Source organism: Myripristis murdjan, chromosome 11, assembly GCF_902150065.1.
Source record: "Myripristis murdjan chromosome 11, fMyrMur1.1, whole genome shotgun sequence".
Taxonomy (NCBI): Eukaryota; Metazoa; Chordata; class Actinopteri; order Holocentriformes; family Holocentridae; genus Myripristis; species Myripristis murdjan.
This window is the reverse complement of record NC_043990.1, coordinates 7,219,534-7,290,750: the sequence shown is the minus strand read 5'-3', so window position 1 is coordinate 7,290,750 and position 71,217 is coordinate 7,219,534. Positions and strand designations below refer to the sequence as shown.

At 41.0% G+C, this 71,217-nt stretch overlaps 6 protein-coding genes across 7 annotated transcripts in view; all 6 read left to right on the top strand.

Annotated features, from left to right (window-relative positions):
• The window catches only part of LOC115368105 (class I histocompatibility antigen, F10 alpha chain-like), a 26,776-nt gene extending 20,200 nt beyond the window's left edge, over positions 1-6,576 (top strand). Inside the window, exon 5 of the mRNA XM_030064098.1 lies at positions 6,043-6,576. Coding sequence (XP_029919958.1) covers positions 6,043-6,065 — 23 coding nt within the window. The 3' untranslated portion in view covers positions 6,066-6,576. The remainder of the gene's footprint in view (positions 1-6,042) is intronic.
• The window catches only part of LOC115368084 (uncharacterized), a 447,723-nt gene extending 433,806 nt beyond the window's left edge, over positions 1-13,917 (top strand). The window contains exons 12-18 of the mRNA XM_030064065.1: positions 1,969-2,298; positions 3,865-4,016; positions 10,480-10,594; positions 10,821-11,099; positions 12,286-12,615; positions 13,501-13,602; positions 13,732-13,917. Of these exons, the coding sequence (XP_029919925.1) occupies positions 1,969-2,298; positions 3,865-4,016; positions 10,480-10,594; positions 10,821-11,099; positions 12,286-12,615; positions 13,501-13,602; positions 13,732-13,745 (1,322 nt within the window). The 3' untranslated portion in view covers positions 13,746-13,917. The remainder of the gene's footprint in view (positions 1-1,968; positions 2,299-3,864; positions 4,017-10,479; positions 10,595-10,820; positions 11,100-12,285; positions 12,616-13,500; positions 13,603-13,731) is intronic.
• A 4,028-nt stretch (positions 13,918-17,945) lies between these two features.
• On the top strand, positions 17,946-30,720 carry LOC115367981 (class I histocompatibility antigen, F10 alpha chain-like). Its single transcript, XM_030063922.1, has 7 exons — positions 17,946-17,994; positions 21,428-21,694; positions 22,553-22,831; positions 23,165-23,467; positions 23,828-23,935; positions 29,945-30,027; positions 30,670-30,720. Exons 1-7 carry the CDS (start codon positions 17,946-17,948, stop codon positions 30,718-30,720), a joined length of 1,140 nt encoding a protein of 379 aa, XP_029919782.1.
• A 4,875-nt stretch (positions 30,721-35,595) lies between these two features.
• Positions 35,596-42,042, top strand: LOC115368103 (class I histocompatibility antigen, F10 alpha chain-like). Of its 2 annotated transcripts, none has more exons than XM_030064096.1 (6): positions 35,596-35,835; positions 37,557-37,823; positions 39,128-39,406; positions 39,809-40,111; positions 41,062-41,163; positions 41,293-42,042. In XM_030064096.1, exons 1-6 carry the CDS (start codon positions 35,787-35,789, stop codon positions 41,304-41,306), a joined length of 1,014 nt encoding a protein of 337 aa, XP_029919956.1. In that variant the 5' UTR covers positions 35,596-35,786; the 3' UTR covers positions 41,307-42,042. The 2 variants fall into 2 exon arrangements, with proteins under 2 accessions (XP_029919956.1, XP_029919955.1); XM_030064095.1 differs by having other exon boundaries at positions 39,809-40,138.
• Positions 42,043-46,169: 4,127 nt separating this feature from the next.
• Positions 46,170-52,897, top strand: LOC115367980 (class I histocompatibility antigen, F10 alpha chain-like). The gene is made up of 6 exons (XM_030063921.1): positions 46,170-46,218; positions 49,800-50,066; positions 50,828-51,106; positions 51,433-51,762; positions 52,635-52,750; positions 52,865-52,897. Exons 1-6 carry the CDS (start codon positions 46,170-46,172, stop codon positions 52,895-52,897), a joined length of 1,074 nt encoding a protein of 357 aa, XP_029919781.1.
• Positions 52,898-60,123: 7,226 nt separating this feature from the next.
• On the top strand, positions 60,124-64,637 carry LOC115367979 (HLA class I histocompatibility antigen, B-58 alpha chain-like). Its single transcript, XM_030063920.1, has 6 exons — positions 60,124-60,379; positions 62,739-63,017; positions 63,349-63,651; positions 64,007-64,123; positions 64,393-64,410; positions 64,564-64,637. Exons 1-6 carry the CDS (start codon positions 60,124-60,126, stop codon positions 64,635-64,637), a joined length of 1,047 nt encoding a protein of 348 aa, XP_029919780.1.
• The last annotated feature ends 6,580 nt before the right edge of the window (positions 64,638-71,217 follow it).

Sequence of the window (71,217 nt, the reverse complement as noted above, 5' to 3'; positions counted from 1 at the left end):
GTATGTGATGGTCACAACTATGTTCATATGCCTCTTTTGTTATTACAGTTTTTCTCAATTGCTTAGACACAATTCCTGGAGCAACTCACCATTTTCTCAAATCTTCACACACAATTCTAAAAACTCACACCCAACGGTACAAACCTCCAACTTCTGGGTCCCAATTAGTTTTTACCCTCAGACAACACACACAAGCTGTCAAAACACAGACTACATGAGTGTTTGTTACACACTGGAGGGATTAATTCAAAACACTACCACCAAAATGTCCACTATAGGTTTTATTCACAGTATTTCCATATTCAGCACATATACAGGTTCATCAGCATCAGCATCGGCAACAGCATTAGCATGATCTTGTCTCAGGTCAGGGTCAGGCCATAGTATTTCGTCAACATCACACATTATGTCTGCTCTTGCCAGGCATCGTGGGAAATATCCCCTTGTGGACCCAGTATGGCATGGCGGTGGAGGATGCCACGATTGCTAATAGCTGCACACATGGTGATGCTGCCTCCCCACTGCAAAAACCCAAAATCTTACCAAGATTATTTGTCTTATTTCAAGTCAAAAATGTCTTATTTCTAGTCAAAATATCTCATTACACTTAAAATAAGACATGATCACCTCAGAAGTAAATTGTTTTTAGACAATTTTCACTTGTTTCAAGTGAAAATTCACTTGAAACAAGTGAAAATTTGCTTGTTTCATTGGCAAAATTTGACAGTGGAAAAAGTGAAAATTCACTTGAAATAAGTGAAAATTAGCTAGAAACAAGAAACAAATTTTGCCAATGAAACAAGCAAATATTTACTTGTTTCAAGCAAATTTTCACTTGAAACAAGAGACAGCTGTCTAAAAACAAGTTACTTCTGAGGTGATCATGTCTTATTTTAAGTGTAATGAGATATTTTGACTAGTAATAAGACATTTTTGACTTGAAATAAGACAAATAATCTTGGTAAGATTTTGAGTTTTTGCAGTGCCCTCTGGCCTGGAACTTGTGTGATTGCTCGGTGTCCAATGATGTTGCGGCCCCTTTTGCGCCTTTTTGTCAGATTGAAGCCTGCTTCATCGATAAAGATGTACTCATGAGGGTCAGCCATGGCATCCATCTCAAAGCTTCTCTACAGGAGTCAAAAACACACATTTTACTTCAAACACAGTACTGTGTGCATTGGAATGAAAGATGGGCCTTTACTCTACATACTGTAACATTTCAGTTTTGTATAGCAATTACCTGCACATATTGGAATCGTTGCTCCTTAACCCTGTCAGAATTCCTCTTCATCCTCTTCCTCTTCCTCTTTGTTATCCACCAACCTCGGCATGGTTGTGATCCACTGTTCCAAAGCACATGAACATGCCTCCAGGCCTATTTATTGACCCACAATTGTGATTGGTGTGTTAACAATTTTTAGGCTGAGTGTTTGCACTTGGAGAAAGGTGTGGTCTCTGAGTTTAGGTCATGATAACTTGAGTTAATTATATTGAGAGCATGTGTTTGCTGAATGAACACATAATGCAGTGAATGATTTATCTGGCCACTTTTGTGTAAGGTTTTGCAGAAAGAGTTTTGAATATTGAAACATGTGTGGAAACAGGTGAATTGTGTTTATGGTTATTGGAAATGTGTGTGTGCTTCCGGGAATGACAAAAAGGTTTGGGTTTTTGTGCTACAGGAACCAGTTTTTGCGTTTTAGCAATCGAGAAAAACTGTAATATGCAGTATCATTACATTGGATATGAAACAACATATAGAGACACACTGTACACAAAACTGTAGTGTCGTTGCTGTTTTTTTAGGTTACACACATCTGTTTTGACCGTTTCTCAACTATTTCTCTCTTTCTTTGTTTCCTTACCTCTCTTCCTCCTGCCTGCTTCTCTCTCTTTGTCTCTCCTGTTTATTTTCCCTTTCTCCTCCCTGTTTAATCTCTCTCTCTCTCCCTCTCCCTCTCTCTCCAGAGCTTCCCTCTGTGTCTCTCCTCCAGAAGACTCCCTCCTCTCCAGTGACCTGCCACGCTTCAGGTTTCTACCCCAACAAAATCATGTTGTTCTGGACGAGAGACGGAGAGGAGCTTTATGAGGACGTGGAGCACGGAGAGATCCTCCACAACCACGATGGAACCTTCCAGAAGAGCATTGACCTGCACGTTTCATCAGTCAAACCTGAAGACTGGGGGAGGTACAGCTGTGTGTTTCAGCTCTCTGGTGTCATGGAGGACATCGTCACCAAACTGGACCCAGACGTGATCAAGACCAACTGGGGCAAGACTGAGATCAAACGTTATGGAGGTGGGAAAGACATGTTTAGGTTATTTGTTCAACAGTGAATGTGACGTTTTAATCATTAATTTATCTAGCTCCCTGTCTCTGTTTTCTCATGCATTTGGATCAGTCTAAAATCCAACACAAGCTAGCCTGCCCTCGATCATGAAAACGCGCCACATAAAATTGTCTTTGTTGTCTCAAAACTGAGATGAAGTTGCATAATAGTTTATGTTCTGAACTGCAAGTTCAAGTTCAAGTTTAACACTACACACACAATCTTCACAGACAAATTTACATAGAAACACACACACTCTCCCCTTCTGTTACACACACCTCTCTCTTACCCATGCACACACATTCTTTTTTCACACATACACACGTCACAAGTCTGTGTGTGTGTTCGGAGCAGGGTCTCTTCAGGGTTTCTTCTTTTGCTCCGGTGGTTTGATCCAAGTTATTGACTTTCAAGGTCATTCACACATTGTCCTCCACTCAGTCTCTCACTCACTCACTCTCCAAACCGCTTATCCTCACCCTCACAAGGGTAAAAGGGGTTGCTGGAGCCTATCCCAGCGTTTATTAGGCGGAAGGCAGGGGGAACACCCGGGACAGGTCGACAGTCCATCGCCGGGCAGACAGACAAACAATGACATTTACACACACGGGGCAATTTTACATTCCGGTACATTGCTGAACAGCCAAGACCTTGGCCTATAATGATATACCTTCAGATTTTGTAATTTAGCGCACTTTTTTTTTTTTTTTCAAAATTAAAACCTGTTTTATCCAAATTCCCAAGAATCAGTCAGACAAACAAACACACACACACACACACACACTAACTTCCTCCACATTAGCATATACACACCTCCTGCTTTGTTATTATGTGAAGCATGTGGTTTGTTTCTGTTGCCATGGTTTGTTGCAGTAAAAGCAGAGAGAGCACAGATTCATAGACTATTGAACTGAATTTTTTTTTTGACTGACAGTTTTATTGATCACTAAGATGGCAATGACTGAGAATGAAGTTGGTTCGATTTAAAAAAAAAAATAACGTCGTAAAGCTACATTTTGTCGTTGTATTGTAGCTCCGCTTGCTACATTTCTCTTTTGGGCAGCTTCAGTGTAGTGAAGCTTCATTTAATGTCGAGTAACTGGTAGCTTAGCTCACTACATTTTCCAGGTAGCTTGTCCAACACTGACTGGCACATATTCTCATATCACATCAGTTACAAGTTGTTTAGTTAATCAAGTACAATTGCTTGTCAGTTGTTTTTTGTTTTTCATTAATAAACAGTATTAACGCATCTGCACTTCAGTATGGATTTGTACGAACGCGTCACCGTTACAAGCCCACTTAGCCTCTCAGCAGCTTTTTTCAGTGGTGATAGTTGCTACAGACATACATTTATTGTAGATATTATTATTGGTTGTGGATATTGTTGTTGTTATCACGGATTGCTTGTTTTTGCCCTGCAGTCTTAGAAAAGAAACTGAAATTATCAGTCGTGTTAAGGACTTGATTACATTTCACCATTATAAATGTTCATCTTAAACCTGAGTTTTTGTTCGTCCCTCTTTGTCCCACAGGGCGTCACTCTCTGAAGTATTTTGACACGGCTTCATCTGGAGTCCCAAACTTCCCAGAGTTTGTTGTTGTTGGTTTGGTTGATGATGTTCAGATTGTTCACTATGACAGCAACACACAGAGAGCAGAAGGCAAACAGGACTGGATGGAGAAGGTCACAGCTGATGATCCTCAGTACCTGGAGAGGAACACTCAGATAGCTGTGGGTAACCAGCAGGTCTTCAAAGACAGCATTGACATCGCAAAGGCACGCTTCAACCAAACTGGAGGTTTGTTTACATTTCTCTTTCTGCTGATAAAATGTTTTTTCATTGCAAATTGTTGTAAAGTTACAGACATGTAGCTTCACACACTTCATCTAGATTTATTTATTTATTATTATTTTTATAATTTGTTTATTTTAAATCTAGATTTATTATGTGTGTGTGGCTCTCACTCTGGTTTACTGCAGACTCTGTCTCTGTCTCTCTCTCTCAGGTGTTCACATTGTCCAGAGGATGTACGGCTGTGAATGGGACGATGAGACTGGAGACACTAATGGTTTTTATCAGTTTGGTTATGATGGAGAAGATTTTATAGTTTTTGACCTGAGGACAAAGACATGGATCGCTCCAACACCACAGGCTGTCATCACCAAACACAAGTGGGATAATGACAGAGCTTTGGTGGCACAAAAACAGAACTACCTGTCCAACATTTGTATTGATTGGCTGAAGAAGTATGTGGACTATGGGAGGAGCACTCTGCTGAGAACAGGTAGACTCACCTGACCTGATGTATGTGATGGTCACAACTATGTTCATATGCCTCTTCTGTTTTTAATATGCAGTATCATTACAGTGGATATGAAACAACATATAGAGATGCACTGTACATAAAACTGTAGTGTTGTTGCTGTTTTTTTTTTTAGGTTACACACATCTGTTTTGACCTTTTGATCGTTTCTCAACTATTTCTCTCTCTTTCTTTGTCTCCTTACCTCTTTTCCTCCTGCCTGCTTCTCTCTCTTTGGCTCTCCTGTTTATTTTCCCTTTCTCCTCCCTATTTAACTCCTTCTCTTCCTTTCTGTCATTTTCTCTCTTCCTTTATTTGTCGCCCCTTCCTACTCTCTCTCTCTCTCTCTCTCTCCCTCTCTCTCTCTCTTTCTCTCTCTCTCTCTCTCTCTCTCCCTCTCTCTCCAGAGCTTCCCTCTGTGTCTCTCCTCCAGAAGACTCCCTCCTCTCCAGTGACCTGCCACGCTTCAGGTTTCTACCCCAACAAAATCATGTTGTTCTGGACGAGAGACGGAGAGGAGGTTCATGAGGACGTGGACCACGGAGAGATCCTCCACAACCACGATGGAACCTTCCAGAAGAGCGTTGACCTGCACATTTCATCAGTCAAAGCTGAAGACTGGGGGAGGTACAGCTGTGTGTTTCAGCTCTCTGGTGTCGAGGAGGACATCGTCACCAAACTGGACCCAGACGTGATCAAGACCAACTGGGGTAAGACTGAGATCAAACGTTATGGAGGTGGGAAAGACATGTTTAGGTTATTTGTTCAACTTGATTTGCAGTGAATGTGAAATTTTAATCATTAATTTATCTAGCTCCCTGACCAGTAGCAGAACAAGTCAAGGCCGGGCCGGGATGCAAGTTGTATGATCGGACCCCCACCGCCGCCCTCCCGCCCTAAAAAAAAAAATAAATAAATAAAAAAATGGCACAGTTCTGTGCGCACTATAGCCTACTGTTTCCTTATTGTGCTTGGCTACATAATAAATTAAAGCTTTAATTTACATTTCAATTTAACTTTTATTGTAAGTTACATGCTTTACAACAATGTCCAAGCATTATGTAAATTTTTCGCACAAATTCAAAGCATTCAGTGTTCAGCTCACGGAGAGCAACAGTGAGCTACAGTGGTGCTCTGAAGCTGAAGTGGCTTCCAAAATGTCATTGTAGCTCTCCGTGGTGCTGAACACAAAATGCTTTGAATTTGTGTGAAGATTTGACTTTGCATATGACTATATGCATAGATAATAACCTGAACATGAACAAAACTAACAAATGTTTAGAAAGCTTTACAGGTGTGCAGTCAAACTATTTCTGGACTTCCTCCTCCACTAGTAGCTGTTTATAAAGAGAAATGACAAGCTGATGTAGTTGAACTAAACTGTCTGTGTGCTCCTGACTTTGCAGCTCCGACCAACTCGCCAAACTGAAATTCAGAAACTGAATCCGGAAGCCTGATCGCCAAACGGACCACCGTGCACACAGTGAGTCGTTTACTGGTCCAAGAAAGAAATACTGATGAGGTTAAGTGTCTGCAACTTTATTATTTTTTTATTATTTTCCAGTTATGTAAATATATGTGTAGCATTTTTCCAGTTTTACTGATTGTATTCTTTTTCTTATATCCCAAAACAAAACAAATCATTTTTTTGTTTGTTTTTTCCTTCTTTCATATTTGTTTTGATCTATTATTTTGACTTTTCAGCATATAAGTTGCTGGAGTTGTCAGGTTGTTGACAGTATTTCCTCTGTATTCATTTAGCAGCGGTATAGCCACCACAGTGAGGAAATCACCGTTGCAAGACAAATGATAAATTTAAATAGTTTGTAATTCACTTTGACTAATGTCTTACCATAAAAAGTGTATTCCAGATGGTTTAGAAGTATTGATTGTGTTGTGATTAAAATAAACATTTTTAGCCCTAGAACCTCAACCTGCATTCATCATCTGTTCATTTACATTTTGTAGAGGCGCTGTCAGTGTTGCCCTGTCATGTACGAAATGGGAATAAATGGATCACAAATTATTTATTATTTATATCATAACGCAAAAAAGGTTGGGAAGATATGCAGTATGAGGGGTCATCAAATCAGGATGTGCCTACTTCTTCGTCAAACTCCCACAGCAACGGCATCAAGGAAGATGACCCACAACAACAGGGCTGCCCATTACTGGACTGGATCACACCATCTATGAGTAATGCTGCAAATGTGATCGTTGCACACTGTTTGAATAATATTTAACTAAGTGAGCCTTTTACAGCATACCCAGATACAGTATTTAATGATATCTGATGTGTTAATCTAGTGTCTTTGATGGAGATTCCCTTAAAAAATGGGAAATATTGTAATTTCACTATAATTTCTTTGACTAGAAGTCAGCCCAGGTGGGAGAATGTAAGAGTGACTATTTTGTTGATAGTTTCACACTCTTCACTGTTAATCCAATCTACAGTATGGACAGTTAATGGAATCATGAAATCTTATCAGTTGGGGATCCCTGAGACTACACATCATCAAATACGGGTCCATGCCTTGATGTGTATCAGTTTGGGGATCCTTGACCCCAAAAAGGTTAAGAACCAGCGCTCTGCATCATGTCACACCCTGAGCCATCAGTCACACACTGAAGACTGTTAGAGATGGACCAATACATCATCTGTCCAGAGGTGGCGCTGTGACACTGCTGCTTCCTCTGTGATGTTACATCCATGGTTGCCTAGCTGAGCCTGACTTCTGACCTTCCTGTGGATGCAGGAAGTGAAAAGAGAATTTCCCTGCAGAGATTAATCAGATTATTATCACATTCCTATTAGATTAATACTGTGTGCTCCTCCCTCCCTGTGACAGGAGCTGCTGCAGTTTGAGTCGTGGCCCAAAATAACACCCCGATTTTGGAAAACCTGTTAAAACAAAGATAAACAATTCTGCCCATTTTTATGTCAGAAAGGAGAGACTGTTCTGCCAAAAAGCACTTGCCCAAATGGACTGGAAACATGGAAGATTTTATTTTCTACTGTTACTTTTCATTTATCTGACACCAGGAAACTTTGATTGGTTGTTAAAGTTGAGTTATTACAAGTCTATATTCACTGAAGAAGATTGTTTTTTTATTGTTAGAAATCAGAGCCTGAGGTCCGGAGCTGAAGGCCTTACTGACGCTGTAACAGATACGCACCGTGTGCTGATGGTGAGGCGCTCAAAGTGAAAGCCAGGCCGGTCCAGAGCAGGACTGATGCTGATGCTCTGAATATTCATGAACACTGTCAACACAAACTGAGAAATGTGACATCAGCACATTTGTGATAAATGAGCTCAGCTTCCAGTTTCAACTAAATCAAAGGAGAAGTCAAAAGATTTCACCTTTGAAATTGATCAAACCTGGAATGAACAATCAATAACTAATCAGTCACTAAAATCACAATAACACAATTTAAAACATGTGCTCTTTTAAAACAACGTCCACATTTCTCCCTGGTGTACATATATTTTTTTTAATCTACATTCTTTAACTTATAAGTCAGTTCTTCTGTCTTCCCTCTGGTTTTCTTCTTTTCCCTCTTTCTGTTTTTGCTGTTAATGTTTGATGTAGAAATAAATGATTGTTGTGCTGTCTTTCTCTATGTAAGCGGCTCTGCGTCACTCAAATATTAGAGCTTCACTCTCTCTTTCTACCAGAGTTAAGTTTACCTTCACTTAACAACCGGAATTCTTCAAATCAACCTGATAACCAATGACGTCGCAGCCTTTTCTGATTTTCTATTGGCCAGTCGGGTTCTTGTTCCGCCCAGTCGTGACGTGAGGCTCATTAGACAGACTGCGTCCTCTGATCGAGACACAAGAGGCCCGAGAGGGTCTTATTTCTTTGTCAAATCAAGATGAAGGAGTTTATTTTATTGCTGCTCTTCTGTCATGTTGCATCTTCAGGTAAGATCACATATAAAATCTCTCCTTTTATCATGAAGCTGTTTTCGTTTCTATGTAGCCGGATGTTGCATTAAGTTGCTTTAGTAGATCTTCACATCTGACTTTTATAAGACCTGTGTCGGACAAACCACGCATAAGTAGATTAACCCATTCATGCCCATTTTTTTTTTTTTCAAAGGTTTCATGCATATAATTATGTCAGTTGAGTCACTAACAATCATGTTATGGATGTATTTTTTTCATTTTGTACTCTGCTTGGAAGAAAATAGCATTTTAATGACTGGCAACTATAGTTGCCAGTGGTCACATACCTTGTATCAAGGTCTAAACCAGTAAATCAATGGCTGGTAAGCTGCCATTGTATCTCTTCAGTTTGGCTTGAGCAGTTGATCTAAATCTGTACATGGATATGAATTATTGGCCCAGACAGGTAGTGATGGGGTCACCCAATGATCAGGGTTGCCGGTTTGAATCCTGGTTCCTCTAAGCTACATCTTGAACAATGGTCAAATCAAATCATGAAATAAATAAATAAATAAATAATATATACTGTATATATTTTGCAGAAATTTTGTTTATTGATAAACAATCTTTATGCTGGAGCTACATGTAAGCACAAATTTGTTTTAGCACAAAATTGAAGATTAAAATATCAATTCAAAGGTTTAAAACATTAAATAACACTTTGTCAATCCAAAACTGACAAAAAATGTGGGAACAAGTTGGATACATCAAAGCACCAATTGCAGCAAATGTAAGCCAATTACAAAAATTTCATAAACGGTCATTAACATTTTTTAAAAGTCCATAACAAGTTTAAAAAGCACTTATAAAGTTAGAAATGATAAAGTGCATGTGAAATAGATAAACATTGTATAAAACATAAACATTATGAATTGTAGTTCATGTCAAAACAGTATGGACATTTCATTTTTCAAACATGACCCAAAACCTCTAAAAACTGATTTTCCTCTTATGTCATCCATGGATATCTTACGCACTGTGATATTTCTTGAAGCACTCCACATGCAGTGCCACACCACATTTTTTCACAAGCAAATAGAGTACGCCCATCTAGCAAGATGAGGTGTGTGAATGTGTCAAAATCTAGGGACATGTGGCTTTTGAACACTTATGTCCTTATATAGTTAGAAAAGGTAATCTAAGAGGATTAAAATGAGCCGTTGTACATCATTATATAATATAACAGCAACATACATATTTTAATATAACTATCTATATGATATAATTGTGAACAAAAAAGCCACTTCCATATATTAGATTTATTGCCAGTGAAATGTAAAATACTCTGAGGTGGTTCAGATTTTAGGCTAATATAAAGTGTAAAAGCTGATTGTTACTTTTAGATTTAGATGCAAATAAATCATATAGGTCATAAATTCCAGGGAGAAAAATACTCTGAAAACGTAATACACTTTTTGCATTGGGATAAAATAACCCTTCATGTATTTCATATTTAAATCTGAGAGTGTGTTAAAAATGACTGTGCTTTTAATAAAATTATTTGAAATCGTCCACAATCTGTCGATCTATGATAAAAAAAAATACACAAATATGTTGTTATTGTTGTTGTTTGTCTTTAACATGAATATCAATATCAGTTTTGATGTTTTTTGCCTGTAGTTGTGGAACAGAAACGATATTTTCTGTTGTTCAGGCAGTTGGTTGTGTTTTATGATGACAAATGTTTCTGATTGATAAATTGATAAATGTGAGTGACAGTTGTTCTGTGTTTGTCCCACAGTGCTTCACTCCCTGAAGTATTTCCGCACGGGATCGTCTGGAGTCCCAAACTTCCCAGAGTTTGTGACTGTCGGTTTGGTTGATGATGTTCCAATAAGTCGCTATGACAGCAACACACAGAGAGTGGTGCCCAAACAGGACTGGATGGAGAAGGTCACAGGTGATGAAGCTGGTTACTGGGACAGACAAACTCAGATAGCTCAGAGTCACCAGCAGATCCACAAAGTCAACATTGGCATCGCGAAGAAACGCTTCAACCAAACTGGAGGTTTGTTTACGTTTCTCTTTCTGCTGATGAAATGTTTTTTCATCACAAATTGTTGTAAAGTTACAGACATTTAGTTTCACACACACACACACACACACACACACACACACACACACACACAATCATCTCAGACAAATTTACATAGAAACACGCACTCTTTTTCACACACACGAAGCGCAGCTGCTCATCCGGTCTGCAAAACTAGAGCCCTCTGTCTCTCTCTCAGGTGTCCACACCTACCAGTGGATGTCCGGCTGTGAATGGGACAATGAGACCGGACACACTGATGGTTTTAGTCAGTATGGTTATGATGGAGAAGATTTTATAGCTTTTGACCTGAAGACAAAGACATGGATCGCTCCAACACCACAGGCTGTCATCTCCAAACACAAGTGGGACGGAGATGCAGATCAAAATGAGTATTTGTACAACTACTACACCCAGGGGTGCATTGACTGGCTGAAGAAGTATTTGGACTATGGGAGAAGCACTCTGCTGAGAACAGGTAGACTCACCTGACCTGATGTATGTGATGGTCACAGCTATGTTCATATGCCTCTTCTGTTTTTAACATGCAGTATCATCACAGTGAATATCAAACAACATATAGAGACACACTGCATGAAACTGTAGTGTCGTTGCTGTTTTATTAGGTTACGCACATCTGTTTTGATCTTTCTATCTCTCTGTTTTTCAACTATTTATCTGTCTTTCTTTTTTTCCTTACCTCTCTTCCTCCTGCCTGCTTCTCTCTCTTTGTCTCTCCTGTTTATTTTTTCCCTTTCTCCTCCCTATTTAACTCTTTGGGCTCTAGTTTCACAGACTGGGCGCAGTTGCGCTTCGCCACGCAATTTTGGCACACTGTGCACTGTGGTGCAAGTACTCCGCCGTTCCTCCTACCGGCGGAAGGGAGGAGAGAAGACATGGAGTGGGTATGACACAGCCGATTCATTTTAAATAAATAAATGAGCCCCTGTCCTCACCTTTAAAATGCGCCGCGCGAAGGCATAATGAATGTTTACACAATTGACATGGAGGTCTACTGCCGCAGGCGGAGCAGAGCCGGTGTAGTGGAAGTTTGGCTGACTGGCGCGCAGTGTGCACACGTCACCAAAACCTCACAGGCAGGTTTCTGGAATGCCAGGCACATTAACAATGCAATAAATACCCACAAAAAACACTATTCAATGCTACTATCTCAATCAGCACATACATATATCTCCATATTGACTGTCCCGTCACAACTGATGTCAGATCAAAGGAGATTGGCACCGTTTGTGCTGATTGTGAGGTTTTGGTGACGTGTGCGCACTGCCCACTGGTCAGCCAAACTTCCACTACGTCGGCCCCGCTGCACCTTGCGCTGAAAGTAGACCTGGTTTCAGGTGGTGAGCTTTGAGCACACCTTGGCGAAGCCTTTTGGCACAAAACTGTCACTGCGCTAAGCTGAATCTGTCGACACCTCCCCCTGCTGCAACACCACTCCCATCTCAGCGCACCTACGTCTGCCAAAATACCAAACTGTGCGCCCCTCGGGTTGCGCTGCTCGAAACTAGCTCTGCAGGGGGTTCGCCTCACTGCGCCACCCTACGCTGTGCCGGGAAACTAGAGCCCCAAATCTTCATTTTTGTCATTTTCCCTTTCTTTCTCCCTCTTTCTCTCTCCTTCTTTCTCTCACTCCCCCCCTCCAGAGCTTCCCTCAGTGTCTCTCCTCCAGAAGACTCCCTCCTCTCCAGTGACCTGCCACGCTTCAGGTTTCTACCCCAACAAAATCATGTTGTTCTGGAGGAGAGACGGAGAGGAGCCTCATGAGGATGTGGACCACGGAGAGATCCTCCTCAACCACGATGGAACCTTCCAGAAGAGCGTTGACCTGCACGTTTCATCAGTCAAACCTGAAGACTGGGGGAGGTACAGCTGTGTGTTTCAGCTCTCTGGTGTCGAGGAGGACATCGTCACCAAACTGGATCCAGAAGTGATCAAGACCAACTGGGGCAAGACTGAGATCAAACGTGATGGAGGTGGGAAAGACACGTTTAGGTTATTTGTTCAACCTGATTTGCAATGAATGTGTTTTGTTTTTTCTCTGCTGGTCTGTTTCCGTTTTTATTGTAATGTTTTTGTTTGTGCTGTCCAGCTGGGGTTTTATTTTATTTATCTTGATATTTTATTTTTTGTGAAGTTTTAATCATTAATTTATCTAGTTCCCTGTCTCTGTTTTCTCACGCATTGAGATCAGTCTAAAATCCAACCACAAGCTAAACTGCCCTTGATCACAAAAACTTGTTACATAAAATTGCCTTTGTTGTGTCAAAACTGAGATCAACTTATAGAATAGTTTATGTTCTGAACTGCAAGTTTAAGAAAACACTAAGTCAAGTGAAGTCACTGTTAAACCAGTGCATACATCTCATTCTGATTCACTGATCACATAATTTGACCTTCAAACGTCTGAAGAAACATCTTAAAACATTTTATCTAAAGTTAATGCCCTCAAAAATATACAAAGACAATCTGGCAGAGGATACAAGGACACACAGGGAATAAATAGGGCAAGACTAATTACAACAAAGCACAGGTGTGTGGGAAATACTAGCGGGAAACCAAAAGGAAATAACTACACAACATACACAAGGGCAATCCTACAAAATAAAACAGGAATTGCACACAAACACATAACCCAGACAAGACAGAATATCACAACAGGTTCCTCAGCATCAAAGGCAAAGTAATAAAGGTCAGCTGTACTGAACACAGGACTATGTTAATAAATATTTGGAAATATTTGATAACTAGATGAATGGATGTAATGGGTGGATGCACAGAATCCTGCTCTAACTGACTTTATACAGGCTCTGATTTCTTTAGCTGACTCATTGATTCACTTGTTTATTTTGGCTCAACAGAGAAGCCCAGTGACCTGACCATCCCCATCGTTGCTGCTGTGGCTGTTATTGCTGTGCTCCTCATTGCTGGCATCGGATTCGCAGTGTACAAGAAGAAACCAGGTGAGGAACTCAAAAGTATTTCCCCATGGCATTTTTTGGCATTTACATTCTAAACTTTTGTTACGGCTATTGTTGTGTTCAGTTTTTTCAGAGTGTGTGCTCTGTCCTTTTGCCCTATCTTTGTTTTAGCAAGTGTGCTGTGAGCGACGCAGGATTGGCTGAGGCTCTCCAGTCCCTGGATTGGCTGATCGTTCAGGAGAAGAGCTATATAATGCCCAAGATGGAGACAGTCAGGGCAGCAGCAGGCTCTCCTTGCCAGCCATCTCTTTGTTCTTTGCTCCAGTGTTGTGAAAGTGGTCTATGTATAGAGCAGTAGGAGTGAACTGCCATTTTGGTTAAACCTTTTGTCTCCTGTTTGCTAAGTAGGGAGGTATGTGTTTGTTTTTTGGTTTCTTTGTTAGAATTAGAGTTTGTTGCTTTACAGGTAGAATTGTTTTGCTTGTTATATTGGCCTTGGTTCACCCTGAAGCTACAAGTGTTTTATTTTGTATATTAGTCTCTCATTTTTGTAAATAAACATTGTTCACTGAAGTTGTCCTCCTGGCTACTTGGGACTTGAGGACTTGGGACTTGGGACTTGAGGAAGATGGGGCCTTATCCATGTTGTGTCTCAGCACCCCTAGACTGGGCATAACACTTTGAATTCATGGTCTTACCTGGATTGGAACAAGAGTAGAACAAAGCTAAAATATTTACTCACAAAAACAAGCAACCAGCACTAAGGACTGTAAGGCCAAGAGCCTCAGCAGCAGGACAACCATTATCGTGTAAGAGAGAAGGGCAAGGGAAAATAATAAGAGCCAAACAGAAAGTTTAGAGTAACCGAGTAAGAGAGGAGGAAAAAATTTGTAGGGCTAAATATATTGTGGCATTTGTAAATGTGATAAGTGGAATAATTAGCCTCTCTTCTTTTTTCAGCCTAACCCTCAGCTTAACCCTAACCCTCCACCTTGTAAGAAGAACTCACTTTTACTTGATACTCAGCAGATTTGACTTTGACTTTGTACACTACTATATGTATAGATGATAACTTGAACATTAACAAAACTAATAAATGCTTTGAAAGCTTTATAGATGTGCAGTTAAACTATTTCTGGACTTCCTCCTCCACTGGTAGTTTATAAAAATCAATGACAGGCTGATGTAGTTGAACTAAACTAAACTGTGTTTCTGACTTTGCAGCTCAGAACAGCTCCGAAACTGAAATTCAGAAACTGAATCCAGAAGCCTGATGGCCAAACAGACCACCATGCACACAGTGAGTCGTATACCGGTAGAAGTAAGAAATACTGATGAGACGAAAAGTTTTTTTTTTTTTTAGTTTTCTCAATTCACTGATGAAGTCACTTCATGTTCACTTTGTAGCTGTAAAATGAATCTTCATCCAAAACTAATGAAGATGAGATTGACACCGTTTGTGCCGATTGTGAGGTTTTGGTGACGTGTGCACCGGTCAGACAAACTTCCACTACGCCGGCTGTGCTCTGCCTTGTACTGAAAGTAGACCTGCGGCTCTATTTTCCCGGCGCAGCACAGGGTGGTGCAGGGAGGCAAACCCCGCGCAGAGACAGATTAGTGGGATAAAAATGTGAATATCATAGAAGGTTTACACACTTTCAGTGGAGGATTTGAGTTTTCAGACTGTGACTTAAATGTTTTCTGCAGAACATTAGTCACAGATTTCTGTCTCTCTGACAACATTATTTTTGTATATTTTGAAAAGTTTATATTTTATAGTAAAATACATATATAAAATACATATATAGTAGTTTATAGTGGATACATTAATATTAAATGTATCTGGTTACCTTTTCATTTTTTGACAGTAACCTGACTGAGGTAGAGGATGTTTGTATCAGATATTAAGTTTGGCATAACACTGGTGACATACAACACAGATCAGTCTAATGGGAATCTGTGGAAATAGATGAGCTGAATAAGATTATTTCTAGTTTATTGTCACTGAACTGCAGAGAGTTGTGACTTGATAATCTCCCTGGTTTTTCGCTATTCTTTGGTTTTCCTTCTTAGCCACCCATGCTGCTCACGCTGTTTCCTGTCATGAGCGACCATTTCTGTGCTTTTCTGCAAAAGAATCACTCATTTTTCATGGTGGGTAGGCCTCAGCGAGAGGAGTCATGGTGATAATGTCACACACACAGTGGCTCAGTGAATCTGGCTTAGAAGTATACAACACTGAGAGAGCTCATTTTTAAAAATGTAGTAATTTTTTTTGTTGTTGTTGTTTTTTTCCAAGTGCTGCAAGGACTCTGAATCTTTTGTGAGACAAAGAGAATCATTATCACAGCATGCGCTCATACCCTGTGACTGCAACTAGTCCACAAACCTGTGATTTTTTGTTTGTTTTTTTAATTTATATAACAATGCTACGGGGAAAACCTGATAAACTCTTTAAACCAATTAACTGTGGAAAAGTTATTCAATCCCTCTGCACCCAAAATGTCCTACAAGGATTAGGTCTAGTCTTTCAAGGTATTTGATAAGAACTGTCATGTGAGAATAGTTAAAGACATGAGACATGTTTACATATGCATTTTAAACTGTTTATATTTACATACAATAGTACAGGTGTGCAAGTGTATGAACAGTATGAGGGGTCATCAAATCGGGTTGTGCCTACTTCTTTGTCAAACTCCCACAGCGACGACATCAAAGAAGATGACCCACAACAACAGGGCTGCCCATTATTGGACTGGATCACACCATCTATGAGTAATGCTGCAAATGTGATTGTTGCACACCATTTGAATAATATTTAATTAAGTGAGCCTTTTACAGCTTACCCAGATAAAGTATTTAATGACATCTGATGTGTTAATATAGTGTCTTTGATGGAGATTCCCTAAAAAAATGGGAAAATATCATTATTTCACTATAATTTCATTAACTAGAAGACAGCTCAGGTGGGAGAATGTAAGAGTGACTATTTTGTTGATAGTTTCACACTCTTCACTGTTAATCCAATCTACAGTATGGACAGTTAATGGAATCATGAAATCTTATCAGATGGGGATCCCTGAGACTACACCTCATCAAATACGGGACCACGCCTTGATGTGTATCAGTTTGGGGATCCTTGACCCCAAAAAGGTTAAGAACCACCGCTCTGCATCATGTCACACCCTGAGCCATCAGTCACACACTGAAGACTGTTAGAGATGGACCAATACATCATCTGTCCAGAGGTGGCGCTGTGACACTGCTGCTTCCTCTGTGATGTCACATCCACGGTTGCTTAGCTGAGCCTGACCTCTGACCTTGCTGTGGATGCAGGAAGTGAAAAGAGAATTTCCCTGCAGAGATTAATCAGATTATTATCACATTCCTATCAGATTAATACTGTATGCTCCTCCCTCCCTGTGACAGGAGCTGCTGCAGTTTGAGTCGTGGCCCAAAATAACACCCCAGTTTTGGAAAACCTGTTAAAACAAAGATAAACAATTCTGCCAATTTTTATTTCAGCTTCTGCTAACAAGCACTTGCCCAAATGGACTGGAAACATGGAAGATTTTATTTTCTACTGTTACTTTTCATTTATCTGATACCAGGAAACTTTGATTGGTGGTTAAAGTTGAGTTATTACAAGTCTATATTCACTGAAGAAGATTGTTTTTTATTGTTTGAAATCAGAGCCTGTGGGCCGGAGCTGAAGGCCTTACTGACGCTGTAACAGATGCGCACCGTGTGCTGATGGTGAGGCGCTCAAAGTGAAAGCCAGGCCGGTCCAGAGCAGGACTGATGCTGATGCTCTGAATATTCATGAACACTGTCAACACAAACTGAGAAATGTGACATCAGCAAATTTGTTATAAATGATCTCAGCTCCCAGTTTCAACTAAATCAAAGGAGCAGTCAAATATTTCACCTTTGAAATGGACCAAACCTGGAATGAACAACCAATAACTAATCAGTCATTCTAATCCCTGACACATTTTAAAGATCTGCTCTAAAAAACCCACATCTCTCTCTGGTGCACATTGTTTTGTTTTTTAAATCTGGCATTTCTCTATATGATCAGTCTTGGGATGATGAGTCACTTCTTCTGTTGTCACGCTGGTTTTAGTAGCTCTGTGTGAATCAAATAGAGCTACAGTCTCTCTTTCTAACAGTTTATTTTTACACAACAACCTAAATTGTTCAACTCAACCTAGTAACCAATAACATCAGCCTTTTCTGAATTTCTATTGGCCAGAAATGGGTTCTTGTACAGCCCATTTGTGACTGCTTCCTCTGAGCAAGACATAAACGCAGACCGGAGGGAAAGTTTGATCAGCCAGACGATTTATTAAATATTCTGAACTTTATTTCTTAAACAGAACAAGATGAAGGGGTTAATTTTATTGCTCCCTTTCTGTCATGTTGCATCTCCAGGTAAGATCAGCAAATAAAAGCAAGAAATAAAACAAATAAGACAAAACATGGGACAGAAATGCAGCAAATAAAATAAATTTGAAGACTGTCACACTCTTGAGTCACATCACACTTACTGTAATATTTTACTTTACCAGTCATGTGAGTGTGGGGGAACCCCGGAATGCGCTGGGCAAGGATCTATATGTGTTAGCAGCAGCCTGCCTGGTCAAACGGAGAGAAATGATAGCACTTCAGAGATTAGTCAAAGGATTTTCGAAGGAGTGTGTACAGTTTCTAAGGGTAGAAAAATGGAAATAAATAAATGAACAGTGCAAGTACAATCAAGCAATAAACGTGATATACTATCAAGATGAATTACTGTAAAATAATACAAAGAGTAAATGAAATGGCATTAAGTAGAAGATTCTCACATACTTATCTCCAAATGTTATAGTTAACTAGTAGAAATAATGAGATCATAAGAAACTAAGACAGAAAAAGGTGGTGTGAGAACATCTCTGAATTTATAGACAGATGTCCATATGGGATTTATATGTCGGTGAGCATATGAGCATATGAGGCTGCCCACTCACACCTGCCAGCTCCGAATGTTGACTGGCTGCTGAGAAGGCCCCTTATTCTAAATCTGTGGGTGAATCTTGAATATGGGTTTCCCTAAATTTGTGCAACAAATCTACAAATAGTAAGGATTCACACCGGGAGTCTATTTAGGAGTCAGACGCTATATCTGGCAGTTCAACCAGTTTAGGTACCGGATGGGTGTACATTTTGCTCTGCACCCTCATATCAGCAGACCTGACTTTGCCATCTGTAGCAGTGGTGACACGTTCAGTGGTTCCACTTGTTGATCAAGTATGTGGCAGCTGTGGATCAGCCACCATTGCAACTTCCCTGACAGTCACTGAGGTGAAGTGAAGGCAAATAATCCTTAATAAAGCGGGACCAGAACTGGTTCGCCAGTGTCTGGCTGTGGCAGCAGTGAAGCCATCGCAACATATTGGTGGGTGGGTGGGGGTTGGGTGTGATGGCATATGGGTTCACCATGCTAAAGAATACATACCCAACAGGTTTTGACTCAACCTCTATCAGCACAGTCAGAAGAGCCTCTTCGGACACAACATGATTCTTCAGCAGTACCTGGAGAGCTGACTTCACAGAGCGGCTCTGCCTCTCCATTGCCCCACCAAAGTCAGGTGCCTGTAGGGGACTGAAGCAGAGAGCTATGCTGTAATCCCTCAGTAGGCCCTGCAGCTCTTGCTCCAAAGCACTTAGCGCCTTGGTGAGGTCTCTTTCACCACTTTTGAAATTAGTCCCACAGTCTGAAACAAGTTCAGTGGGCTTCCCCTACGTGCAATGAAGCTCTGCATAGCAAGTACAAAGGAGTCACTTTCTAAACTGTTAAGTAAATCAAGGTGTACACAGTCAAGCACTTAAATATGATTCCCCACTTCTTTTCTTGCTGGTGACCAACACGAGTAGAGAAGGGTCCAGAACAGCCCATGCCCGTTGAATAGAAGGGGGGGCGATGCAGGAGAAGGCAAATGGGTGGAAGGTCTGCCATTTTGGGGATGGTAGGTGCTCCCCACCAACACTGACATTCCACGCACTTTAATGTTGCTGTACAGCTTGTCTGCCTCAGATCATCCAAGACATTTGGCTTAGCTCTGCAAACACCCGCTTTGGTCCAGGAAGCAGGAGCTTCGGGTCAAAATCTTTGATCAAAAGGTGGGTAATTGGGTGAGCAGGGGCAAGAACCACTGGGTGGAGGTAATCATGGCTTCAGTCTTCAGCACATCACAACCTGTCCCCCACTCTGATGAGGCCTGCGGTGTGGTCATACTCATGGGACAATGCACAAATCATGCTGGAATAGGACACAGGCTTATATGCTTGCAACAGTTTACTGTCCTTGGATAAGCAGTCCTGTTGCACTCTGGATAAGTGCCAGCTTTATGTCTGTCTGAGCTGAGGCAGGTGAATTGTTAGCTGGCTATGTGGTATGGTCAGTTCCCTCTGCAGTGTCTGGCACAGCTGTGCACCTGACAGAGCTGCACTGAGCTCCAGACAAGGCATGATGGCTGTTGTTTAGGAACCACTCCTGACCCTGTCTGCAAGAAAGAGACGAGGTGTGGCCATTCTGGTTTGTGACGTTCAAGTAAGCCACCGCCCCATTAGCCTTCTCTGATGCACAACAGAAGATTTGCAAATCCACAGGGACGACAATGAATCCACATCTTTAGGAGGTTGGCCTCTGTGTGTGTACAAGTATGGATCATACAGAAAGCACTGAGCCAGCCTTTCTGCAGCAGTTGATATTTGTAGTGCTCAGGGGAGCTTGATAACCCCCATCGAGTGGAGCTATGTGGGTAGGTGGCACAGGAAGTGTTTCTTGAGCTACATGTTTGGGAGGAACAGCAGGAGCTTGTGCTGCTTTCCATGGTTCTGCCTGTTGGCTTAGTGATTGTGGAGCTGGGGAGGGTTGATGAATATTATGGTGTGACTGCTGGCTGTGTCTGACAGAAACCATCGGCTGGAATGCAGACGATGTGCTTTTCACTGATATTCCCATAGCTGGTGGAGCTGATAGGGCTCAGTCCAACTGAGGGGACACCCTCGAAGGTGTCGGCGGGGCAGCTGATGCTGATTGCTGCTGAAGACCTGGCTGAGAGGCAAACTACTGCCAAAAGATGAACTGTTGCTGAGAGGAAGCAGTGAGGAGGCTGTGGTGAGAAGCACCTTCCCCCTGCTGCCTGCTCAAACTTGGGACTGACTAAGCAGGCGAGGCTGCCCAAACTCCCTCTGTAGTTTCTGTCTGTAGTCAGAGAATGATATCTTGACAGCTTTCCACTTAATTATATGATAACATTATTAAAAAAAAAAATAGTAATATATGTCGCAATCACCTCCAAATATTAGATCAAATGCACAGTTAGATTTATTACCAATAAAATGTAATACATATATTTTAAACAATATTGTAAATAGTTCAGATTTCATAATGAGTGTGAACATACAATTGTTATTTGCTTATTTATAGCAAATTATAAATTACTGAATTTGAAGAGTTTCACTTGAAATGCTCAGGTTTTCAATATTTATGTTTTATTACTGAAGAAGATGATATTGCTTTGAGGGCAGAACCAAAGGTGTTTTTGTTTGTTTGTTTTTGAAATAAAAAGTCATGAATTTTAGGTAGCAAAATATTTGAAAAAATATATGTTTTTCAGCATATTGGGATTAAAGATGTCATTTCATAGCAAAGTATAAGTCATTATAAGTGTGCAGGAGGAACTACAATCCTTTTACAAAATAATTGAAAGTTGTCAATTGGTTTATCTATGCACAAAAAACAAATGCTTCAAATTGGTGTTATATTTCAGGATTACAAATGTTTGTCTTAAAAAAATCATAAAACTGATTTGTCCTACAGTGCTTCATTCCATGAAGTATTTCTACACAGCATCATCTCAGGTCGCAAACTTCCCAGAGTTTGTGGCTGTTGGTTTAGTTGACGGTGCTCAGATTGTTTACTATGACAGCAACACACAGAGAGCACAACCCAAACAGGACTGGATGGTCAACGTGACAGCTGAAGATCCTCAGTTCTGGGAGAGGGAAACTGAAGCCTTGTTGGGCTCCCAGAAGGCCTACATAACCAACATTGAGACTGCAAAGCAGCGCTTCAACCAAACTGGAGGTTTGTTAATGTTTCTCTTTATGCTGCTAAAACAGACTATTAAAACAGTCCATGCAACACTCCATCAACACTTCTTTATTCTCACATTGTCAGCTGCTTGATACTGAAGTTTTAGTCCCTCACAGATTTGAATGAAACACAGTCAGGTGGTCTTGGATGCAGTGTGTGCAGGCCATAATAAATATATGGTAGAAACAAAGATTAGATAATATTAGCTCTGTATTGACTGCTGTGTGTCAATCCCTGAATGAATATATAACAGAGTTATGAATTTGATGATAATTACTCTTAGTTTGTTCCACTAGGCAGAAGAAAAAGCCAACATATGCATGTGTAAAAGCTGTTGGTTGTATGGAATTATTGATGGATGGTGTGCTGGTTTCAGCTGCTCACATGAAGCTGCTGCCTTCAACAGTGTAGATAAAGTGTGTGCTGGTGTGTGTGTGTGTGTCAGTGTGTCTCTGTGGTAAAGAGAGGATAGTGACTGTGTTAGGATGTCTGTGTGTTGGTGTGTGTGTGTGTGTCAGTGTGTCTCTGAAAGAGTGGATAGTGACTGTGTTAGGATGTCCGTGTGTTGGACAACAGTCTCTGCCTCTCTGTCTCTCTCTCAGCTGTCCACACTGTCCACATTATGTTTGGCTGTGAGTGGCGTCCGTCCAGCCAATAACAGCAGCAGGTGTAGATCTTCAATTTTGGTGTGTGTGGGTCAGTGTGTCTCTGTGGTGAAGATGTGATATCAGCCACTGATAGATGTGTGTGTGTGTGTGTGTGTGTGTGTGTGTGTGTGTGTGTGTGTGTGTGTGCGTGTGTGGATCTCACTCTGGTTTACTGCAGACTCTGTCTCTGTCTCTCTCTCAGGTGTTCACATTGTCCAGAAAATGTACGGGTGTGAATGGGACGATGAGACTGGAGACGTGAATGGATTTGATCAGCATGGTTATGATGGAGAAGACTTTATAGTGCTGGACCTGAAGACAATGACATGGATTGCTCCAATACCACAGGCTGTCTTCACCAAACACAAGTTTGATGTGAAAAGAGCTGAGTTGGAAATGTATAAGAACTACCTCACCCAGATTTGCGTTGATTGGCTGAAGAAGTATTTGGACTATGGGAGGAGCACTCTGCTGAGAAAAGGTAGACTCACATGACCTGATGTGTGTGATGGTCACAACTGTTCATATGCCTCTTGTGTTGCTAATGTACAGTAATATTACAGTGAATATGAACAAAGCTATATAGACCCACTGTACATAAAACTGTAATGCAAGCTTGTTTATTCAGCTTGTTTCTACTGGTTTCTGTCTCTGTTTCTCCCAAATCCATTTCTCTGCCTCTGTCTTTCTCTCTGCCTTCCCCCCAAACTCCAACTCCTTTCCTCTCTTCTTCTTCCTCAACTTTCTCTCTCTCTTCTCTGTCTGTCTGTCTGTGTGTCTGTCTGTGTGTCTGTCTCTCTCTCTCTCTCTCCAGAGCTTCCCTCGGTGTCTCTCCTCCAGAAGACTCCCTCCTCTCCAGTGACCTGCCACGCTTCAGGTTTCTACCCCAACAAAATCATGTTGTTCTGGACGAGAGACGGAGAAGAGTTTTATGAGGATGTGGACCACGGAGAGATCCTCCACAACCACGATGGAACCTTCCAGAAGAGCGTTGACCTGCACGTTTCATCAGTCAAACCTGAAGACTGGGGGAGGTACAGCTGTGTGTTTCAGCTCTCTGGTGTCGCGGAGGACATCGTCACCAAATTGGACCCAAAAATGATCAAGACCAACTGGGGTAAGACTGAGATCAGAAGACCTGAGGAAGGTGGTAAAGACACGTCTAGTCTACTTGACTTGTAGTTCAGGAGTTTTATTTTGGTTGTTCTGTGCTGGATTATTTTTCTCTTTATCATTTTGTTGTCATTTCGTTTAATTCAGTCATCCAGGGCAATTCAGATTTTATTAGTCATGTTGATGTTTTTACTTTCTCCAGCTTTTAAAATAATTTACATATAGCATCTATTATAAGGTTATGTCCCAGGTTATGTTTTCTCATGCACTGCAGTTTGTATTGACTGTATATGTTCCATATATGTTCCTTCATGGTGGCATAGTTTAGTTTAGCTCGAGGTTTAGCTCGATAGTTCAGCTCCAGATTCTCCCTCAGAGTTTCCCACTGGTGTTGTTGTTGGAGCTGTTGTCGGCCTGCTGGTCCTGGTGACGATCTGCATCACTGGAGTCTTCATTTGGAGAAAAAGAAACAATGGTAAGAGAAGAGTTTCTTTCTTTAACAGAATTCAGTTTTTAATTTTTAACACACCTGCCTGTGACACTTTGAGTACTGTTTGTGTTCTGTAACCTAATATTTTGTGTGTGGTGCTTCTGGTCATGCAAACTGCATGAAATGTAAATCTTCAGAATACATTTGTCATATCTAGTAATAGTGATGCACATAATAGAGAATGTTCTTCTGTTTAAATATAAATTTTAAATTGTTCATAATTATCTAATATTGTAATTTCTTGTTTGTATTTCAGGGTTTGAAAAAGCGAACAGTAAGTATTCTGGCCTAGTGACCTAGTTTTTTTAATCAGAAGGACAGACACGCATAATCACTCAGCAGTAATTGTTCATGACCAGTTCTGTTCCTCACTTTGTTACTGATCATTTCATTTTAAATCATCTGACTTTGTGTTGTGTTTGTAGCTTCAGACAGTTCAGCTTCATCTGTCAAAGCTGCACCTCTTCCCCTGACCTCTTCCACTGATTCCCCCTGTCTTGACAGAGAGAATTAGTGAAGATAAAACGGATGGTGGATTCCAGGAAGTCATCAAGGCATCAAAATATATTTTTCTTTCTTAGAGAACATGTGCACTATTTCAATCAAAAATGGATATTAACAAAACTTATTTTACTGAAAGAAAAAAAAAAAATACTTAAGAAAGTTTGAGTTCAGGTCAAATTGATCATAACTGCTTTGTTCCACTGATCCAAAAAAAGGAAATATTTTATGTTCATTCATCATATACACTGAATTCCTGCATTTTGGCTCCATCGTGTACAAACTTACTATCAAATGCAGATTTTCTTAAATTGGCACATGACTCTACATGTGAAACAACAGGAATAACATCAGCAGAGTAGGGCTGGGCAATATTGACAAAATCAAATATCACTTTTTTTCCCTTCAAATTCTTCAATATTGATATTCTGACCTTATTGTTGGGGTGAATATTGTTGCTTTCTCAATATACTCACACAATGATATTTTTGATAAACCATCATTAGCAATATGGATATGATGACCAGACATTTAGAGGGAAACGGCTACAACATTAGCTACAACATGCTGAGAGCCGCACCATCTTTGTGTTGTGAATTCATTATCAGTATTCTAATATTCATAATCAGCTAGTTTATTAATCACACAAATTGAATTTGACATTGGTTGCTGGTGTGGCTCAGCGCTCTGCTGTGTCATTGTACAGCCCAGGGCCGCCCCTGGCCAAATTGGGGCCTGAAGCGGTATTTTATTTGGAGCCCCCCACAGGGCTGGCCCAATCATATCACGAGCCTGTGGCTCGGTGCACCGGTGTGCAGTGCAATGTGGGTCGAACATTATCTCATAGGATCTACTGAGATGAAGAGAAAACGCAAAGGTGGCGCAGAGAAATTGCGAGAAAAAAAGAAACTTGCTCTTCAAGCAAATGCTGCCAAATGTGCGAAAATTACAGACATGTTTGCCACGGCAGGGCCATCATCATTCTGTGGGCATTGTGCGCATACCGTGGGCGACACGCGCACTATGCCCACGGGCAAAATGAGGCCCCCCATGTATCGTGAGGCCCTACGCAGCTGCGTGTTCTGCGTGTAGGGAGGGGCGGCCCTGGTACAGACGTTCAAATCTTTCTGTAATGGCTTTTTGAGTGTGTGTTAGAACAGGCAATAATTTTTTTTTTACGTTTTTTTATGTGGTGAAGTGGGTTTTGTTGTTCAGTGAGCAACACTCATCAGATACTGTGAGTAGATGTTAAAATGAGTAAAGATGAATTTGATATTAAATCCAGTTTTGTAAACTATATTTCCTTGCACAGCGTTACACTTTCCTCTTGGTTTTCTGGAGCTGCTTTTATCTTTTATTTGACTGCTTCATTCTCTGGCTCTTATTTGGTCTCATTCATTTGGGATTTTATTTGGTTCACCACATTCCAATTTGAAGTGTGTGTGTGTGTGTGGTTTTGTATGACATCCCCTTTGCTAGAGCACTATGTATAAAATATGGGTTTGATGATTTAATAAAATGTTTATAAAAACTAAGAGTTGTTTATTTTTGCATCATAGTTTTAGAATCTAAAAAAATCTGTTTCACTTATTCATATAAACAACAATTTCACAAATAATGTCTTTATAGATAGATGATTATGATGATTTCTCTGGTGTACAATATCAACGTTTCTCCACCATCTTTAAAGTAACACCAAAATTTCCCTACCACCTTTTGTCCTTCATGTTTTGACCAGAAGAGAAAAATGCAAGTTTAAACTGGACTGTTAAATGTTAAAGTGTTGTAAATACTGGCCGACACATAATGTTTGGACACACACACACACACACACACACACACACACAAACACACACAGATACAAACTGTGATCTCTGTTGTGGTGCCAGTAAAGCACACTGAATTAAACTTGGCATTAGACTAATGCCCCTTTTCCACCAGAAAAAACCTGGTGCTAGTTCGGAGCTGGTGCTAGAGCCGGTGCTTAACTGGTGCCAACGAAGAACCAGTTTGCTTTTCCACCGGTCAAGAGCAAAGTGGAGCCAATTCAGAGCCACGTCATGACGTCTTCGGAAAACGTGATGACGGGTGCGCGAGACGCTCGCTCAGAATCACAATAACCATCATGAATGAATGAATGAATGATACTTTATTAATCCTTTGCAGGAAATTACATTGTCACGGCAGCTTCATCACTTCAACACACATAAAACTGCACACTCATACTATCCAGTGGCTGCAGCGTCTCTGTCTCTGTCCGCCCGTCCTGTCCTGAAGCCGGTGAAACTGATCAGTGAGTCGGGGGTGATGTTCGTGAGCCGCGTCTCAGTCAAGCATATAATGCTGCTTTCCCGATACAGTTTCTGGCCCCGGGTGGAGCAGGATCTAGATTTATTAGCGATGCAAATACTGCTTGTGTCTTTACAAGCCTACATTTCAATACAGAGGCGAAAAACACAATTATTGCCGGCTACCTGTCGGATTCGCGATCGGAACGAATGACAGCGATGTTTAGTTATAAAACGGGTGCTTCTCATCCTTAAATGTAATTTGCTGAGCCGCGTTCCATGCCGTTGTAAAATCAGTATAACCCGCGGCTTCTCGGGGATTATTGTTTATGTTTATAGCGTTCGCAGTTCCTGTTTTGTTTTGTAACCCTGCCCACCAATGACGCGGTGGGCCGCGTCATCGGTTCTTTCTCTGGCTCCTGTTTAGCCCCTGCTCGGAGTCGGTGCTTGCCTAGCACCAGTTTGGAACCAGTTTGGCACCAGTTTGGCCCCAGCTCGGGCGGTGGAAAACCAAAAAACTGGTGCTAAGTCAGGCACCGGCTCCGAACCAGCCCTGGTGGAAAAGGGGTATAAGAGTCTACAGGCAAAAAGAAAGTAAATTAACCTTTTCAAAGTTTTAAAACGTTTTGTGATATAACTTGAAATTCACTGAGGGTTTAGTATTCATAATTTATTTTTTGTTAATTTTTGCTTTGATTCTTGATAAAGCTGACATACAAATGAATTTCATGCTCCAGAGCACCTTCACTGATTCTCTTGTTTTCCAGAGGTGTACTTAAGTAGATTTTTCAGGTATCTGTACTTTACTTGAGTATTTAATTTTCTGCCGACTTTTTACTTTTACTCCCTACATTTGAACACAAATATCTGTACTTTTTACTCCTTACATTGTCAAAAGAGGCTTTTTACCTCTCTCTCCCCCTCTCTCTCTTTTTGGTGGGGGCGGGCGGGCTCTTTACCACCAAGAAAAAAATTACAACACCTGCACCGGCACCAGCACCGTACGAGAACAAAAGGCAGAGAAAAATTCCAGGCTACAGCAGCACGCTGACATAGATTGTGTAACAAAGCGAAGAGTTGCCACTCCGATCTATTTTCACTGGCTAACAGCAGCACACTGGCTTAGTTTGTCTATTCAGAGAAGAGGTATCACTTTGGCTTATTTTTCAATCTATGTTATCACATGCATATTACTGCTCATTCATTGGTAGTTGAATTGTTAGGTCTGTTTGATAAGTAATTTACATTTTTTAAAACAAATAATAATGTAACATCTACTACTTCAAGATAATTTATTATGTTCTACAACTCATAAACATACACTAACACTACATACCAAGTGTTTGAGCAGCATATCTCCTCTGTGCTACAAAAGATCTGCGGTAAAAATTATTAACATTAATGCTGAAGCCCTCCCCCACAGTTTCAAAAAATCCTGGAGGAAACCCTGCACAGAGAGGGAAAGGGAGGGAGAGAGGGTGCAGGGTATGAGAGCAGTTAAGAAAAAGAAAACCATAAAGAGAAATCTGGAGACATGGAGGAAGACAGTGGCCAGGGAAGATAACGTCAGCCAACGATGGAACAGAGTCGGAGAAGCAAGAAAAAATCTGTTAAAAGTCATATACGTTAAGTATATTAAGTATTGAGAGTACCAAAGCTGTTATCAAGGTACTCATTCAAGACCTCTGGTCAGTTCAGTCTTGATTACTGTGTGAAACTGGGCTTGCAGCAAAACTAGACTGTTGCATGATTTTTATTTTCTTTGTACCAGCACTTTGCAAGTTCCTGTTTTGTATGCTCTGAACTTTTTTTTTCGTCTTGCCGAGCTATCAAAAAAGGTACATTAATGGTAAAAAATTCATTTTTACTTTTATTTTTGTACTTAAGTACATTTCAGAGCCTGTACTTTCTTACTTTTACTTGAGTAAAGAAGTTGAATTGGTACTTCTACTTTTGCCAGAGTATTTTCTCACACAAGTATCTTTACTTCTACTTAAGTACAGAATGTCAGTACTTTCAGAGGTGCAACTTTCTGGAGGTGCAGAATAAGAGGCTGGACTGAACTTTACAAGTCATCATGAGGATATGAAACAAAACTGAGGATAAACAAAGTCTGCCAGTTCTTCAGGCTAAAGTGTGTGTGTTTGTGTGTGTGTGTGTGTGTGTGTGTGTGTGTGTGTGTGTATGTGTGTGTGTATGTGTGTATGTGTGCGCATGCGTGTGTGCGTAAATTAGCATTAAAACAAACATATAGTGACACCCTGCCAGCTACAGCTAGCAGACATGTACAGCCTGATGGTGTTTTCATCAGACTGTAACATCTGTCAGAGCAACAAAGTTTTATAGGACAAAAATAACAACAACAACAACAACAACAACAAGACACTAGAACAAGGAGATGGGTCAGCTGATTGGCATGTTGAGGAGGAGAAGGAAAGAGGTCAGAAAGCGGTGTAGGAGGTTAACTTTTTACAACTTACCCAGATACAGTATGAACAGCATCAACCTGAGCTGCTCTTGTATCTGACTTCATCTCCTACATCATGTCACACACTGAGGCATCAGCCTGCCCTGTAAGAGACATGAACTGAACTGTTTTGTGTCTCCACATGGACTGTCTATGGTGTCATGAACCTGCTCAAAACCTGGGAAACTATGATGAGAATTTAAAATCACATTTTTTTTAATAAGCTGATGTGTCCCCATCACACCACAGCCTGAGCTCTTGTGTAGCCCAACAGGAAGTCACATGACATCCTTATCAGGGGGTTTCTCCATAGACATAATATACGTAGACGCCTCATGACGTGCTGGAACGTGAGCAGCGTCGCTGCCATATTGGATGGGTCTCTTCACTCTAGGCTAGCACCAGAGTCAACCAGAGTCAATGGAGAGCTAGCAAAAATGCCGGTATTTTGTGCAGCTTATGATTGCAATAACCGGCACAGGATTTAAACCAGATCACGTGGGATTACCTTTCAGAAGTAAGACTGAACAATAATTTTGGTTATTTTACCATTTATAATATTATATCACCGTTACTTACGTGTAACGTTATTACAGCAGGAACTGGTACTCTCTCTCTCTCTCTCTCTCTCTCTCTCTCTTTGACTCTTGCTGTTTTGTTTTGTTTTTTCTTTTTCTTTTCAAAGGTTTCCCAGTAATACAGGCTTGAGGAGGCAGTGGGAAGTTGCTATAAGACGGGAGGGTTTTGTTGCGACCGAGTCGTCAAAGCTCTGTAGTGAGCACTTCAAGCCTGATGATTTTGACAGGACGGGTCAGATTGTCAGTGAGGTCCTCTGTGTGTGTGTGTGTGAGAGAAAGAGAGAGAAATAAATTCAAATGAACAATCAAACTTGTTTCTTTTTTAAATTATAAAATGAATTCATTTATACATTTATCTATATGCCATACCATATGTTTTTGTTATAATACAAAGTCTTTCAGCATGAAAGTACGTATTTTTAATGTGTGACAGCATCCTGTATCATAACTGAAACTCTGCTGTTTGTAACAAACCAAACCCTGGGAAAACCGGGTAAAAATTCGGGGAGTTATGGATTATTAAAGTTGGGGATACAGTAGAAATAAATGCACTGGGAGCGCATTAGGGACCCATCCAAGATGGCGGCCACGCTGCTACGTCAGCTCCAATAGGCAGCGGCAGCCTATGAGGCGTCTACGTATATTATGTCTATGGGTTTCTCTCCCACAGCTCAGCGGTGAAATACATCATCTGTCCAGAGGTGGCGCTGTGACACTGCTGATTCCTCTGTGATGTCACATCCATGGTTGTGTAGCTGAGCCTGACCTCTGACCTTGCTGTGGAGGCGGGAAGTGAAGAGAGAGTTTCCCTGCAGAGATCAGTCAGATTATTATCAGATTGCTGTCAGATTAAGACTGTGTGCTCCTCCCTCCCTGTGACAGGAGCTGCTGCAGTTTGAGAACAACAGCGACCCCAGACAACACTGCTCATGATGAGGAGGTCTCATTCATATATATGGTTCCTCTGATTGCCAAGGCTGGTTAGTTTTTCACTGGGAGAGAATATTTCACAACGTGGTTTCACTCAGAAAGAGAGAGGAAAAGAGTTTAATAACAGTGGAGCTCATAGTGCTGTCCTGACAAATATACGTTAAGCTGTGATTAACACTCCTGTATTGTTTGTTTGTGTTTATTTATGAGCTTCCAGCCGCCTTGATTTTTTTTCTCCAATCATTCATATTCCTGTTGTTTTAAGACCTTTTTTTCATGATCTAAACATCTCAAATAATCCCCAAATCATAGAAAACAAATGCAAATAAAATGATTCACAATTCAAGCCATTTTCACATACAGAATAGAGACTTTCATGCAAACAAGCATTTGCCTAAATGGGTTAACTGGAACCATGGAAGATTTGATTCTCCACTGTTACTTTTCATTTATTCTCACGGCAGGCAACTTTTGATTCTTGGTTCATGTTGAGTTGCTACAAAGCTAAACTCACTGAGGAAGATCATGTAAATAAGGTGCAGAATTAAAGGTGTTGTTTAAAGGCAGAATGCTTGAAAGTCAGGAAAATTGAGTCCTCTGAACGAAGCTTTATTTCTTCAAATTAAAGAATTGCATTTATGAACATTAAAGGAAAAAAGGAAGACATACACAGGCTTTGACTATGAAAGAAAACAGATACAATATCAAAACACACCACGGTGAATTAAATTAGTCTCGTGTCCATTTTAGAGAAATAAAGATAAATAAAGTTCTCAGTTAAACTAACATGGATGTACTTATATAAAGTAAGATAAGAGCAAGATAAACTCCTTAAAAGAGCTGAGGCCCCATGTGAAGGAGGGAGGCAGTGCAGTCTTTAAATAAGGAGTGAACAGGTGAACTTAATCAGGTAAACGAGTCAAAACTAGAGCAAATTATCAACAAGAAAAGGGGAGAAAAGGAAGTGAGGTAAAGGAAGTGAGGCAGGTACCAAGGTGCATTCTGATGAACTGTGAAGGGCACTACATAGGGTGGAAAAGGGAGTGAGGGAGTAAATAAATACAGAAATTGTGGTTTCTTCAGTACAAAGATAATTTTTTTATTGTTAGAAATCAGAGCCTGAGGTCCGGAGCTGAAGGCCTTACTGACTCTGTAACAGATACGCGTGTGTTGATGGTGAGGCGCTCAAAGTGAAAGCCAGGCCGGTCCAGAGCAGGACTGATGCTGATGCTGCTGTGTTTTGGTGTTTTGTTCTCAGTGAGGCATGAACAGAGTCTGCAGCTCCGACTGACACTCAGCAGCTGGAAGGAAAATACAAGCAGCCTCTCTGGACATTCATGAACACTGTCAATACAAACTGAGAAATGTGGCATCAGCACATTTGTGGTAAATGATCTCAGCTTCCAGTTTCAACTAAACCAAAGGAGAAGTCAAAAGATTTCACCTTTGAAATGGATCAAACCTGGAATGAACCAATAACTAATCAGTCATTACACATTACAATCACAATAACACATTTAAAACATGTGCTCTTAAAAAAAAAAAAAAAAAAAAAAAAGCACAAACACATTTTTCCCTGGTGCACATTTTTTCTGTAAGGTCATTCTTTGGATTATAAGTCACTTCTTCTGTCTTCCCTCTGGTTTTCTTGTTTTCCCTTTCTGTTGTTCCTGTTAATGTTTTTGATGTAGAAATAAATGATTGTTGTGCTGTCTTTCTCTATGTAAGCGGCTCTGCGTCACTCAAACATTAGAGCTTCATTCTCTCTTTCTACCAGAGTTTAGTTTTACTTTCGCTTAACAACCTAAATTCTTCAAATCAACCTGATAACTAATGACGTTGCAGGCTTTCCTGATTTTCTATTGGCCAGTCGGGTTCTTGTCCCGCCCAGTTGTGACGTGAGGCTCATTAGACAGACTCAAGAGTACCTTACTGCAGACAAGATGGCGGACATGGGCGCCGCCATACATCCAATCCATACCGGAAGTCCATACCGGAAGTTTCTTCTTCGTGTAATTTATGGTCCATACGATGCCGGAAGTCTCAAGCGGAAGTCTCAGGCGGAAGTTAGTTAATCGCTACTCCGACCAAAAATAAAAATAAAAGCATAAAAAACACGAACTTTTACAAATAATTCTACGGATTTTTTGGCAGTTACATGTTTATCGTAAACGTATAATTGACTCGTTGTTTTTGTTTTTTTTACTCTTTTATCTAGGAGGGTAAACAAATCCATTAAAGAAAAGAGTGTTCGGGCATTTTTGTTAGACATGTAATATACAGATTTTTAGAATAATTTGAGATTATTTATCCATCCGCTGATGTGGGGAATTGACTAGTTATTTTGACTCCGCAAGTTTATAGGCTACTGTAAAACTCAGAAGTTAGTAAGCCTACACTAATCACTACCTTTTAATGTTAATGTGTCATGAATATAACTTTAATAACAACGTTATAAATACAAATGTGAATATTATGTTTGTGTGGTGGTGGTGGTAGGGGGGTCCACCCTCACACACACACACACACACACACACTCTCTCAGTAGGACTGAATAATAGCTAATATTGAATAGACTGAATTCTCATATTAAATAAACTGAGGATTAATAAAATGAGAATTTACACAACCAAATTAACTGAAGACTTTCAGATTAGGCAGCAGTTGCAACATGCACAGTCACAACAAATGTCATACTTACTTTGACATTAATATTAATTTTAATAAAAAAAATAAAATAAAAATAAAAGCCACTGTAAATCATTGGTGGTACTGCCCAGACATTATGCATTGATCATATGGTCCTTCCTTTATCTCCTGGATCACAGATTACCTGACAGGAAGGCCAGTTTGTCAGGTTGGGGAACTGTGCTGTCTGAGCCACCTCTTTAAGGAAGCTCAGATCTCTTGACATGTGTACTAAGATGCTGCAGATGTTTCATCAGTCTGTGCAGTCTTTTATGCTGCAGACTGCTGGGGAGGAAGGAAAGTTGTTGTAGATTCCTGGTGTATTGATCTGCCTCTGGAGCAAATATCATTCAAACACTGCAGACACAGCTCCCCACACATTGTTTGTTCAAAGGCAGAGAAGAGCAGCTTAGCAAAATGACTTCAGTCCTACTGGTCATATTTTCACCCACCAGGGATCTTCAGGGATGAGCGGGGGCATCATGGGCAACACAATGCCCCCAGACATTTGTTACTGCAACAGAACAGGTATTTCCTGGGTCTACAAATGTGTTCATGATCAGGTTTAGCTATTAAATGAATGCAACAATTACATTTTCCTATTGTCAGTCTTCTCTTAATGCTATTTTATTTCTGGAATCCAATAAAACACAATATTACACTATCATACTGGCAATAATAACTTGACTTGGAGTTCTCTTTTTTGTAAACATCTTTATTCACTTAAATGCTTACTCAAAAACCAAAGCAAGCAAAAAACAGAACAGACACACAAATAAATGAACATACAACAATGAAAAGACAATGAATGGGGGTCGCCAGGCTCCCACTGGCCATCATGCTCTCTGCCTTCAGCCTTGTCAACCCTTCTTCTTGAAGGCGTTTGATCAAAAGCTGAAAAATAGATACATGATCCAATCTTACCTTGTGATGCTGTAAAGGGTGCAGTCTTTTGTTTTTATGCTTTCCAGAGGAATAAAATTGAACATCCAATAATTTCCTTCCATTTCCCAAGTAAGTGATGCTCCCTCTGGGAGCATCACATCGAAGACAAAGTCCAGCAGTCTTATCTCCCCTCTCTTTATTTTTTCTCCTATGCCTGTGAGCTCCTCAATCATCCTCACAGAATCTCTCTGGGTCAGCCATGCACTGTCTGTTGTCATCAGAGGCCCTCTCTGCCCTGGTTTTCTGGAAAAGTCAATTTGCAGGGTCATGACAATGGTAATCCAGAAAACCTTGTGCATTTTGAAGGACTCCAACAGAGACAATCTTGTGTTAAACTGTTTTCAATAACACTAAAATCAATAAAATTTCAGTTATATATCATCCATCTTGATAACTAACCTCAGTGTCTTGCACAGCCTTCCTCTTCTGCCTGAAGACTGGAATATGATTTCCCTCAAGGAGCTCCTGGCATTCCTTGGTCCAGTGGGCAAAGACTTTTCCATGACTATAATGACATAATATCTTACAAGTACAAGGAAGTTGAGCTTCTTCTACTTCAGTCCAGTATAGTTTATTCAAGTCAAACAAGTATCAAATGACTTTACAGTGCCTCCTAAAGATCCAGTAAACCCAAAACATGCTTGGAGTGCAACAGACAATAAAGCACTGACACAATCAGTCAATAGCAATAACAGAATAACAAATGAGAAAATAGAGTTAGTTTGAAATAAAGAAGGGCCCGAGATCAGCACTCGCGTGTACATAATACATGAATGAAAAAAACATCAAACAGTGGAAAAATAAAAATGGCTACCAATGTTCATTAGGCCATCTCATCTACTGAATACTTATTTCTACCTGCTCAAGGTGTTGTTTTCCAAAAGCAACAGACACCACCATCTCCGCAAAACGGGCATGTCGAGCTGAAATTGTTGTTAATATTGTTACTATTTCACTTTAGTGCACAACACCAAATCCAACCTTGAAGATGACGCTGTCGCGAAAAACGACAGCGGTTCTCTCTCCTCTACACCATACACGAAGAAGAAACTTCCGGTATGGACTTCCGGTATGGATTTTTTAATTATTATTATTTTATTTACAACGTACAATATACAATATACAATGGGGTTAGCGAAAAGGAGACGAAACATCAACACAAATAAAGAGAGAAAAAAACATCAAAAGGACAAAGAAAAAACAAAACGGTATGGATTGGATGTATGGCGCGCGAAGAAGAAGAAACTTCCGGTATGGACTTCCGGTATGGATTGGATGTATGGCGGCGCCCATGTCCGCCATCTTGACTGCAGTTGGGTCCCTCTCGACAGACTGCGTCCTCTGGTCGAGACACGAGCGGCCAGCGGGGCTGAGAGGAAGGTTTCACTGTTCAGACTTATTGATTATTGGGAGATTTATTTCTTCATCAAATCAAGATGAAGGAGTTTATTTTGTTGCTCTCCTTCTGTCATGCTGCATCTCCGGGTAAGATCACATTTTAAATCTCTCCTCTAATTTCACATTAAGTTGCTTTAGTAGATCTTCACATCTGACTTTGATAAGACCTGTGTCGGCCTAACCGCGAATAAGTAGTAGATTAAAAACATTTTAATATTCCAGATAGTTGTTGGATCCAGGGTGGAGTGGGTGTGAATTTTAGGCTCTATATAAAATAAGACAAAACATACAAGACAGAAAAGCGGCAGCAGCAGGTAAAGTAAACTAAGAAAACATGCAATAGCCTACTAAACAAACAAACAAACAAACAAATAAATAAGATTAGCTATAGCCTGTGTATTCTTTAATTAATAGATCGTTATGCTTTCGGTTCGTGTGACTGAGCTTACCGTAATATTTTACGTTTCCAGACTGTGTGTGTGTGTGCGTGCGTGCGTGCGTGAACCAGCACAGCCTGAGTTTTTAACAGTACCAGTGAGCGCCATGTGAGGGCGCTGTGTTCATGTTGCAGCTGAAGCCAAACGCCTCCTCTGCGCTCACACTGACTGATAGGACGCTGATCTGCTCAAACTTGTTCTCATCTTTAGGTTTTCTTTCTTTTCTTTTCTTTTTGTGCTCAGCTGTGTCCTGTGACAGTTTTCTGTTTCCATAAAATGTATGGTTTTTTTTGTTTGTTTGTTTTATTTAACTCCTGATTTGTGAACTGAACTCCTGATAGAACTCCTGATAGTATTTTTACCAATTTAAGTTTTTACTGATTCAACTTTTGTACTTACATATTACACTTTTCTACATTTTAAATCACATCCTCCTTTGCAGAGGAAAAAGTATATATTTTGTCTATAAGCAACATAAACTTGACAAACTGTAAATTGACATACACAATGAGCAACAAAGAGAAGTTCATTTTATTAAAAAAAAAAAAATGAGTTGAAAACAAAAGATCACATGAAACAAAATTCTCATTTTCTCTTTTCATTAACTTTTAGGAGCTGTATTTCATTTCACTGAAGTACATTTTTCAAGTTTTTTGATATCAACAATGCAGGAATATAACAGCAACATAATTCTTTTAATATAACTTTTTATATGATATAATTGTAAACAAAAAAGCCACTTCCATATGTTAGATTTATTGCCAATGAAATGTGATTATATATTTTACAAATACTCTGATGTGGTTCAGATTTTAGGCTAACAAAGAGTTTGAACTGATGATTGTTTTTTTTTGTTTTTGTTTTTGTTTTATTTAGATGCAAATTACTACTACTACTACTACTACTACTTACTAATTAGTGAAGAGCACACTGCATTTGAAGAGTTTCACTTTATCTTGAAATATTGAGGATAAAAAAAAGTGTTATTATTTTATTATACTTATTTAAGACCATATAGGCCATAAATTCCAGGGAGAAAAATAGGCTACTCTGAAAACGTAATACACTTTTTTGCATTGGGATAAAATAACCATTCATGTATGTCACATATAAATCTGAGTGTGTTAAAAATGACAAAATTATTGAAAATTGTCCACAATCTGTTGATCTATGGAAAAAAAATCTGTCATTATTGTTGTTGTTTTTCTTTAACATGAATATCAGTATAAGTTTTCATGTTTTTTGCCTGTAGTTGTGGAACAGAAATGATTTTCTGTTGTTCAGGCAGTTGTTTGTGTTTTATGATGACAAATGTTTCTGGTTGATAAATTGATAAATGTGAGTGACAGTTGTTCTGTGTTTGTCCCACAGTGCGTCATTCCCTGAGGAATTTCTTCACGGCTTCGTCTCAAGTCCCAAACTTCCCAGAGTTTGTTTTTGTTGGTTTGGTTGATGATGTTCAAACAAATTACTATGACAGCAACACACAGAGAGTGGTGCCCAAACAGGACTGGATGGAGAATGCCACAGCTGATGAAGCTGGTTACTGGGACAGACAAACTCAGATAGCTCAGGGCACCCAGCAGATCTTCAAAGTCGGCATTGACATCTTGAAGGAACGCTTCAACCAAACTGGAGGTTTGTTTTCGTTTCTCTTTCTGCTGATAAAATGTTTTTTAAAAACAAATTGTTGTAAAGTTACAGAAATGTAGCTTCACACACACACACACACTCACACACACGCGCGCTTCAGACAAATTTACATAGAAACATACATCTCTCTTTCTTGCTCTCTTTCTCACATACACACACATTCTTTTTTTACACACACACCCACCCACCCACACACACACACACACACACACACACACACACACACACACACACACACCCACCATCATCAGTTTCTCTCTCTCTCTCTCTCTCTCTCTCTCTCTCTCTCTCTCTCTCTCTCTCTCTCTCTCATACACACACACTCACACACATTCTGTTTTCACACACAAACACACATACATACACACACATTTTGTCAGACAATTTTTATCTCTCTCTTTCTCACACACACACACACACACACAGACACACACACACACACACACACACACACACAATCAATCCTCTCAGACAAATATACAGAGAAACACACACACTCTCCCTTTCTGTTACACACACCTCTTTATTTCTCGCTCTCTATCACACACACACATTTTTCACACACACACACACACACACACACACACACACACACACACACAGCATCATCACAATTTCTTTCTCTCTCTCGCTCACACTCACACACACAGATTCTGTTTTCACACACGCACGCATGTACTCACACACATATTTTGCCTCATAGTTTTTATCTTTATCTCTCTCTCTCACACACACACACACACACATTTTGTCCACACACACAGATACACACATTTTGTCAGATTTTTATCTCTCTCTGTCACACACACACACACACACACACACACACACACACACACACACACACTCACTCACACACATACACACACACACACTGTCATCACAATTTCTTTCTCATACACACATACTCACGCATTCTGTTTTCACACACACACACACACACACACACACACACACACTCACATACATTCTTTTTTCACTCTCTCTCTCACACACACACACACACACACACACACATTTTGTCACACAGTTTTTATTTAACTCTATGACACACACACACACACACACACACACACACACACACACATTCTTTTTTGACACACACACACACACACAAGCACACACAGATTTTGTCACAAAACTTATATTACTCTCTGTCACACACACACACACACACACATACACACCTACGGTTGAGCAACATGGCCAAAAAAACATCTAGATTTATTATGTGTGTGTGTGGATCTCACTCTGGTTTACTGCAGACTCTGTCTCTGTCTCTCTCTCAGGTGTTCGCATTATCCAGTGGATGTACGGCTGTGAATGGGACAATGAGACCGGACACACTGGTGGTTTTAGTCAGTATGGTTATGATGGAGAAGACTTTATAGCTTTTGACCTGAATACAAAGACATGGATCGCTCCAACACCACAGGCTGTCATCTCCAAACACAGGTGGGACAGAGAGACAGGTGGAAATGAGGGCTGGAAGAACTACCTCACCCAGGGGTGCATTGATTGGCTGAAGAAGTATTTGGACTATGGGAGGAGCACTCTGCTGAGAACAGGTAGACTCACCTGACCTGATGTGTGTGATGGTCACAACTATGTTCATATGCCTCTTCTGTTTTTAATATGCAGTATCATTACAGTGGATATGAAACAACATATAGAGATGCACTGTACATAAAACTGTTTTTTTAGGTTACACACGTTTCTCAACTATTTCTCTCTCTTTCTTTGTTTCTTTACCTCTCTTCCTCCTGCCTGCTTCTCTCTTTGTCTCTCCTGTTTATTTTCCCCTTTCTCCTCCCTTTTTAACTCTTGCTCTTCCTTTCTGTCATTTTTCTCTCTTCCTTTATTTGTTGCCTTTTCCCTCTCTCCCTCTCTTTCCCTCTCCCTCTCTCTCTCTCTCTCTCTCTCTCTCTCTCTCTCTCTCTCTCTCTCTCTCTCTCTCTCTCTCTCTCCAGAGCTTCCCTCGGTGTCTCTCCTCCAGAAGACTCCCTCCTCTCCAGTGACCTGCCATGCTTCAGGTTTCTACCCCAACAAAATCATGTTGTTCTGGACGAGAGACGGAGAGGTGCTTCATGAGGACGTGGACCACGGAGAGATCCTCCACAACCACAATGGAACCTTCCAGAAGAGCGTTGACCTGAACGTTTCATCAGTCAAAGCTGAAGACTGGTGGAGGTACAGCTGTGTGTTTCAGCTCTCTGGTGTCGAGGAGGACATCGTCACCAAACTGGACCCAAAAGTGATCAAGACCAACTGGGGTAAGACTGAGATCGAACGTGATGGAGGTGGGAAAGACACATTTAGGTTATTTGTTCAACCTGATTTGCAGTGAATGTGTTTTGCTTTTGCTCTTCTGGTCTGTTTCTGTTTTTGTTGTGGTGTTTTTGTTTGTCCTGTTCATTTGGGGTTTTTATTTTATTTATCTTGGTATTTTATTTTATGTTTTAATTATTAATTTATCTAGCTCCCTGTCTCTGTTTTCTCATGCATTGAGATCAGTCTAAAATCCAACCACAAGCTAGCCTGCCCTCGATCATAAAAACTTGTGACATAAAATTGCCTTCGTTGTGTCAAACCTGAGATGACTTACATAATAGTTTATGTTCTGAACTGCAAGTTTAAGAAAACACCAAGTCAGCTGGGGTCACTGTTAAATCAGTGCATACATCTCATTCCGGTTCATTGATCACATAATTTGACCTTAAAACATCTGAAAAAAATCTTAAAATATTTTGTGTAAATTTAAGGCCCTCAAAAATATTAAAATGTCTTACGTATTTTTTTTCATCAGGCAATAACAGGATGTTTACAGACAATAAAACTTAATTAATTTACTGTTGTTCCTGTGCTTCTCATGTGTAGTTTCAGACCTTTCTTTAGCAATGTTCATATGGAAGCAGACTGGTTTTGTCTGGTATTGATTCTTTATGTTGATCATTAAAATGGTCTTAAGTTCCAGGAAGCAGTGAAAAAGTCTTATAATGTAGCGCTAAACTTGAAAACGTCCAACAGATTCTTCAGCATCAGAGGCAAAGTAATAAAGGTCAGCTGTATTGACCACAGGACTGTGTTTATAAATATTTGGAAATATTTGATAACTAGATAAATGGATGTAATGGATGCACAGATTCCTGCTCTAACTGACTTTATACAGGCTCTGATTTCTTTAACTGACTCATTGATTTACTTGTTTATTTTGGCTCAACAGTGAAGCCCAGTGACCTGACCATCCCCATCGTTGCTGTGGTGGCTGTTATTGCTGTGCTCCTCATTGCTGGCATCGGATTCGCAGTGTACAAGAAGAAACCAGGTGAGGAACTCAAAAGTATTTCCCCATGTCATTTTTTGGCATTTACATTCCATACTTTTGTTACAACTGTTGTCGTGTTCAGTTTGTTCAGAGTGTGTGCTCTGTCCTTTTGCCCTATCTTTGTTTTAGCAAGCGTGCTGTGAGCGACGCAGGATTGGCTGAGGCTCTCCAGTCCCTGGATTGGCTGATCGTTCAGGAGAAGAGCTATATAATGCCCAAGATGGAGACAGTCAGGGCAGCAGCAGGCTCTCCTTGCCAGCCATCTCTTTGTTCTTTGCTCCAGTGTTGTGAAAGTGGTCTATGTATAGAGAAGTAGGGGTGAACTGCCATTTTGGTTAAACCTTTTTTCTCCTGTGTTTGTTTAGTAGGGAGGTATGTGTTTGTTGTTTGGTTTCTTTGTTAGAATTAGAGTTTGTTGCTTTACAGGTAGAATTGTTTTGTTTGTTATATTGGCTTTGGTTCACCCTGAAGCTACAAGTGTTTTATTTTGTATATTAGTCTTTCATTTTTATAAATAAACAAAAAGGACAACTTTGAGAAGTTGTCCTCCTGGCTACTTGGGACTTGAGGACTTGGGACTTGGGACTTGAGGAAGATGGGGCCTTATCCATGTTGTGTCTCAGCACCCCTAGACTGGGCATAACCCTTTGAATTCATGGTCTTAACTGGATTGGAGCAAGAGTATAACAAAGCTAAAATCTTTACTCACAAAAATAAGCAACCAGCACTAAGGACTGTAAGGCCAAGAGCCGCAGCAGCAGGACAACCATTATCGTGTTCATGTAAGAGAGAAGTGTCCTGGGATGCCCCCTCGACTCAGTGGAGGTGGTAGGTGAGAGGACGATGATGGCTAAGCTGTCATCCATGATTGTGAGCGACTCCCACCCCCTGCAGGACACTTTAACTACACTGGAGAGCTCCTTCAGTGACAGACTGCTTCACCCAAAGTGTGTGAAGGAACGCTATCGCAGGTCCTCCCTTCCTGCAGCCGTCAGACTCTATAACAACCAGTGCTCCCAGTAGACCACACACTCTCCAGGACTGCACTGACTGCACTAGAATGCACATTCACAGCACCTTAACTACCCCCCCCCCCCCCCCCCCCCCCCCACACACACACACACACACACACACACACACACACCTCCCCTACCACGTACACACATACACACACACACACACACACTGCACTACTGCACACACGTAAAGACGGGAGGGAAAGGGTGATCCCATAAGGCTGGATCAAGTGTGACAGTTCCTGAGACCCAGGTCCGGGAGTCAGGTTCTGCCACTTGGTCTCATGGGTTCTCACTAACCCTGAACCTCCGGCGGAGTGTGTTGTCCCCCAGGTTTTGGGTTATTTTCTTCTGTTGTATAAATTGTTCACATAGTATTTTTCTACATTCCTTGTTTACAGTGTTTATATTGCTCTGTGGTACTGTTATCTGTATATACTGTTTATTGTGTAAGTTGTGCTTCGTATCTTGCTATCCACTTTGCTGCTGTGATGCGTGAAATTTCCCCACCGTGGGACTAATAAAGGAATATCTTATCTTATCTTATCTTAAAATAATAAGAGCCAAACAGAAAGTTGACAGTAACTGAGTAAGAGAGGAGGAAAAACTTTGTAGGGCTAAATATATTGTGGCATTTATAACTGTGACAGGTGGAATAATTAGCCTCTCTTCTTTTTTTTTCAGCCTAACCCTAACCTTAACCCTAACCCTCCACCTTGTAAGATAGATAGATAGATAAATAGATAGATAGATATAATTTATTGATCCCAACCAGGGAAATTCTGGAAGTAGAACTCACTTTTACTTGATACTCAGCAGATTTGACTTTGCACACTACTATATGTATAGATGATAACTTGAACATTAACAAAACTAATAAATGCTTTGAAAGCTTTATAGATGTGCAGTCAAACTATTTCTGGACTTCCTTCTCCACTAGTAGTTTATAAAAATCAGTGACAGCCTGATGTAGTTGAACTAAACTAACTGTGTTTCTGACTTTACAGCTCAGAACAGCTCCGAAACTGAAATTCAGAAACTGAATCCAGAAGCCTGATGGCTAAACAGACCACCGTGCACACAGTGAGTCGTATACTGGTAGAAGAAAGAAATACTGATGAGACTAAAAGCTTGTTTTTTTAATTATGTCAATTCACTGATGAAGTCACTTCATGTTCACTTTGTAGCTGTAAAATGAATCTTCATCCAAAACTAATGAAGATGAGATTGACACCGTTTGTGCTGATTGTGAGGTTTTTTGCCTCCCCGCCGACTGGCGCAGGGAGGCAATCCCCACACAGAGACAGATTAGTGGAATAAAAATGTGAATATCATAGAAGATTTACACACCTTCAGTGGAGGATTTGAGTTTTCAGACTGTGACTTAAATGTTTTCTGCAGAACATTAGTCACAGATTTCTGTCTCTCTGACAACATTATTTTTGTATATTTTGAAAAGTTTATATTTTATAGTAAAATACATATATAAAATACATATATAGTAGTTTATAGTGGATACATTAATATTAAATGTATCTGGTTACCTTTTCATTTTTTGACAGTAACCTGACTGAGGTAGAGGATGTTTGTATCAGATATAAAATCTGGCATAACACTGGTGACATACAACACAGATCAGTCTAATGGGAATCTGTGGAAATAGATGAGCTGAATAAGATTATTTCTAGTTTATTGTCACTGAACTGCAGAGAGTTAATCTCCCTGGTTTTTCGCTATTCTTTGGTTTTCCTTCTTAGCCACCCATGCTGCTCACGCTGTTTCCTGTCATGAGCGACCATTTCTGTGCTTTTCTGCAAAAGAATCACTCATTTTTCATGGTGGGTAGGCCTCAGCGAGAGGAGTCATGGTGATAATGTCACACACACAGTGGCTCAGTGAATCTGGCTAAGAAGTATACAACACTGAGAGAGCTCATTTTTAAAAATGTAATTTTTTTTGTTGTTGTTGTTTTTTTCCAAGTGCTGCAAGGACTCTGAATCTTTTGTGAGAGACAAAGATAATCATTATCACAGCATGCACTCATACCCTGTAACTGCAACTAGTCCACAAACCTGTGATTTTTTTATTTATTTATTTATATAACAATGCTACGGGGAAAACCTGATAAACTCTTTAAACCAATTAACTGTGGAAAAGTTATTCAATCCCTCTGCACCCAAAATGTCCTACAAGGATTAGGTCTAGTCTTTCAAGGTATTTGATAAGAACTGTCATGTGGAATAGTTAAAGACATGAGACATGTTTACATATGCATTTTAAACCGTTTATATTTACATAGAATAGTACAGGTGTGCAAATGTATGAACAGTATGAGGGGTCATCAAATCGGGATGTGCCTACTTCTTTGTCAAACTCCCACAGTGATGACATCAAGGAAGATGACCCACAACAACAGGGCTGCCCATTATTGGACTGGATCACACCATCTATGAGTAATGCTGCCAATGTGATTGTTGCACACTGTTTGAATAATATTTAATTAAGTGAGCCTTTTACAGCATACCCAGTATTTAATGATATCTGATGTGTTAATCTAGTGTCTTTGATGGAGATTCCCTAAAAAAATGTGAAAATATCATTATTTCACTATAATTTCATTAACTAGAAGACAGCTCAGGTGGGAGAATGTAAGAGTGACTATTTTGTTGATAGGTTTCACACTCTTCACTGTTAATCTAATCTACAGTATGGACAGGTAATGGAATCACGAAATCTTATCAGATGGGGATCCCTGAGACTACACCTCATCAAATACGGGTCCATGCCTTGATGTGTATCAGTTTGGGGATCCTTGACCCCAAAAAGGTTAAGAACCACCGCTCTGCATCATGTCACACCCTGAGCCATCAGTCACACACTGAAGACTGTTAGAGATGGACCAATACATCATCTGTCCAGAGGTGGCGCTGTGACACTGCTGCTTCCTCTGTGATGTTACATCCATGGTTGCTTAGCTGAGCCTGACCTCTGACCTTCCTGTGGATGCAGGAAGTGAAAAGAGAATTTCCCTACAGAGATTAATCAGATTATTATCACATTCCTATTAGATTAATACTGTGTGCTCCTTCTCCCTGTGACAGGAGCTGCTGCAGTTTGAGTCGTGGCCCAAAATAACACCCCAATTTTGGAAAACCTGTTAAACAGACTTAAACAATTCTGCCCATTTTTATATCAGAAAGGAGAGACTGTTCTGCTAACAAGCACTTGCCCAAATGGACTGGAAACATGGAAGATTTTCTACTGTTACTTTTCATTTATCTGACACCAGGAAACTTTGATTGGTGGTTAAAGTTGAGTTATTAAAAGTCTATATTCACTGAAGAAGATTGTTTTTTTATTGTTAGAAATCAGAGCCTGTGGTCCGGAGCTGAAGGCCTTACTGATTCTGTAACAGATACGCAGTGTGTGTTGATGGTGAGGCGCTCAAAGTGAAAGCCAGGCCGGTCCACAGCAGGACTGATGAGGCAGGCTCTGAATATTCATGAACACTGTCAACACAAACTGAGAAATGTGACATCAGCAGATTTTTGATGAATGATCTCAGCTCCCAGTTTCAACTAAATCAAAGGAGCAGTCAAATATTTCACCTTTGAAATGGATCAAACCTGGAATGAACAACTAATAACTAATCAGTCACAGTACATTGATTTTGTTTATGATCATTCTTGGGATTATAAGTCACTTCTTCTATCATCCCACTGGTTTTAGTAGCTGTCTGTGAGTCAAATAGAGCTGCAGTCTCTCTTTCTAACAGTTTATTTTTTTATAGAACAACTTAAATTGTTCAACTCAGCCTAGTAACCAATAACATCAGCCTTTTCTGAATTTCTATTGGCCAGAATCAGGTTCTTGTACAGCCCATTTGTGACTGCTTCCTCTGAGCAAGACATAAACACAGACCGGAGGGAAAGTTTGATCAGTCAGACGATTTATTAAATATTCTGAATTTTATTTCTTAAACAGAACAAGATGAAGGGGTTAATTTTATTGCTCCTTTTCTGTCATGTTGCATCTCCAGGTAAGATCAGCAAATAAAAGCAAGAAATAAAATAAATAAGACGAAACATGGGACAGAAATGCAGCAAATAAAATAAATTTGTAGACTGTCACACTCTTGAGTCACATCATTGAACTTACTGTAATATTTTACTTTACCAGTCATGTGTGTGTGGGGGAACCCCGGAATGCACTGGGCAAGGATCTATATTTGTTAGCAGCAGCCTGCCTGGTCAAACGGAGAGAAATGATAGCACTTCAGAGATTAGTCAAAGGATTTTCGAAGGAGTGTGTACAGTTTCTAAGGGAAGAAAAACGTAAATAAATAAATGAACAGTGCAAGTCCAATCAAGTAATAAACATGATATACTATCAAGATGAATTACTGTAAAATAAGACAAAGAGTAAATGAAATGGCATTAAGTAAAAGATTCTCACATACTTATCTCCAAATATTATAATTAACTAGTAGAAATAATAAGATCATAAGAAACAAGGTGATGTGAGAATGTACCTTAATTTATAGACAGATGTCCATATGGGATTGATATGTCTGTGAGCATATGCGCATATGAGGCTGCCCACTCACACCTGCCAGCTCCGAATGTTGACTGGCTGCTGAGAAGGCCCCTTATTCTAAATCTGTGGGTGAATCTTGAATATGGGTTTCCCTAAATTTGTGCAACAAATCTACAAATAGTAAGGATTCACACAGGGAGTCTATTTAGGATTCAGACGGTATATCTGGCAGTTCAACCAGTTTAGGTACTGGACGGGTGTACATTTTGCTCTTCACCCTCATATCAGCAGACCTGACTTTGCCATCTGTAGCAGTGGTGACATGTTCAGTGGTTCCAGTGGGTGATAAAGTATGTGGCAGCTGTGGATCAGCCACCATTGTGACTTGCCCGACAGTCACTAAGGTGAGGTAAAGGCAAATAATCCTTAATAAAGTGGGACCATGAGCAGGGGGTTGGGTGTGATGGTGTAATGGTGTAATGGGTCCACCATGTTAAAGAATACATATCCGACGGGTTTTGACTCAAGCGCTGTCAGCACAGTCAGAAGAGCCTCCTCGGACACAACATGACTCTTCAGCAGTACCTGGAGAGCTGACTTCACAGAGCGGGTCTGCCTCTCCATGGCCCCACCAAAGTCAGGTGCCTGTAAGGGACTGAAGCAGAGAGCTATGCTGTAATCCCTCAGTAGGCCCTGCAGCTCTTGCTCCAAAGCACTTCGTGCCTTGGTGAGGTCCCTTTCACCACTTTTGAAATTAGTCCCACAGTCTGAAACAAGTTCAGTGGGCTTCCCCTACGTGCAATGAAGCTCTGCAGAGCAAGTACAAAGGAGTCACTTTCTAAACTGGAGTAAATCCAGGTGTACACAGTCAAGCACTTAAATATGATTCCCCACTTCTTTTCTTGCTGGTGACCAACACGAGTAGAGAAGGATCCAAAACAGCCCATGCCTGTTGAATAGAAGGGGGTTCGATGCAGGAAAAGGCAAATGGGTGGAAGGTCTGCCATTTTTGGGGATGGTAGGTGCTCCCCACCAACACTGACATTCCACGCACTTTAATGTTGCTGTACAGCTTGTCTGCCTCAGATCACCCAATAAAAAACCACTGGGTGGAGGTAATCATGGCTTCAGTCTTCAGCACATCACAACCTGTCCCCCACTCTGATGAGGCCTGTGGTGTGGTCATACTCATGGGACAATGCACAAATCATGCTGGAATAGGACACAGGCTTATATGCTTGCAACAGTTTACTGTCCTTGGATAAGTGGTCCTGTTGCACTCTGGATAAGTGCCAGTTTTATGTCTGTCTGAGCTGAGGCAGGTGAATTGTTAGCTGTACTGTGCAGAGCCTGCATGGTTGCTGTAGTGAGATTTACCTAAGTACCGAGCTGACTGGGGTCTGGTAGTGAAGGGTCGGTGAAGACTGAGACTACTCCACAGAAAGGGCTCTTTCTCAGCTCTGGCTGTCACACCAGCCACCAGATTGATAAAGTTCAGCCAGATGTTTGTCTCATGTGATGTCATCGGTTAGATAAATAGTTGAGTTCACATATCCCTCTCTGTGAGCTCATGTGTTTCCGCAACACGTGCCCACAAAGGTCTAACCACATGAGGTTGAGTTCAGCCACATCAGTGGTGGAGTGGTTTGGCTATGTGGTATGGTCAGTTCCCTCTGCAGTGTCTGGCACAGCTGTGCCCCTGACAGAGCTGCACTAAGCTCCAGACAAGGCATGATAGCTGTTGTTTAGGCCTTCAAGTAGGCCACCGCCCCATTAGCCTTCTCTGATGCACAACAGAAGATTTGCAAATCCACAGGGACGACAATAAATCCACATCTTTAGGAGGTTGGCCCCTGTGTCTGTACAAGTATGGATCATACAGATAGCATTGAGCCAGCCTTTCTGCAGCAGATGATATTTGTAGTGCTCAGGGGAGCTTGAGAACCCCCATGGAGTGGAGCTGTTTGGGTCGGTGGCACAGGAAGTGTTTCTTGAGCTACATGTTTGGGAGGAACAGCAGGAGCTTGTGCTGCTTTCCATGGTTCTGCCTGTTGGCTCAGTGATTGTGGAGCTGGGGAGGGTTGATGAATATTATGGTGTGGCTGCTGGCTGTGTCTGACAGAAGCCACCGGCTGGAATGCAGATGATGTCCTTTTCACTGATATTCCCATAGCTGGTGGAGCTGATAGGGCTCAGTCCAACTGAGGGGACACCCTCAAAGGTGTAGGCAGGGCAGCTGATGTTGATTGCTGCTGAAGACCTGGCTGAGAGGCAAACTACTGCCAAAAGATGAACTGTTGCTGAGAGGGAGCAGTGAGGAGGCTGTGGTGAGAAGCACCTTCCTCCTGCTGACTGACAAAGCAGGTGAGGCCACCCAAACTCCCTCTGTAGTTTCTGTACAGAGAAGGGGTCGGCAATTAAGTTTGGCCTCGGGCCATATTTTTTCCAAGCCATTACATGGTGGGCCACAAACAAAACAATCGCTAATTTATTGAATTAATAGGGGAGGATGAAAATAATAGGCGCACGTGAAATGACAGAACAGACGTACTGGCGTCAATAATATGACGCCTATGTCCGTTGTTTGAGTGACAACTTGTGTTTTAGAGACTATTGGAATATCAGCACCAGGCGCTGTCCGCTGACGTCATTTGTTTTTGTATGTTAAGCGTCCACGCTGCACCTCGCTGATGCGCTTATTCACCCTCGTATCCAGATATAACAAATAAGAATTTAGATCGATTGAAATGTTTCTCTTCTGAAAAATGAAGTTTCCAAATAAAGAGCTTTTTTGAGACTGTCAGTCTGATTTTTAAAAAGTATAATTTATTTTTTTTTTATTTTCATTCTCTAGTTCAAACAATCTCATGGGCCAGATGTTTTTGCTTGCGGGCCACATGTGGCCCGGGGGCTGCTAATTGCTGACCTATGAAATAGAGGAACTACAACACTTTTACAAAATAATTGAAAGTTGTCCACAATTGGTTGATCTATGCACAAAAACACATGCTTCAAATTGGTGTTATATTTCATGATTACAAATGTTTGTCGTAAAAAAAATCATAAATCTGATTTGTCCTACAGTGCTTCATTCCATGAAGTATTTCTACACAGCATCATCTCAAGTCCCAAACTTCCCAGAGTTTGTGGCTGTTGGTTTAGTTGACGGTGCTCAGATTGTTTACTACGACAGCAACACACAGAGAGCACAACCCAAACAGGACTGGATGGTCAACGTGACAGCTGAAGATCCTCAGTACTGGGAGAGGGAAACTGGCAGCTTGTTGCGCTCCCAGCAGGCCTACATAAAAAACATTGAGACTGCAAAGCAGCGCTTCAACCAAACTGGAGGTTTGTTAATGTTTCTCTTCATGCTGCTAAAATAGACTGCTTAAACAGTCCATGCAACACTCCATCAACACTTCTTTATTCTCACATTGCCAGCTGCTTGATACTGAAGTTTTAGTCCCTCACAGATTTGAATGAAACACAGTCAGGTGGTCTTGGATGCAGTGTGTGCAGACCATAATAAATATATGGTAGAAACAAAGATTAGATAATATTAGCTCTGTATTGACTGCTGTGTGTCAATCCCTGAATGAATATATAACAGAATTATGAATTTGATGATAATTACTCTTAGTTTGTTCCACTAGACAGAAGAAAAAGCCAACATATGCATGTGTAAAAGCTGTTGGTTGTATGGAATTATTGATGGATGGTGTGCTGGTTTCTGCTGCTCACATGAAGCTGCTGCCTTCAACAGTGTAGATAAAGTGTGTGTTGGTGTGTGTGTGTGTCAGTGTGTCTCTGTGGTAAAGAGCGGATAGTGACTGTGTTAGGATGTCTGTGTGTTGGACAGCAGTCTCTGCCTCTCTGTCTCTCTCTCAGCTGTCCACACTGTCCACATTATGTTTGGCTGTGAGCGGCGTCCATCCAGCCAATAACAGCAGCAGGTGTAGATCTTCAATTATGGCATGTGTGTGGGTCAGTGTGTCTCTGTGGTGAACATGTGATATCAACCACTGATAGATGTGTGTGTGTGTGTGTGTGTGTGTGTGTGTGGATCTCACTCTGGTTTACTGCAGACTCTGTCTCTGTCTCTCTCTCAGGTGTTCACATTGCTCAGAAAATGTACGGGTGTGAATGGGATGATGAGACTGGAGACGTGAATGGATTTGATCAGCAAGGTTATGATGGAGAAGACTTTATAGTGCTGGACCTGAAGACACTGACATGGATCGCTCCAAAACCACAGGCTGTCATCACCAAACAGAATTGGGAAGAGAAAAGAGCTGAGTTGGAAATGTATAAGAACTACCTCACCCAGATTTGCATTGATTGGCTGAAGAAATATGTGGACTATGGGAGGAGCACTCTGCTGAGAACAGGTAGACTCACATGACCTGATGTGTGTGATGGTCACAACTATGTTCATATGCCCCTTGTACTGCTAATGTACAGTAACATTACAGTGAATATAAACAAAACTCTATAGACCCACTGTACATAAAACTAATGCAAGCTTGTTTATTCAGCTTGTTTCTACTGGTTTCTGTCTCTGTTTGTCCCGACTCCATTACTCTACCTCTGTGTCTTCCCCTCTGTCTTCCCCCAAAACTCCAACTCCTTTCCTCTTTTCCTCTACTTCAACTTCAATTCTCTCTCTCTCTCTCTCTCTCTCTCTCTCTCTCTCTCTCTCTCTCTCTCTCTCCAGAGCTTCCCTCGGTGTCTCTCCTCCAGAAGACTCCCTCCTCTCCAGTGACCTGCCACGCTTCAGGTTTCTACCCCAACAAAATCATGATGTTCTGGACGAGAGACGGAGAGGACCTTTATGAGGACGTGGACCACGGAGAGATCCTCCACAACCACGATGGAAACTTCCAGAAGAGCGTTGACCTGGACGTTTCATCAGTCAAAGCTGAAGACTGGGGGAGGTACAGCTGTGTGTTTCAGCTCTCTGGTGTCGAGGAGGACATCGTCACCAAATTGGACCCAAAAGTGATCAAGACCAACTGGGGCAGGACTGAGATCAAACGTGATGGAGGTGGGAAAGACACGTTTGGTTTATTTGTTCAACCTGATTTGCAGTGAATGTGTTTTGTTTTTGATCTTCTGGTCTGTTTCTGTTTTTGTTTTTTTTGTTTGTTTTGTTTGTCCTGTTCAGTTGAGTTTTTTATTGATTTGTCTCTGGGTTTTTTGTTTTATGTGAAGTTTTAATCATGAATTTATCAAGCTCCCTGTCTCTGTTTTCTCATGCATAGAGATCAGTCTAAAATCCAACCACAAGCTAGCCATAAAAACTTGTGACATAAAATTGTCTTTGTTGCGTCAAAACTGAGATCAACTTATATAATAGTTTATGTTCTGAACTGCAAGTTTAAGAAAACACTAAGTCAAGTGAAGTCACTGTTAAACCAGTGCATAGATCTCATTCTGGTCACATAATTTGACCTTCAAACGTCTGAAGAAACATCTTAAAACATTTTATCTAAAGTTAATGCCCTCAGAAATATACAAAGACAATCTGGCAGAGGATACAAGGACCCACAGGGAATAAATAGGGCAAGACTAATTACAACAAAGCACAGGTGTGTGGGAAAAACTAGCGTGAAACCAAAAGGAAATAACTACACAACATACACAAGGGTAATCCTACAAAATAAAACAGGAATTGCACACAAACACATAACCCAGACAAGACAGAATATCACAACAGGTTCCTCAGCATCAGAGGCAAAGTAATAAAGGTCAGCTGTATTGAACACAGGACTGTGTTAATAAATATTTGGAAATATTTGATAACTAGATGAATGGATGTAATGGGTGGATGCACAGATTCCTGCTGTAACTGACTTTATACAGGCTCTGATTTCTTTAACTGACTTATTGATTCACTTGTTTATTTTGGCTCAACAGTGAAGCCCAGTGACCTGCCCATCCCCATCGTTGCTGTGGTGGCTGTTATTGCTGTGCTCCTCATTGCTGGCATCGGATTCGCAGTGTACAAGAAGAAACAAGAGAGGAACTCAAAAGTATTTCCCCATGGCATTTTTTGGCATTTACATTCTGAACTTTTGTTACGGCTGTTGTTGCGTTCAGTTTGTTCAGAGTGTGTGCTCTGTCCTTTTGCCCTATCTTTGTTTTAGCAAGTGTGCTGTGAGCGACGCAGGATTGGCTGAGGCTCTCCAGTCCCTGGATTGGCTGATCGTTCAGGAGAAGAGCTATATAATGCCCAAGATGGAGACAGTCAGGGCAGCAGCAGGCTCTCCTTGCCAGCCATCTCTTTGTTCTTTGCTCCAGTGTTGTGAAAGTGGTCTATGTATAGAGAAGTAGGGGTGAACTGCCATTTTGGTTAAACCTTTTTTCTCCTGTGTTTGTTTAGTAGGGAGGTATGTGTTTGTTGTTTGGTTTCTTTGTTAGAATTAGAGTTTGTTGCTTTACAGGTACAATTGTTTTGTTTGTTATATTGGCCTTGATTCACCCTGAAGCTACAAGTGTTTGATTTTGTATATTAGACTCTCATTTTTGTAAATAAACAAAAAGGACAACTTTGAGAAGTTGTCCTCCTGGCTACTTGGGACTTGAGGACTTGGGACTTGGGACTTGAGGAAGATGGGGCCTTATCCATGCTGTGTCTCAGCACCCCTAGACTGGGCCCAATACTTTGAATTCATGGTCTTACTTGGATTGGAACAAGAGTAGAACAAAGCTAAAATCTTTACTCACAAAAATAAGCAACCAGCACTAAGGACTGTAAGGCCAAGAACCGCAGCAGCAGGACAACCATTATCGTGTAAGAGAGAAGGGCAAGGGAAAATAATAAGAGCCAAACAGAAAGTTGAGAGTAACTGAGTAAGGGAGGAGGAAAAAATTTCTAGGGCTAAATATATTGTGGCATTTATAACTGTGATAAGTGGAATAATTAGCCTCTCTTCTTTTTTTCAGCCTAACCCTCACCTTAACCCTAACCCTCCACCTTGTAAGAAGAACTCACTTTTACTTGATACTCAGCAGATTTGACTTTGTACACTACTATATGTATAGATGATAACTTGAACATTAACAAAACTAATAAATGCTTTGAAAGCTTTATAGATGTGCAGTCAAACTATTTCTGGACTTCCTCCTCCACTAGTAGTTTAAAAAAATCAATGAGAGGCTGATGTAGTTGAACTAAACTAACTGTGTTTCTGACTTTGCAGCTCAGAACAGCTCCAAAACTGAAATTCAGAAACTGAATCCAGAAGCCTGATGGCCAAACAGACCACCATGCACACAGTGAGTCGTTTACTGGTAGAAGAAAGAAATACTAATGAGACTAAAAGTTTGTTTTTTTTAGTTTTCTCAATTCACTGATGAAGTCACTTGATGTTCACTTTGTAGCTGTAAAATGAATCTTCATCCAAAACTAATGAAGATGAGATTGACACCGTTTGTGCCGATTGTGAGGTTTTGGTGACGTGTGCACCGGTCAGACAAACTTCCACTACGCCGGCTGTGCTCTGCCTTGCACTGAAAGTAGACCTGGGACTCTATTCACCCGGCACAGCGCCGGGTGGCGCAGGAAGGCAATCCCCGCGCAGAGACAGATTAGTGGAATAAAAATGTGAATATCATTGAAGGTTTACACACCTTCAGTGGAGGATTTGAGTTTTCAGACTTAAATGTTTTCTGCAGAACATTAGTCACAGATTTCTGTCTCTCTGACAACATTATTTTTGTGTATTTTGAAAAGTTTATATTTTATAGTAAAATACATATATAAAATACATATATAGTAGTTTATAGTGGATACATTAATATTAAATGTGTGTGGTTACTTTTTCATTTTTTGACAGTAACCTGACTGAGGTAGAGGATGTTTGTATCAGATATTAAGTTTGGCATAACACTGGTGACATACAACACAGATCAGTCTAATGGGAATCTGTGGAAATAGATGAGCTGAATAAGATTATTTCTAGTTTATTGTCACTGAACTGCAGAGAGTTGTGACTTGATAATCTCCCTGGTTTTTCGCTATTCTTTGGTTTTCCTTCTTAGCCACCCATGCTGCTCACACTGTTTCCTGTCATGAGCGACCATTTCTGTGCTTTTCTGCAAAAGAATCATTCATTTTTCATGGTGGGTAGGCCTCAGTGAGAGGAGTCATGGTGATAATGTCACACACACAGTGGCTCAGTGAATCTGGCTTAGAAGTATACAACACTGAGAGAGCTCATTTTTAAAAATGTAGTAATTTTTTTTGTTGTTGTTGTTTTTTTCCAAGTGCTGCAAGGACTCTGAATCTTTTGTGAGAGACAAAGATAATCATTATCACAGCATGCACTCATACCTTGTAACTGCAACTAGTCCACAAACCTGTGATTTTTTGTTTGTTTTTTTAATTTATATAACAATGCTACGGGGAAAACCTGATAAACTCTTTAAACCAATTAACTGTGGAAAAGTTATTCAATCCCTCTGCACCCAAAATGTCCTACAAGGATTAGGTCTAGTCTTTCAAGGTATTTGATAAGAACTGTCATGTGGAATAGTTAAAGACATGAGACATGTTTACATATGCATTTTAAACCGTTTATATTTACATAGAATAGTACAGGTGTGCAAATGTATGAACAGTATGAGGGGTCATCAAATCGGGATGTGCCTACTTCTTTGTCAAACTCCCACAGCGATGACATCAAGGAAGATGACCCACAACAACAGGGCTGCCCATTATTGGACTGGATCACACCATCTATGAGTAATGCTGCAAATGTGATTGTTGCACACTGTTTGAATAATATTTAATTAAGTGAGCCTTTTACTGCATACCCAGATACAGTATTTAATGATATCTGATGTGTTAATCTAGTGTCTTTGATGGAGATTCCCTAAAAAAATGGGAAAATATCATTATTTCACTATAATTTCATTAACTAGAAGACAGCTCAGGTGGGAGAATGTAAGAGTGACTATTTTGTTGATAGGTTTCACACTCTTCACTGTTAATCTAATCTACAGTATGGACAGTTATGGAATCACAAAATCTTATCAGATGGGGATCCCCTGAGACTACACCTCATCAAATACAGGTCCATGCCTTGATGTGTATCAGTTTGGGGATCCTTGACCCCAAAAAGGTGCAGAACCACCGCTCTGCATCATGTCACACCCTGAGCCATCAGTCACACACTGAAGACTGTTAGAGATGGACCAATACATCATCTGTCCAGAGGTGGCGCTGTGACACTGCTGCTTCCTCTGTGATGTCACATCCATGGTTGCGTAGCTGAGCCTGACCTCTGACCTTGCTGTGGATGCAGGAAGTGAAAAGAGAATTTCCCTGCAGAGATTAATCAGATTATTATCACATTCCTATCAGATTAATACTGTGTGCTCCACCCTCCCTGTGACAGGAGCTGCTGCAGTTTGAGTCGTGGCCCAAAATAACACCCCAATTTTGGAAAACCTGTTAAAATTCTGCCCATTTTTATATCAGAAAGGAGAGACTGTTCTGCTAACAAGCACTTGCCCAAATGGACTGGAAACATGGAAGATTTTATTTTCTACTGTTACTTTTCATTTATCTGACACCAGGAAACTTTGATTGGTGGTTAAAATTGAGTTATTAAAAGTCTATATTCACTGAAGAAGATTGTTTTTTTATTGTTTGAAATCAGAGCCTGTGGTCCGGAGCTGAAGGCCTTACTGACGCTGTATCAGATACGCAGCATGTGTTGATGGTGAGGCACTCAAAGTGAAAGCCAGGCCGGTCCAGAGCAGGACTGATGCTGATGCTCTGAATATTCATGCACACTGTCAACACAAACTGAGAAATGTGACATCAGCAGATTTTTGATGAATGATCTCAGCTCCCAGTTTCAGCTAAATCAAAGGAGCAGTCAAATATTTCACGTTTGAATTGGACCAAACCTGGAATGAACAACTAATAACTAATCAGTCATTCTAATCCCTGACACATTTTAAAGATCTGCTCTTAAAAAACCCACATCTCTCTCTGGTGTAGCAGAGCATTTCTGCTACACCAGAGCATTTCTGTATATAATCATTCTTAGGATTATAAGTCACTTCTTCTGTCGTCACGCTGGTTTTAGTAGCTCTGTGTGAATCAAATAGAGCTACAATCTCTCTTTCTAACAGTTTATTTTTACACAACAACCTAAATTGTTCAACTCAACCTAGCAACCAATAACATCAGCCTTTTCTGAATTTCTATTGGCCAGAATCAGGTTCTTGTACAGCCTATTTGTGGCTGCTTCCTCTGAGCAAGACATAAACGCAGACCGGAGGGAAAGTTTGATCAGCCAGACGATTTATTAAATATTCTGAACTTTATTTCTTAAACAGAACAAGATGAAGGGGTTAATTTTATTGCTCCCTTTCTGTCATGTTGCATCTCCAGGTAAGATCAGCAAATAAAAGCAAAAAATAAAACAAATAAGACAAAACATGGGACAGAAATGCAGCAAAAAAAAAAAAAAAAAAAAAAATTGTCACACTCTTGAGTGAACTTACTGTAATATTACTGTAATATTTTACTTTACCAGTCATGTGAGTGTGGGGGAACCCCGGAATGCGCTGGGCAAGGATCTATATGTGTTAGCAGCAGCCTGCCTGGTCAAACGGAGAGAAATGATAGCACTTCAGAGATTAGTCAAAGGATTTTCGAAGGAGTGTGTACAGTTTCTAAGGGAAGAAAAATGGAAATAATAAATGAACAGTGCAAGTCCAATCAAGCAATAAACGTGATATAGTATCAAGATGAATTACTGTAAAATAATACAAAGAGTAAATGAAATGGCATTAAGTAGAAGATTCTCACATACTTATCTCCAAATGTTATAATTAACTAGTAGAAATAATGAGATCATAAGAAACTAAGACAGAAAAAGGTGGTGTGAGAACATCTCTGAATTTATAGACAGATGTCCATATGGGATTTATATGTCGGTGAGCATATGAGCATATGAGGCTGCCCACTCACACCTGCCAGCTCCGAATGTTGACTGGCTGCTGAGAAGGCCCCTTATTCTAAATCTGTGGGTGAATCTTGAATATGGGTTTCCCTAAATTTGTGCAACAAATCTACAAATAGTAAGGATTCACACAGTATATGTGGCAGTTCAACCAGTTTAGGTACCGGACGGGTGTACATTTTACTCTTCACCCTCATATCAGCAGACCTGACTTTGCCATCTGTAGCAGTGGTGACACGTTCAGTGGTTCCACTTGTTGTTCAAGTATGTGGCAGCTGTGGATCAGCCACCATTGCAACTTCCCTGACAGTCACTGAGGTGAAGTGAAGGCAAATAATCCTTAATAAAGCGGGACCAGAACTGGTTTGCCAGTGTCTGGTTGTGGCAGCAGCGATGCCATCGCAACATATTGGTAGGTGGGTGGGGGTTGGGTGTGATGGCATATGGGTCCACCATGTTAAAGAATACATACCCAACAGGTTTTGGCTCAACCTCTGTCAGCATAGTCAGAAGAGCCTCCTCGGACACAACATGGTTCTTCAGCAGCACCTGGAGAGCTGACTTCACAGAGCGGCTCTGCCTTTCCATGGCCCCACCAAAGTCAGGTGCCTGTAGGGGACTGAAGCAGAGAGTTATGCTGTAATCCCTCAGTAGGCCCTGCAGCTCTTGCTCCTTGGTGAGATCCCTTTCACCACTTTTGAAATTAGTCCCACAGTCTGAAACAAGTTCAGTGGGCTTCCCCTACGTGCAGTGAAGCTCTGCAGAGCAAGTACAAAGGAGTCATGATCTATACTGTGGAGTAAATCCAGGCGTACACAGTCAAGCACTTATGGTAGGTGCTCCCCACCAACACTGACATTCCACGCACTGTCTCTAACGTTGCTGTATGGTTTGTCTGCCTCAAATCACCCAAAACATTTGACTTAGCTCAGCAAACACCCTCTTTGGTCCAGGAAGCAGGAGCTTGGAGTCAAAATCTTTGATCAAAAGGTGTCTCGTACAGCTGTGCCCCTGACAGAGCTGCACTAAGACAAGGCATGATGGCTGTTGTTTAGGAACCACCCCTGACCATGTCTGCAAGAAAGAGATGAAGGTGTGGCCATTCTGGTTTGGGACCTTCAAATAGGCCACCACCACCACCCCATTAGCCTTCTCTGATGAACAGAAGATTTGCAAATCCACAGGGATGACAATAAATCCACATCTTTAGGAGGTTGGCCTCTGTGTGTGTACAAGTATGGATCATACAGATAGCACTGAGCCAGCCTTTCTGCAGCAGTTGATATTTGTAGTGCTCAGGGGAGCTTGATAACCCTCATGGAGTGGAGCTGTTTGGGTAGGTGGCACAGGAAGTGTTTCTTGAGCCACATGTTTGGGGGGAACAGCAGGAGCTTGTGCTGCTTTCCATGGTTCTGCCTGTTGGCTCAGTGATTGTGGAGCTGGGGAGGGCTGATGAACATTATGGTGTGACTGCTGGCTGTGTCTGACAGAAGCCACCGGCTGGAATGCAGATGATGTGCTTTTCACTGATATTCCCACAGCTGGTGGAGCTGATAGGGCTCAGTCCAACTGAGGGGACACCCTCGAAGGTGTCGGCGGGGCAGCTGATGCTGATTGCTGCTGCAGACCTGGCTGAGAGGCAAACTACTGCCAAAAGATGAACTGTTGCTGAGAGGAAGCAGTGAGGAGGCTGTGGTGAGAAGCACCTTCCTCCTGCTGGCTGCTCATACTTAGGACTGACAAAGCAGGCGAGGCTGCCCAAACTCCCTCTATATTTTCTTTCTGCAGAGAATGATATCCTGACAGCTTTCCACCTAATTATATGATAACATAATTAAAAAAAATACTAATATATGTCGCAATCACCTCCAAATATTAGATCAAATGCACAGTTACATTTATTACTAATAAAATGTAATACATATATTTTAAACAATATTGTAAATAGTTCAGATTTCATAATGAGTGTGAACATACAATTGTTATTTGCTTATTTATAGATGCAAATTCTAAATTACTGAATTTGAAGAGTTTCACTTGAAATGCTCAGGTTTTCAATATTTATGTTTTATTACTGAAGAAGATGATATTGCTTTGAGGGCAGAACCAAAGGTGTTTTTGTTTGTTTGTTTTTGAAATAAAAAGTCATGAATTTTAGGTAGCAAAATATTTGAAAAAATATATGTTTTTCAGCATATTGGGATTAAAGATGTCATTTCATAGCAAAGTATAAGTCATTATAAGTGTGCATTACAAATACAAATAGAGGAACTACAGTCCTTTTACAAAATTATTGAAAGTTGTCCACAATTGGTTGATCTATGCACAAAAAACAAATGCTTCAAATTGGTGTTATATTTCAGGATTACAAATGTTTGTCTTAAAAAAATCATAAAACTGATTTGTCCTACAGTACTCATTCCATGAAGTATTTCTACACAGCATCATCTCAGGTCGCAAACTTCCCAGAGTTTGTGGCTGTTGGTTTAGTTGACGGTGCTCAGATTGTTTACTACGACAGCAACACACAGAGAGCACAACCCAAACAGGACTGGATGGTCAACGTGACAGCTGAAGATCCTCAGTACTGGGAGAGGGAAACTGGCAGCTTGTTGCGCTCCCAGCAGGCCTACATAACCAACATTGAGACTGCAAAGCAGCGCTTCAACCAAACTGGAGGTTTGTTAATGTTTCTCTTTATGCTGCTAAAACAGGCTGCTAAAACAGTCCATGCAACACTCCATCAACACTTCTTTATTCTCACATTGTCAGCTGCTTGATACTGAAGTTTTAGTCCCTCACAGATTTGAATGAAACACAGTCAGGTGGTCTTAGATTAGATAGATATTAGCTCTGTATTGACTGCTGTGTGTCAATCCCTGAATGAATATATGACAGAATTACGAATTTGATGATAATTACTCTTAGTTTGTTCCACTAGACAGAAGAAAAAGCCAACATATGCATGTGTAAAAGCTGTTGGTTGTATGGAATTATTGATGGATGGTGTGCTGGTTTCTGCTGCTCACATGAAGCTGCTGCCTTCAACAGTGTAGATGAGTCAATATCAATATAGGGTACCATTTGGTGTCCCGGGCAGAAATCACTCACTTTTCATGAAAAATTTGCAAAATAACAAAACTCTGAGGGTTTATTATAAATGGCCAAACATTTAAACACACATTGGTACAGAGATACATCTTTAAAAGGGTGTTTTTCATATTTAAAAAAATGTTCTATGATTAGATGCATGTGATTTTGCCATGTCCCAAACTCCTCTCTACTAACTTCACTGAGTGAAATAAGTAGATAAATGATATACAATGTACAAACCTTTTACATGCTCTTGTTGCTCTCATCAAGTGCTTGAATAAAATGAGTCAATTGGATCATTTATGGTCTAATTTCATAATAATAATAAACGTTTTGCATGTGTCCCTGGATTTGCTGTCCACCCCGTCATTAGGTGGTTACTGCCACTAAAAGAAACCACCTGCTGTAATCAGTGACATCACTACCACTGCTTTGTCTTTTACAAATGGAGTGAAGAATAGCTCCTGCAGAGAGAGTACATATCAACATTTATATTTTGACATTTTCATCATTTTATGATTGAACTTGAATGTGTTCAATCTCAATGTGTCCCCCCTGTCATTGCAAAATATGAATCTATATAAATGCTTTTCAGAAATTCAAAATATGTTTGTTAAAGTATACACAGTCACCTTCCTAACTGATACATGTTGCTAGCTAATGGCCCAACATGTGCTCATTAAATGCAAACTTCAGCCAGAAACGTCCTCCCTGTCATTGTCCACCCCGTCATCAAGTCTAGTTTTATAACAGTTTTATAAGTTTTTCAGTGTTTTTTTGTGGTAGGCCTACATTTAGGGACCAACATGTTTTTGTTTTTTTTATATCAATCTTGTTTGTTCCTCTAGTTGAAGGTTTTATTTATTTATTTTTGCTGTTGTTGAGTGTCATTTCCAAATGTAGCCTACCTGTGCACAATTCAAAATACAGTAGGTGAAAAAAGTCATGTTTTGACAAAAAACATTTGTTGACAAAACCATAACATTGTTTCCTTTAAATATATATGAGGCATTTCACTATTGTCCACCCTGTCATGCCAAGGTCCACCCCATCATGTCATTGTCCACCCCGTCATGTTCATGTTTTATGTGAATAAATAATTATTTTCACAAGTTATCAAAACCTTTTGTGTGATTTTGCTCTGAAGAGATTAGGGCCAAACAGTATTATTTCAAAGTTTGACCAGATACCTTCATTTATAGAGTTTATTCAGAAAAGAAAGTATAACTTTCACAGATTTTACATATACAAACATATTTTTCCATAATTTCTGTATTTTTGAGAGATGTTTTCCAGAAACTAAAATATATTCCTGAACGAGGGACCAAATACCTTTCTGAAAATGTACATTTTGTAATCAATATATGATTAGAACATATTTACTCTATTTAGAAATTGTCCCATGACAGGGTGGACACATTTTGCAATTCGCTTGTACTTTCTATGCTTGCAGTCAATTTATAAAAGGTGCAGGAGCTTGACCAACATGCATTTCTAACAGCTTAAGGTCTACTTTATACAATGGATATTGAGTTCAGTGGAAAATCTCATCTTTTTTTGTGTGACATTGGGAAGTCTCAACGGCACTCTATACTGATATTGACTCAGATAAAGTGTGTGTTGGTGTGTGTGTGTGTCAGTGTGTCTCTGTGGTAAAGAGTGGATAGTGACCGTGTTAGGATGTCCGGTTGTTGGACAGCAGTCTCTGCCTCTCTGTCTCTCTCTCAGCTGTCCTCACTGTCCACATTATGTTTGGCTGTGAGCGGCGTCCGTCCAGCCAATAACAGCAGCAGGTGTAGATCTTCAATTTTGGCGTGTGTGGGTCAGTGTATCTCTGTGGTGAAGATGTGATATCAGCCACTGATAGATGTGTGTGTGTGTGTGTGTGTGTGTGTGGATCTCACTCTGGTTTACTGCAGACTCTGTTGCTGTGTCTCTCTCTCAGGTGTTTACATTGTCCAGAAAATGTACGGGTGTGAATGGGACGATGAGACTGGAGACGTGAATGGATTTGATCAGCAAGGTTATGATGGAGAAGACTTTATAGTGCTGGACTTGAAGACAATGACATGGATCGCTCCAAAACCACAGGCTGTCCTCACCAAACACAAGTTTGATGTGAAAAGAGCTGAGTTGGAAATGTATAAGAACTACCTCACCCAGATTTGCGTTGATTGGCTGAAGAAGTATTTGGACTATGGGAGGAGCACTCTGCTGAGAAAAGGTAGACTCACATGACCTGATGTATGTGATGGTCACAACTATGTTCATATGCCTCTTGTGTTGCTAATGTACAGTAACATTACAGTGAATATGAACAAAGCTATATAGACCCACTGTACATAAAACTGTAATGCAAGCTTGTTTATTCGGCTTGTTTCTACTAGTTTCTGTCTCTGTTTCTCCCAAATCCATTTCTCTGTCTCTGTGTCTTTCCCTCTGCCTTTCCCCCAAACTCCAACTCCTTTCCTCTCTTCCTCTTCCTCAACTTTCTCTCTCTCTTCTCTGTCTGTCTGTCTGTCTGTGTGTGTGTCTGTCTGTCTCTCTCTCTCCAGAGCTTCCCTCGGTGTCTCTCCTCCAGAAGACTCCCTCCTCTCCAGTGACCTGCCACGCTTCAGGTTTCTACCCCAACAAAATCATGTTGTTCTGGACGAGAGACGGAGAGGAGTTTTATGAGGACGTGGACCACGGAGAGATCCTCCACAACCACGATGGAACCTTCCAGAAGAGCGTTGACCTGCACGTTTCATCAGTCAAACCTGAAGACTGGGGAAGGTACAGCTGTGTGTTTCAGCTCTCTGGTGTCGAGGAGGACATTGTCACCAAACTGGACCCAAAAGTGATCAAGACCAACTGGGGTAAGACTGAGATCAGAAGACCTGAGGAAGGTGGTAAAGACACGTCTCGTCTACTTGACTTGTAGTTCAGGAGTTTTATTTTGGTTGTTCTGTGCTGGATTATTTTTCTCTTTATCATTTTGTTGTCATTTCGTTTAATTCAGTCATCCATGGCAATTCAGATTTTATTAGTCATGTTGATGTTTTTACTTTCTCCAGCTTTTAAAAATAATTTACATATGGCATCTATTATAAGGTTATGTCCCAGGTTATGTTTTCTCATGCACTGCAGTTTGTATTGACTGTATATGTTCCATATATGTTCCTTCATGGTGGCATAGTTTAGTTTAGCTCGAGGTTTAGCTCGATAGTTCAGCTCCAGATTCTCCCTCAGAGTTTCCCACTGGTGGTGGTGTTGGAGCTGTTGTCGGCCTGCTGGTCCTGGTGGTGATCTGCATTGCTGGAGTCTTCATCTGCAGAAAAAGAAATAATGGTGAGAGAAGTTTCTGTCTTTAACAGAATTCAGTTTTTAATTGTTAACACAAGTGCCTGTGACACTTTGAGTACTGTTTGTGTTCTGTAACCTCATGTTTTGTGTGTGGTGCTTCTGGTCATGCAAACTGCATGAAATGTAAATCTTCAGAATACATTTGTCATATCTAGTGATAGTGATGCACATAATAGAGAATGTTCTTCTGTTTAAATATAAATTTTAAATTGTTCATAATTGTCTAATACTGTAATTTCTTGTTTGTATTTCAGGGTTTGAAAAAGCGAACAGTAAGCATTCTGCTCTAGTGACCGATAGTTTTTTTAATCAGAAGGACAGACACGCATAATCACTCAGCAGTAATTGTTCATGACCAGTTCTGTTCCTCACTTTGTTACTGATCATTTCATTTTAAATCATCTGACTTTGTGTTGTGTTTGTAGCTTCAGACAGTTCAGCTTCATCTGTCAAAGCTGCACCTCTTCCCCTGACCTCTTCCACTGATTCCCCGTCTTGACAGAGAGAATTAGTGAAGATAAAACGGATGGTGGATTCCAGGAAGTCATCAAGGCATCAAAATATATTTTTCTTTCTTAGAGAACATGTGTACTATTTCAATCAAAAATGGATATTAACAAAACTTATTTTACTGAAAAAAAAAAAAAAAATACTTAAGAAAGTTTGAGTTCAGGTCAAATTGATCATAACTGCTTTGTTCCACTGATCCAAAAAAAGGAAATATTTTATGTTCATTCATCATATACACTGAATTCCTGCATTTTGGCTCCATCGTGTACAAACTTACTATCAAATGCAGATTTTCTTAAATTGGCACATGACATGTGAAACAACAGGAATAACATCAGCAGAGTAGGGCTGGGCAATATTGACAAAATCAAATATCACTTTTTTTCCCTTCAAATTCTTCAATATTGATATTCTGACCTTATTGTTGGGGTGAATATTGTTGCTTTCTCAATATACTCACACAATGATATTTTTGATAAACCATCATTAGCAATATGGATATGATGACCAGACATTTAGAGGGAAACGGCTACAACATTAGCTACAACATGCTGAGAGCCGCACCATCTTTGTGTTGTGAATTCATTATCAGTATTCTAATATTCATAATCAGCTAGTTTATTAATCACACAAATTGAATTTGACATTGGTTGCTGGTGTGGCTCAGCGCTCTGCTGTGTCATTGTACAGCCCAGGGCTGTCCCTGGCCAAATTGGGGCATTTTGGGGTATTTTATTTGGAGCCCCCTACGGGGCTGGCCCAATCATATCACGAGCCTGTGGCTCGGTGCACCGGTGTGCAGTGCAATGTGGGTCGAACATTATCTCATAGGATCTACTGAGATGAAGAGAAAATGCAAAGGTGGCGCAGAGAAATTGTAAGAAAAAAAAGAAACTTGCTCTTCAAGCAAATGCTGCCAAATGTGCGAAAATTGTTTGCCACGGCAGGGCCATCATCATTCCATGGGCATTGTGCGCATACTGTGGGCGACGCGCGCACTATGCCCACGGGCAAAATGAGGCCCCCCATGTATCGTGAGGCCCTACGCAGCTGCGTGTTCTGCGTGTAGGGAGGGGCGACCCTGGTACAGACGTTCAAATCTTTCTGTAATGGCTTTTTGAGTGTGTGTTAGAACAGGCAATAAAATTTTTTTAAGTTTTTTTATGTGGTGAAGTGGGTTTTGTTGTTCAGTGAGCAACACTCATCAGATACTGTGAGTAGATGTTAAAATGAGTAAAGATGAATTTGATATAAAATTACAACACCTGCACCGGCACCGTTCGAGTCCAAAAGGCAGAAAAAAATGCCAGGCTACAGCAGCGCACTGACATAGATTGTGTAACAAAGTGAAGAGTTGCCACTCCGATCTATTTTCACTGGCTAACAGCAGCACACTGGCTTAGTTTGTCTATTCAGAGAAGAGGTATCACTTTGGCTTGTTTTTCAATCTATGTTATCACATGCATACTACTGCTCATTCATTGGTAGTTGAATTGTTAGGTCTCTTTGATAAGTAATTTCCATTTTTTAAAACAAATAAGAATTTAACATCTACTTCTTCAAGATAATTTATTATGTTCTACAACTCATAAACATACACTAACACTACATACCAAGTGTTTGAGCAGCATATCTCCTCTGTGCTACAAAAGATCCATGGTAAAAAAATTAACATTAACGCTGAAGCCCTCCCCCACAGTTTCAAAAAATCCTGGAGGAAACCCTGCACAAAGAGGGAAAGAGAGAGAGGGCGCGGGGAGAGCAGTTAAGAAAAAGAAAACTGTATAGAGAAATCTGGAGACGTGGGGGAAGACAGTGGCCAGGGAAGATAACGTTAGCTGACGATGGAACAGAGTTGGAGAAGCAAGAAAAAATCTGTTATTCAATCTGTTACTCATTCAAGACCTCTGGTCAGTTCAGTCTTGATTATTGTGTGAAACTGGACTTGCAGCAAAACTAGACTGTCGCATGATTTTATTTTCTCTGTACCAGCACTTTGCAGGTTCTTAATAAAAGAGGACAAGTTCCTGTTTTGTGTGCCCTGAACTTTTTTTTTCATCTTGCCGAGTTATCAAAAAAGGTATATGTATCATTAATGGTAAAAAAAAAAAAAATCATTTTTACTTTTTACTTTTGTACTTAAGTACATTTTAGAGCCTGTACTTTCTTACTTTTACTTGAATAAAGAAGTTGAATTGGTACTTCTACTTTGACCAGAGTCTTTTCTCACACAAGTATCTTTACTTCTACTTAAGTACAGAATGTCAGTACTTTGTTTTCAGAGGTGCAACTTTCTGGAGGTGCAGAATAAGAGGCTGGACTGAACTTTACAAGTCATCATGAGGATATGAAACAAAACTGAGGATAAACAAAGTCTGCCAGTTCTTCAGGCTAAGGTGTGTGTGTGTGTGTGTGTGTGTGTGTGTGTGTGTGTGTGTGTGTGTGTGTGTGTGTGCGTGTGCGTGTGCGTGTTAATTAGCATTAAAACAAACTTATATTGACACCCTGCCAGCTACAGCTAGCAGACATACTTGTACAGCGTGATGGTGTTTTCATCAGACTGGAACATCTGTGGCGATCGGCGCCTTGATAACCTGTACTCCCCACGTCACACAACCACACCCTCCACCCGAATTTATCAATGAAACACCGGCCGGCCTCTCCGACGTCACACCACTACACCGTCCAATCCGATGAATGAAACAAGCCGACCGCGGTGTATGAAAAGGGGGCTGTCTCATTGAGAAGAGCGGTGTGTGTTTGAGTACGGGCGCATGTAGTTGGCCTACCTCTGGTCCGTGTCATCCAAAAGTCCGGTTTAGCCTAGCTTGCTCCGTCGTTCATCCGGATCCTGGCTTGGACGTTCTCCATGGGGATGTAAGGCTCGACTCTACCAGGGAGCTCCGCAGCGACTCAAGCGTCGGATCCCCAAACGGTAAAGTGCCGGCTCTAGCAACTGTTTGCCGACCGCTGCTAGCTCCCCCCGTGGTCTGCTCCAAACTGTCGTAGGCAAATAGACTCCTACGGTTTACGGCTCTTCCGAGCGGAATTCGCGACAGTCACCAGACTGTGTTTCCAGACTAAGACTGTGACAAATATTGGAGGATTGGTGTGAACTGTGTATGAACTTGTGTCCACGGGGAAATATTGAACTAGGGGTTTTGAGGGGAGCACTGTGAAATATACGAGGGTAAATTGGAGAATACTGTGTGTGTGTTTTTCTTATATATTTTGTTTTGTGTGTTGATGGTTTGGGTGGGACTTAACTAACAGTCCCTTGTAGGGGTTTAGGTGGAATTGGTGGTTAATATATTAGGTTTACTATAATTAAGACTTTTGTCAGACTGAGACGCTGACTGGCACCCCGCAGAAGCAAATCACCCTGCCGGTAAACCGCTACATAAAAAGTGGCACCCCAGACAAAGCACGAGAACAACAACCAAACTAAACGTGTGCACACTAAAACAAACAGGAAAAACCCCACCCTGGCTGAAATAAAGGAAACACACACTGGAGTGAACCAAGGTTTATTCCACAAGTACCCACAAGCCCAACCAACAAAATCATCAATAAGCAAATAAAGGATTGCTCGGGAAAATACCTCCAATAGGGAATCTGGAAAGTAACGCAATATTAATTCTTCCATTCACAACCCCAAACGGAATTTTTTTTTTTTTTTTTTACAAAATGGAGGAAATGGTGGGCAGATTACTGGAGTCTCTGGACCTTAACCACTCACAAATCTCCCCTGTGGGAAGTCAAGAGGACAAGGTGGTTAATTCATCCCCTGAACAACCGGCTCCCCCTGCTGGTATTGAGGAGGATAGGTTGACGGATGTAACTACTGGAGAACAGGAGTTAATCAGTGGCACCAATCGGTCTGTACTTGACATGGATATTGTGGAGGAGGGGACTCTCGCTGCCCCGTTGCAACCAACCAATCAATATGAGCAATACAAAAAAGTTCAACAGACCCTGGATGTTCTGGGAAATGGACAAAAACAAATCCTGGAAACCGTGCACAAATGGAAAATGGAGCAACAAACTAATACCCAAACAATAAATGACAGCCTATCAGCTATGGAAGATGCCTTTATTAGGAGGCAGGAACAAGGACAACAGCAAATACAAGAATGTATCAAACAATATGTTGACTATTCAATGTCACAGTGCAAGGCCGCAATTAAATGGAGGCTTCATCATCACCATTCGGAAGTTCTGAGGGATATCAATAATGTGATGTCTCCTTTGGTTGACACGGTCACTCGCCTGCAACAGGACATAACAGCATGTCAGGAATTACTACATACTACAGTGGAAGATGTAACCAACATGAAAGAACACACCCTCCAAAATCCAAACCGCTCTATACCACCCCCAGCGGAGCGCAGTACCACCACTCCACCATTACATTCTACTACCTTACCTCCAGCTGGTGTGAAGGAGGACGCTCAGCTGCGGCTGCACTCAACCATGCACGCTGCTCGTGGTTCAGACCCATTCCCATCTCAAATGGGCTCTCCTATCCAGGGAGTCCTGGGAGGACGAGCAACGGGGAAGTGTCCAATTAAACTGCAGTTCCCGTGCTTTGGCAGGATGGGAGATGAAACTGACCCTCTCACTTACCTTGGACAGTGTCGAGACTATCTAGCCTTGAACCCTCTTACTGATGAGGAGCTGCTGGCCACCCTGCGCAACGTCCTGTTTGGCACAGCTCGGGACTGGTGGGATGTGGTCCGGCTGGAAACATCTACCTGGAGGGAGTTTGAGCATAAATTCCTTTCAGCATTCCTTGCTGAGGATTACTTGGATGAGCTCGAGGAGCGGATCAGGACACGGGTGCAGGGAGATGGAGAGAGCATCCGGGACTTCGCATACATGTATCGGGCCCTCTGCCGTCGGTGGAGACCTGACATCTCAGAAGGAAAAGTCATCCAGCTGATCTTGAAAAACATACACCCCTCTCTAGCAAGTCAGCTGAGGAGCAGCGGCGTCAAGACAGTGGATGCACTGGTGAGGCTTGGTCAGCAGCTGGAGAAGGACAAAGAGAAACAGTGGCAGCAAGAGGCAGCACGAAAGTACACTCCTGCCACCAACAGGCATCAAACAGTAGTAACAACCACCACCACCCCACAAAAGACTGTCGGTCATACAGGTACGGCTGACAAAGCTGCTCAACCCTATTGCTGGCGGTGTAAAGGTTCCCATTCACCCCATACCTGTCCTAGTTTCGTTTCTGACAAGGGGAAGAATCCAAAGACCACTTACCAGCCTCCACCTCCCTCTCCTTCCGAGCCGTCCACCAGCACCCGTCCCACTGTGCATGCTGTATCACACAAGCAGCCAGAGAAGCCGCCTTTTCCATTTTCCTCCAGACCTCTCCCTCGCCAGCTGGTCGTGCCCATAACCATAGGCGCCGTGAAGGTCAAGGCTATGGTGGATTCTGGTTCATCCTACACTCTCCTGAATGAGGAACTGTGGCGGTCCATCAGGGAGAAAGACAGGGAATTGTACCCGTGGGATGGAAAACCCCTCTACTTGGCTGACGGAGGAGAAAGATGGCCACTGGGGTGGCAGCATGTTGTAATAAACCTGCAAAACCATACCTGTGCTCTGCCGGTGGTTGTACTATCTTCACAAAGCCTGGCCTTTCCTGCTGTTCTGGGTGTGGATTTCCTGAGCATCAGTGGCCTGCAAATGGATGTAGGACAGAATTTGTACTGGTTCAGGAATGAGGAGAAAACGTATTTTTTTGAAAGGGAGATGGAGAACCTCACCAACTGGGCAGACAAAAGCCTGCTGTCTTTTTACTCAGCCATTGATCCCCGCTGCACTGTTCATCCTACCCATCCTATCCAGGACACCGAGCTGTTGCTGGCGGCGGTAGACAGAGCTCAGCTGGATAGTGATGGGAAGAGACAATTCCTTAACCTCCTGCAGTACAATGGTGATGTGTGTACCTCAAGGTTGGGCCAAACACATGTTCTCAAGCACAAAATCTTTCTTACACAGGATATCCCGATCAAACAGAAATCCTACCGGGTCTCCCCTGCCAAGCTGAAGGTGATGAAGGAGTTGGTCGACGACATGTTGGCCGCCAACATCATTGAACCCTCCTCTTCCGCTTGGGCTTCGCCGGTGGTCCTCATTCCAAAGAAAACTGGGAAAGTCAGATTTTGTGTTAATTACATCAAGCTCAACGCAGTAACACACACTGATGCTTACCCCCTCCCCACAATACAGGAGATCTTGGACTCACTGGCAGGCTCTGCTGTCTTCTCCACCATTGACCTCCAAAGTGGTTACTGGCAGTGCCAGATGGATGAGGACAGCAAGGACAAGACAGCTTTCACCTGTCCCTTTGGCCTATATGAGTTCAAGGTGATGCCCTTCGGCCTCAAAAATGCACCAGCAACATTTCAGAGATTGATGGAAATCACACTAGGAGAGCTGAAGGGAAACATCTGTTTTGTTTATCTGGATGACATCATTGTTTATTCTCCGTCGGGGGAACAGCACTTTCGTGACCTTCAGTTGGTGTTTCAGAAGCTCAGCGAGGCGGGGTTGAC

Bases quoted from the DNA above. Each gene is read 5' to 3' on its own strand.
- LOC115367980 (XM_030063921.1), top strand. From the start codon at position 46,170: ATGAAGGGGTTAATTTTATTGCTCCTTTTCTGTCATGTTGCATCTCCA. The intron at 50,067-50,827 runs GTTTGTTAATGT...TCTCTCTCTCAG, and splicing joins GCGCTTCAACCAAACTGGAG to GTGTTCACATTGCTCAGAAA. The intron at 52,751-52,864 runs GTATTTCCCCAT...TCTTTGTTTTAG, and splicing joins AACAAGAGAGGAACTCAAAA to CAAGTGTGCTGTGAGCGACG.
- LOC115367979 (XM_030063920.1), top strand. From the start codon at position 60,124: ATGAAGTATTTCTACACAGCATCATCTCAGGTCGCAAACTTCCCAGAG. The intron at 60,380-62,738 runs GTTTGTTAATGT...TCTCTCTCTCAG, and splicing joins GCGCTTCAACCAAACTGGAG to GTGTTTACATTGTCCAGAAA. The intron at 63,018-63,348 runs GTAGACTCACAT...CTCTCTCTCCAG, and splicing joins GAGCACTCTGCTGAGAAAAG to AGCTTCCCTCGGTGTCTCTC.
- LOC115367981 (XM_030063922.1), top strand. From the start codon at position 17,946: ATGAAGGGGTTAATTTTATTGCTCCCTTTCTGTCATGTTGCATCTCCA. The intron at 21,695-22,552 runs GTTTGTTAATGT...TCTCTCTCTCAG, and splicing joins GCGCTTCAACCAAACTGGAG to GTGTTCACATTGTCCAGAAA. The intron at 23,936-29,944 runs ATGGTAAGAGAA...TTGCTATAAGAC, and splicing joins CATTTGGAGAAAAAGAAACA to GGGAGGGTTTTGTTGCGACC.
- LOC115368103 (XM_030064095.1), top strand. From the start codon at position 35,787: ATGAAGGAGTTTATTTTGTTGCTCTCCTTCTGTCATGCTGCATCTCCG. The intron at 35,836-37,556 runs GTAAGATCACAT...TTTGTCCCACAG, and splicing joins CTGTCATGCTGCATCTCCGG to TGCGTCATTCCCTGAGGAAT. The intron at 40,139-41,061 runs GTGGGAAAGACA...TTGGCTCAACAG, and splicing joins TGAGATCGAACGTGATGGAG to TGAAGCCCAGTGACCTGACC.